At 34.6% G+C, this 70,716-nt stretch overlaps 6 protein-coding genes across 9 annotated transcripts in view; 5 read left to right on the top strand and 1 right to left on the bottom strand.

Annotated features, from left to right (window-relative positions):
• LOC136816562 (myosin heavy chain, skeletal muscle-like) overlaps window positions 1-1,326 on the top strand; it is a 5,183-nt gene extending 3,857 nt beyond the window's left edge. The window contains exons 3-4 of the mRNA XM_067072905.1: window positions 1-84; window positions 322-1,326. The exon at window positions 1-84 is cut by the window's left edge and continues 54 nt beyond it. Coding sequence (XP_066929006.1) covers window positions 1-84; window positions 322-1,249 — 1,012 coding nt within the window. The 3' untranslated portion in view covers window positions 1,250-1,326. The remainder of the gene's footprint in view (window positions 85-321) is intronic.
• The window catches only part of LOC136816571 (phospholipid-transporting ATPase IF-like), a 24,713-nt gene extending 14,082 nt beyond the window's left edge, over window positions 1-10,631 (bottom strand). For 3 of the 4 annotated variants that reach the window (XM_067072920.1, XM_067072912.1, XM_067072935.1), the window contains exons 1-24: window positions 10,438-10,573; window positions 10,039-10,173; window positions 9,697-9,786; window positions 9,354-9,440; window positions 9,128-9,235; window positions 8,855-8,983; window positions 8,458-8,561; window positions 8,199-8,252; window positions 7,851-7,915; window positions 7,643-7,724; window positions 7,253-7,385; window positions 6,830-6,973; window positions 6,476-6,532; window positions 6,164-6,253; window positions 5,889-5,957; window positions 4,584-4,736; window positions 4,346-4,389; window positions 4,143-4,211; window positions 3,707-3,887; window positions 3,243-3,424; window positions 2,834-2,888; window positions 2,500-2,648; window positions 2,150-2,253; window positions 1,488-1,561 (exon numbers count right to left, since the gene is read on the bottom strand). In XM_067072920.1, coding sequence (XP_066929021.1) covers window positions 1,488-1,561; window positions 2,150-2,253; window positions 2,500-2,648; window positions 2,834-2,888; window positions 3,243-3,424; window positions 3,707-3,887; window positions 4,143-4,211; window positions 4,346-4,389; window positions 4,584-4,736; window positions 5,889-5,957; window positions 6,164-6,253; window positions 6,476-6,532; window positions 6,830-6,973; window positions 7,253-7,385; window positions 7,643-7,724; window positions 7,851-7,915; window positions 8,199-8,252; window positions 8,458-8,561; window positions 8,855-8,983; window positions 9,128-9,235; window positions 9,354-9,440; window positions 9,697-9,786; window positions 10,039-10,173; window positions 10,438-10,440 — 2,361 coding nt within the window. In that variant the 5' untranslated portion in view covers window positions 10,441-10,573. Of the gene's footprint in view, window positions 1-1,487; window positions 1,562-2,149; window positions 2,254-2,499; window positions 2,649-2,833; window positions 2,889-3,242; window positions 3,425-3,706; window positions 3,888-4,142; window positions 4,212-4,345; window positions 4,390-4,583; window positions 4,737-5,888; window positions 5,958-6,163; window positions 6,254-6,475; window positions 6,533-6,829; window positions 6,974-7,252; window positions 7,386-7,642; window positions 7,725-7,850; window positions 7,916-8,198; window positions 8,253-8,457; window positions 8,562-8,854; window positions 8,984-9,127; window positions 9,236-9,353; window positions 9,441-9,696; window positions 9,787-10,038; window positions 10,174-10,437 lie in introns of all 4 variants that reach the window. The other variant, XM_067072927.1, reaches the window with a different exon arrangement.
• A 7,296-nt stretch (window positions 10,632-17,927) lies between these two features.
• LOC136816552 (follistatin-related protein 1-like) lies at window positions 17,928-22,462 on the top strand. The gene is made up of 10 exons (XM_067072897.1): window positions 17,928-18,163; window positions 18,583-18,612; window positions 19,072-19,099; window positions 19,275-19,514; window positions 19,786-19,845; window positions 20,200-20,402; window positions 20,699-20,849; window positions 21,163-21,226; window positions 21,616-21,662; window positions 22,164-22,462. The coding sequence occupies exons 1-10, from the start codon at window positions 18,158-18,160 to the stop codon at window positions 22,196-22,198; spliced, it is 864 nt and encodes a 287-aa protein (XP_066928998.1). The 5' UTR covers window positions 17,928-18,157; the 3' UTR covers window positions 22,199-22,462.
• Window positions 22,463-27,658: 5,196 nt separating this feature from the next.
• On the top strand, window positions 27,659-40,358 carry LOC136816542 (cystathionine beta-synthase-like protein). Its single transcript, XM_067072887.1, has 16 exons — window positions 27,659-27,872; window positions 29,773-29,876; window positions 29,971-30,108; window positions 30,378-30,527; window positions 30,668-30,732; window positions 30,850-30,919; window positions 31,030-31,121; window positions 31,305-31,382; window positions 31,525-31,657; window positions 34,433-34,538; window positions 37,361-37,435; window positions 37,576-37,671; window positions 38,177-38,215; window positions 38,408-38,516; window positions 39,376-39,460; window positions 39,797-40,358. The coding sequence occupies exons 1-16, from the start codon at window positions 27,682-27,684 to the stop codon at window positions 39,904-39,906; spliced, it is 1,641 nt and encodes a 546-aa protein (XP_066928988.1). The 5' UTR covers window positions 27,659-27,681; the 3' UTR covers window positions 39,907-40,358.
• Window positions 40,359-52,138: 11,780 nt separating this feature from the next.
• LOC136816532 (baeyer-Villiger monooxygenase-like) lies at window positions 52,139-55,491 on the top strand. Its single transcript, XM_067072876.1, has 5 exons — window positions 52,139-52,560; window positions 52,754-52,933; window positions 53,236-54,183; window positions 54,572-54,666; window positions 55,033-55,491. Exons 1-5 carry the CDS (start codon window positions 52,293-52,295, stop codon window positions 55,222-55,224), a joined length of 1,683 nt encoding a protein of 560 aa, XP_066928977.1. The 5' UTR covers window positions 52,139-52,292; the 3' UTR covers window positions 55,225-55,491.
• A 1,542-nt stretch (window positions 55,492-57,033) lies between these two features.
• On the top strand, window positions 57,034-66,333 carry LOC136816522 (NADH-ubiquinone oxidoreductase 49 kDa subunit-like). Its single transcript, XM_067072866.1, has 14 exons — window positions 57,034-57,189; window positions 60,419-60,549; window positions 60,866-60,969; window positions 61,169-61,249; window positions 61,681-61,801; window positions 62,032-62,144; window positions 62,275-62,349; window positions 62,762-62,839; window positions 63,082-63,167; window positions 63,512-63,631; window positions 64,197-64,422; window positions 64,534-64,617; window positions 64,951-65,008; window positions 66,167-66,333. Exons 1-14 carry the CDS (start codon window positions 57,101-57,103, stop codon window positions 66,202-66,204), a joined length of 1,404 nt encoding a protein of 467 aa, XP_066928967.1. The 5' UTR covers window positions 57,034-57,100; the 3' UTR covers window positions 66,205-66,333.
• The last annotated feature ends 4,383 nt before the right edge of the window (window positions 66,334-70,716 follow it).

Here is a 70,716-nt window from a genome sequence, read left to right as displayed (position 1 = left end):
CATCGATACTGATGACGAGGATGTTTACAAATTCTCCGATGTCGTCCAAACCATGCCTACTCAGGATAAAACAAAGCTCAACAGGTACGTTTGGAGACGAAAAGTTTAAGTAGAATTTAGTATATGGAATACAATTACATTTCATCATCAATCATGTGCATGGCCTGAAAAATCATTGAAAATCAGAGCCTCGATCATTTTTTAGATACCTAATTGTATAGGATTTCTACAAGGATACAATAGTCGAGCTAGACTAGAGGGCTTTACACATAATATGCAGTTTGAAATTGATTCAGAGCTTTCTTTCTTCTCTACCATTAGCAAGGACGTACATTCTACCAACTATGGCAGCGAGGGTGAAAGTGATGGAGTTTCCATCCCCAAACGAGAATGGGGCGAATGTTTCATCAACAACGCACAACAATCAATTGACGAGGATGTTGGTGAAATTTGTGAGGAATCTGTCGCTAGTTTGAGTTCCGACGACTCCATGATAAATGAGAAATCACAATCTTCTTCTGAGGATATCTTATCTGGAGATGGAGACTCCAACAAAATCTCCAAGAAGAAGACAAAGAAAGATAAGAAGAAGAAGTCTTCGAAGAAACAAACCAAGGCTTTGGCTCCCTTGAAAGCCTTGCCACCACTTAAAGCTGAGTTACCAGCTTTGAAAGGTAAACCAATATTGGGTGACCTGCCAGTTCTACATGGTGCACCATTGAAGAAGACACCATCTACAGATGAATGCACTTATGCTGACGCAAATCCTGCACCAAAGAACAAATCATTGTTGGGTGGTTTGCTCGCAATGTCAAAGAATAGATCGAACGACAAATTGAACACTGACATTCAACATCAAACCAACCAAGAAGATGCTCAGTCATCAAACATCTCTGATGAAGACACTGGTATGTCTCTCCTGGACTTGTCTAAACAAGCAACTACTAAAATATCAAGAGAGACGCTAACCAGTCGAGCTTCATCACAAAACATCCCTATTGCAGCAGTTACCAGCCAATCATCTAAGCAAAACATCGGTACCATCAAATCTCAGAAAAGTAACATCCTTGGCGATTTACCACCTTTGCCAGGATCCAAATCTTCAGTCGTTATGAAACAAACCATCCCTGGTGTCTTCGAATTCGACAATAATCAGATTGATGAAGACGACGCCTCGTTTGGTGATGATGACATCGATGCTCTCCTTGGTGATCTGGATGACTTCGACGCCAAGAGGACCAAACAATAAAATGCCCCTTAATGGCATCACCAAAATTATTTAACTTATTTTTTTAATCCACTTTTTCGTTTTGTAAATTCTAATACCGGTTTTTAATTAGTTTCAGTTCTTTAAATATACGTATAAAAATAAAACCATTGTGGTTATTTCATTTTGAAAGCCAAAACCGACCCTTGATTATAGATAATAAAGAAAATCGTTCTATGATCCATTAATAAAATAACATGATGTTAAGAATAAATCTAACCTGAGCTTTTTGTAAGGGTGACATTCGACAGCATAACACTGCAACACATTGACGGCTGACTTTGATCAGTTGGTCTATAAAAAGAAAGAAAACCAAGCCTTGGTATCATGTTTTTACCTAAGAGACTCGTCATCCTTCACTAGCCATCGTAATTACTATAAAGGAAAAGTAAACCCCATTTTAATCAGTCCCCAGTGATGAAAACAAAATCTTAGGCTCCCTTCCTAAGGCCGCACCGACATTTCAGCTAGGCTTCAGCTCATCCTCTAATAAAGATGTTTCTTATGGGAAGCAAACGTATAAGATATAAGGGAGAGAGACTCCTTAGGGCTACTTGTAGGGTTTGGAGCTTTTTTAAATCTAGGTCCGTAAATTACACGCTATAAGTATTTGTGAATGACTAAAGTTTGCCGTGTCTCGTTGGCGCAAGCGGTTAGGCATTGGGTTTGTAAACCAAGATTGCTTGCATTTGGTGGTTCGAGCCATCCATTTTCACCGATACGGGGAAATTTCAGAAAAATACTTAGAAAACAGTAAAAAACACTCGAGAAAGTCAGAAAATCAGGATAGAAGATAGGAAAGTAGAAAACAGGGGAAAACAAGAGACCATGCATTCTGGAGGATGATATCGTTTGCCAACCGAGAGAGATTTCAATGCTTACCGACAACCGCTTCATCAGGCAGAATGTGAGCGAGGGTGGACCCGTCCACCACCAATGCAAATTCTTTCTCTTCACCGTCCACTACCCCTTCTTGTGACGTCAAACTAAAGAGATCGTTCAAAGTGGTAAGAAGCTTCAGTTACTGTGATGATCATCGAAATATTCTTTTTGTGAACTCAAGAGAGTTATCCAGTCCTTTGAAATTTCTCTGAAATCCAGCTTTAAGAATCAGTTTAATTTTTCTCAAGAAGCCTTCCACACAGTCAAGTATTTTCGTTATGCATTTATATTCTAATAATGTGGTTGGGATTAAAATTCTAACATTTGGGCATTGGAGACAAAATCCTTACGTGTGTTCGCATTCAGTGAGCGCTTCAGAAGCGGCTTCGCCCGTCCGCCTCTGTGTGACAAACATGACTTCCATACCATGTTTGATGTGACCACAGGAATGACTGATGTTCACCGCTGTTTCTTGCTTGTCTCCCGTCAATACCCAAACCTGCCAACAGAAAAGTATGGAGTGGTTTTTCTAAGGGTATGAGTGAACATCAAAAACCCAGTGCAAATCATGTGCTATTATATTAAGTTTTTTCTTAGATGTTCCTGCATAAACAATGAGATTAATTAATTAATTTCTAATAAAAGGATTTTAAGCTTCAAAAGACTAACAACAAAAGATATTACCTTTATTCCAGCTTCTCTAAGGGATACGATAGTTTCTTTGACACCATCTTGCAGTCTGTGAGGGAATAGAACGTTGAACCATTACACATTATAAGAAAGCGTTGAGCATGACAAAAAACAAACGGTTGACTCTCGCTAGTTCGATCTTTATTATGCGACCAAACATTTTCTTCGAATTAGAAAAAGGTTGGAATTACAGAGAGCAATTTAAATCACTTTCCAGCTGAGGGAATTATAGAGAAATTCGAATAATAGAAGTTCGAATTAGAGTGAGTTCACTGTATAAGTATTCTGATTAAAATTCTATAAAAAGCAAACGAGGCAAAAAATGATGCCTCCATTTCGATAAAAAGGTTATACTATATGATAACGACGGAAGTGTAAAAAACGTTTCGTGTACAATGCTCACCGATCTTCAACAGCGGTAGCACCCAAGAGATCTAAATCTTTTTCAACTTCATCAAACACTCTTGCAAGTTGTTCTTCTCGATCACCGATAGCTTGGGATGCTGACGTCAGCTGTTCGTCTATCTTGACGTAATTGTGTCGTGAAATATGACGTGATGTAATGGCGAGTGTACGTAACCCTTCCTATAAAACCATAAGAAGCACATCAGAAAAGTGTGTGATTAATTAAGTAAATGAAACAGCTAGAGCTACACACTTAATTGCATTGAGTCTTTTACTGGGGGTGGAACGGAGAAAGAGAAATTCCTTCTTCCATTCTTCGTATTATTGAAAATAATATTTAAGAATCCTACCCTTATAAAAATAGCAATTGGATTGAAAGCTAATGTTACACAGTTGACACAAATAAATGCGAATTTTCTGTTCAAAACCATAAAAAAATCCCTTCAAAAAGTATTTATTTACCTCTGCGTAACCATCAATATGGTCTAATGTTTCTTGTGAGGGGCCACGCACACAACGATTGACGACGTGCGATTCTGCACCTTTACATAACATCAGAATCTGTCCGTTGTCTTCCTTCTCTAAGATGATACTCATTCGCTTACGAGTTGAATCAAATTCCAGCGTGTGTAAAATGCGATATCTACAGAAAACGCCAAAGTATGAGACTTATTCTCGAGGCAAGCTTTATTTATCACATGCCACAATGGGGTCTCCTTAAATTGGCTGAGGTTAACTTATTTTCCATAGTACTCAAACATAAAGTCGAGTCCAATGAATCAGAAAAAGTGAACTCTTATATTCACCAAAATCCCAAAAATAATGCAGTGATATATAGTTAGGTGTTTTGTAAGGTTGTAAATAAAAATTGGAGAAGAAGAAAGAGATTGGCGTTTACCTTTCCGGTTTGCCACACACTTCAAGTTCCATAAAATCTCCATTCTTTCCTCGAAACACCACTCCATATCTGAAAAAGAGACAAACGTTATCGATCGACAGGACTTTGGCGTGTTCCAGTAAGTAAATCAAGTCCACCAAGATTTGTTTTTTTTTAAGTAATTGAGAAGAGCAGTAGGTAGCTTTTAAAGAGGGACATCTTACCTGGCAGCAGCTTCACAGAGCGCTTTCTCGTCTGGCGAAGAAGCCTGAAAAAGAAATAACCAGCACACGTATATAGAAGAAACGTTATCTTCAACACGATTCTCTGATATGATTTACACTCAAATCACTGATTCATTATAATTCTCAAGATTTCTTAAAAAGGCGACCAACGATAACCTGATAATTCATGAAAACTAATTTTTAGGACGAACTGATAATCATAAACCACATGGCTAACCTGATATGTATATACAGTAACGGGGGTCGTCCGGTCATCAATTGACCCGTCCGTAGTATCGGTACCGACCGGATCATCTTCTGGTTTGACTTCATCAGCTTGCACAGTATGACAAAGCGCCAGTGCAATGAAAAAATTCTTCATCTTCTCATCCTGGAGATAAAAAGAGAAAAAAACGAGATAAAGAAATGTGATTATTCGCAGAAAAGTTCCCAATGAAAGTCAACTGAATCTGAAGGACATTTCACACCAAAATATATCTAATGAAAAATTTCTTGTTCGAAATCAGAGTCATATAAAAAAGCTGTCAGAAATAAAGAACACAACTTTAACGAAAACTCTATCAAATACACGTATCTATTTTTGCTCTTGGTTAACCTGGGTCATTTTACTGTAAATTCGGTACACCAGGGTAAAAAGCAGTGACAATCAATTGGAACACTAATAGTCCAGGGAAAGTGTGCTAAAAATGAATACAATTGTGCATTTTTGACAAGAAAGCATGAAATTTGGTACAGTGGTACCTTAGGGGGTAAGAAACATTTTAAGCCTCTGACCCACTTCTGGAACACCTGTTTGTGTATTTTACAGACCAGAATGCCTCCCAGGCAAGAAAAATTTTTTTATCTTCACAGCATGTCATATGATATATCGTTGGAAAGGTTTTCTCACACTGATTCTAAAAAACATCACAACATATATCTGCAAATGGACTGGGTCCGAGTTATGGGCTACGGAAGTAATTTACAGACCAGTCTGCATGCCCGAAAAATTGTTTTATTTTTGTTCCAAAACATTATCATATACCGTTGGAAAGGTTTTTTCACACTGATTCTAAAAATCATCATGATATTTATCTCAAAATGGACTGGGTCCGTGAAATAAGCCATAGGAGTAATTTACAGACCAGAACGGCTCCCGGGCATACAAAAAAATATTTTTATCTCCAAACCATGGCATATCATATACCGTTGGAAAGGTATTTTTACACTGATTCCAAAAAACATCACAACACGCATCTCAAAATGGACTGGGTCCGAGTTATAGGCCATGGGAGTATTTTACAGACCAGAATGGCTCCTGGCCCATAACTCGGACCTAGTCCATTTTCAGATACATGTTGTGATGTTTTTTAGAATCAGTGTAAAAATACCTTTCCAACGGTATATGATATGCCATGGTTTGGAGATAAAAATATTTTTTGTATGCCCGGGAGCCGTTCTGGTTCTGATGCACACTTTCCCTGGACTATAATGACTTCTTCAATACTCAATAATGCCAGTCCAGCACACATTCAAGACTTACCGATAAGGAGGATTTGTCGACTCCTTTATCATTGGTCGAATCTGGTGATTTCAGCTTGTCTCCAACTTCCTAAAAATATGATAAAGAGACAAAATAGAGACTTGTTTTAAGGTTGTTCCTGAACTAAAGGGCTAAAGCGATAGTGAAGTATAAGCTTGAAGCTTAATTCCACATATCAAAACTGGTTATTCATTATTCAGGGTTATCATTCATAACGTCAATACCCTAGGCAAGTAAACAATGGAAGGTCTTAGAGTATGGAGGAAAGAACTTACCAGATATTTATTACCATCAATGGAGCATTGTCGAAATTGCATGTCATTCTCTGTGAGCGTTCCTGTTTTGTCGCTGAAAACGTATTCAATCTAAAACGAAAAATATCCAATATTCTTCAAAATGTTTCCTTCTAGATGATACTCTGATACTTTATTTTGATTATTTGCAAGCTTATAGATCTAAAAAGAAAAGCGCTTTGGGAAAATTGAAAACTTGATGGAAAGGTCTTTCGCGAGTCTTATCTTCCTCCAGAGAATAAACAAAAAAAATATGATAAACAATGAAAATTCACTTGTTAGATTTATTCATACCTGTCCCAGTTCTTCAACTAAATCAGAAGTATTTGCTCTTGCTGGCTCGTCTGTAGGCTGAAAAAAGATGAAAATTACTTATTTCACAAACTCCAATAAGAAAGCAGAGAGAGTCTTACACAATTCTTTGACAGAAAGAAATAGTACTAGATATTTTCAAAAAGGAGATGTGTTTTTCCACATTCCAGAGCGAGGAATAGATTGAGCCTCTATCTATTATGAGCTGGATTTTAATGGTGTGGAAACCTAAGTACACTACGAACGATGCATCATCTGATAGCACCTAAAGTATTGGTTGTTTCTTTTTCTTGGAATTTCACTTTTATCAATAATAATTAATGAGAGTTTGTTTACCTCGTGGTAGAGCTCCATGTCCCAAGCAAAGAACTGAGCACCACAGAACTTTTGCAACTCGATGGTGACGTAAAGAGAGATAGGGATGATGTAGTTGAACAGAATAAGAAATGAAAGAAGGTTGACAACCACTTCTACGGCATCCTGCGTGAAAGAAAGAAAATGTTGAGGTAGATCTGAAGGACATGTTGTAAGTTAAAAGTACTAGAAAGTAACATGCCTGCCTTTAGCAGAAAACTTTAAGTTTCTACAAGTGAGAATGAGATTTTCATTATTTAGGATTATATATAATGATTGATGTTGAAAATTCCAGTTTGTAAATTGAAAAGTGGAGGATAAAATTAGGTCACAAATTTCTGTTGTTTAAAATTAATTCTCAAACACAATCTTTCAACATTCAATAAGAAGTTGTCAAAAACTTACGAAATCAGGAGTTTTTCCAAGATAGTATGCTTTTCCAGCATCAGTTTCATCCCATTGGAATTTCAAACCGGTGTAAATTGCAGCAATGATCAAGAGGAGGACCAAGAAAAACAACAAGTAAACATTCATCTTTCTATGGAGCAAAAGTAAAGTTCAATTTAGCAATCTCATTCAGTAAGAATAGGGTGCAATCATCTGACCTTTGGTTTCTTAAAACTGTATGAGTCAAAATTTTAAGACGAGTCAAAATCAAAATAATGCACACGATTTCCAATCATGAGACTTTATCTTAATAATCTATGTGCAAGCAATGATTGTCTTTCCTCTAAGAGAAACTAACAAATATTCTGGTTGGATTTATTATAATTTTCAGCATACAATAAAACTTACTTTTCAATGGTAGAAAATTTGTAAGTCTTTTCTTTTTGATTCAAAGCCATTTTGGTTTCTTTTCCAGTATAAACTGCCAGGCCTAAAAAAATGTTTAGAAAAGTGTCAAAACTCATCTTAAGTAAAATCTTTGACCATCATATTGTGACAATAAATCATAATATACACATTTCTCCTCTTTTGCAAAGCTTTAGAGCTACAGTCTTACCATAAACGTGCTCAGTATTCTTGATTTTGGCGCCTCTCAACAGGAGGTTGGTAATACTCAATGAGCTGAAATTAAAGAAAATAATTTTCCATTGAATGATTTCAATATTCCAGAAAAAGTAACTTAAAGCTAATCAGAGAGGTTATATTCTCAATTCAAACTCAACCATTGCAACATGGTGGAAAGATTTCCAAAAAATGCTGCTGAAAATTGAACTAAAGAATGAAAACACAAATAGTGAAGTGATGCTAATCTAGAAGAATTTCAAATCACCAATTCAATGTACTAATATTCCCTTGTTGACACTCAATAGAATATTTAAAAATGGAATAAATTTCATGAGCTTACTGTGTTTGCGCTTTTCCACCTTGCTTTGGATGAATATGCATTCTTCCATTGTATCTAAAAGATAATGAGAAAAGATTCAATACACCAAAACAGAAAACAGAAACAGCCCAGGTTTATGCAAGGGTAACTGGGGGAAATCAATAAAATCGACATTTAATGAACCAGGGGAAATGGTAACTATCTCATCGTATATTCGCATCACATTCTGTTGGAACCAAGCATTTTGATATATTTTTTCTCCATAAAGTTTCTCGCTTACTTGTACATATCATATTCAGGATGATCACATTCTACAACTGCCACCAATTGACTCAAATCTTCTGGCAACAACAATTTACTGGTTTCTTGTAAACTGCTACGTATCTAGAAAATTGATAAAGATTTTAATTATAGACAGGTTACAGAAATCATCTGAAGTAGTTCCAAGTAAAAGCGTGGATTTTTGAAATGATATTGACTAGTTACTATAAAATCAGGCAACAAGTCCTACTTTTGAAAGAATAATATTCTAATCAAAATTGTAAGCAAATTATGAATGAATTTTCTCTGAGACAGCTGAAGAATCACTTCAATGAGTCTGATCTTTGAGGCAGAAAAACCAATCAAACAACATTATTCTGTCTATAAAATATTTCTTCTTTTTGACATATACATACCTTGAGGTTGGTTTCTCCATCAAGATTTGCGGTCATGATATTACACGTTCCATCTTCCTCAGATGAAGATAGAACCACCAAATCACATGGAATTTCTTCATTGTTCAAGATCTTTACAATATCACCGACCTGTTGTGGTAAAGAGAAGAAGTGATATACGTTTTTGAGTTGAATTTTAGCTAGTGAAAGCAACAATGTATTTGCAAGATGTTTGATAGAGGAAGGAGAAAGAAGAAAGAGTTCTTGTTACCAAGAATTCGATAAAAGACAAACCTTGATATCCTTAGAATAAATGTTTTTTTCTTCGCGACCTTTGATTACAATGGCATCTCGGTTGTTGACTTCTCGATCAGCGCGTTTCCGCAGTAAATCTTCATAAAACTGAAAACAAAAGGTTAGCTATTGAATTGAAGTTTAAACCCTTTTAAAAGCGTTGTAACAAGGAAACAAATTATATCGGTGAACTGATATTAAATGTGATTTAATACTAAGAACTTACCTGTTTTACTGCTGTGACTGCGATGACAAAAACCAAAGGAAGAAGACTGGTTGCAGGGCTAACTGGTGTTCTATCAATTATAGAAAACTAAAAGTGCAAAAAAAGAAAGGGATTGAAATCTTTAGTGTGAGACCCACCAATCAATTTGGCACAAAATGAGATTGCAACCATGTTTCAATATTTCTAGATCCTGGACTAGCCTGTACCATGTCTGGAGACAGGAACATGAACACACATTTGAATGTTACGAAGTGATGGCACGTTTGAATGTTATGAATGTTAGTGTACTTTCATATTTTCTATTTTAACAAGGACTCTGATTAGGGAAGGAAAATACACTTACTTGGACAATGACAATGCATAAGAAATAAAAGTTGGCAACACGACGGAATTGTTCAAAGAGATTCTTTGGTAAGAAGTTCCAATATTTGTACTGAAATTGAAAAAAATATATATATAACAATAGGCCTTTACATTGTCAAATCGCAATTTTTTGTGCTGTTTGGTGTACTCTCTCTAAGCAACAGTATATCTTCAATTGGGTCGGTCACAATTTTAGACATAATTTTCATCATTGTCTTGAATATGATAAGATGCTTTATATCGTTTCAAAAAATTATTGGATACAAAAAGTTTGAACCGTATATCATTTTAGTAATGATATATTGAGCTGAAAGAAAATTACCTTTGAAGTAACCACAACATTATCTGCATATCCTTTATGTGTGTCTGCTACAACAACTCCTTGCTGTCCAGATGGTACATTATGGTTGCAGTATACTGTCCGAAATTCACCCAGCTGTTTTTTGCCAAAACAACCCTGATGGAACAAATTTTATTTTGTAGATAAATATGGAAATAATAATTAAAGCTTTGAATACAATGCAGTTTCTTGTTAGGAACAAATCAATAATGTGTTGTTAAGATCACTTTCTAAAGAAATTATTGTTTTCCAATAAGCCTGATATTGATATCTCTTAGTTTATATTTTAATTGATATAACTCAATCATGCAAGATTTTGAATCCATTCAAATACTTGATCCAAAAATACAAAAGATTTAAAAGAAAGAAATAAAAACATACCATGCCAAATTGCAAAATTAAAAGGTCAGTTCTTGGAAAACGAAGATTTGAACTTAATATAACTTCATATCTTTCTTTGTTGCATGAGCACCAATTTGATGTTTTTAAATTGAAAGTTGTGTGTATCTATCTAACTGAAAAGGGGAAAAACAGAAAGTATAGAGTTACAGCACACTTCTTTTAAAATCAACATCAAACTTTGTTGGCTTTACAAAAATTATATCTAGCAAAAAAAGTGTAACATGACTGACACATGAGAAGCATGTAAACAAATAAAAAAAGTGAGGTAAAGGACATTTTATGTATTAGAAAGGATTACAAACTAGATTAAATGATTTGATCAGAATCTTTGCATTCAAAAAGTTGTTGAAAACAATGTTGAAAATAAGGTTGTGACAGCTATGAATTAAAAACTACTTCAAAAAATATAAATACAAAAATAGATCATTATCAAAACAATTTAAAGATATGAAAATTTTTGAAAAGCGATAGCACACTTTTATAGACACCATGAGGAAAAAATAAAATTTATTGAAACAGATTTAGAATCCTAATATGAGAATAGTGTATGAATAAATGATGAATATTGCATTTGCAACAGTAAACTGTTTCTATAGAAATGAAAATAAACCAATTTCTAACATCTGAATATAATTTCGAATATGTCCTATATGCCTCCAAGGAGAATAAACTTGTATTTTAAATAACACTTTATCAAAATACAGTCTATTACAATTTTGAATGAAAATCATTTCATTGTATTTAAAAATGTACATTTTTTAAGGATCAAAAATAGCAAAAGCTTGTTAATAATATTTTTCCTTTCAAAAAAAAATATTGAAATATTTAATTTCCTGTGATTTAAAATAACAAGAAGCTCCTTTCTGAAAAAGAAATGTTTATAAAATTCTTCTCAGCAAGATCACGACAATATAAATATCAACACTGTTTAGAAAAACTATCATTACAATATATAGAAGCAATGTACCATTAGAATTCATGCTTTTCGGGAGTACAGCCTAATGATAAATTTTGTAAATATAGACAGGGGATGAAAAATTATTAATTTATAATTGAAAGGAATAATGGTCTTTTATTGACAGGAAAAGCCCTACAACTATTTCAAGAATAAAATAAGAAATATTCTTTCATTGATAAGCAGCTTGAAAACAAGTTTATTATACAAAGCTTCAAGTTGAAGTCAAGCTGGGCCTTTCTCATCAAAAGTGTTTTCCTTTTATCAATAAAACCTTCCAACTACTATTGAAGAAACAACCTCTTTTTTCCAAAAAGAAATATTGACCTCATTAAAACCTGATCGATTCCTATCAAAACACTTATTAAGACATCTTGGACATTTTTAGATATCTGACCTTCCCCCATACTGATATTTAGCACAAATATGATTTGATACTTGTTGATAATGACAAGGGTTTAAATTTACTCCACCAGAGGACTTTTAAAAAGTCTTTTAGGACTTTAAAAAGTTTAAAAAGCCAGTTAATGCCAGACTACATTCAGTGGCTCAACAAGAAAGAACTCATTAAAAAGACTGAAAGAATAAGAGGAAATCATTAAAATTGTCAAATTAAACAATTTTAGGCAAAATAATGAACCACGTTTTGCCTTTTAGTTTTCTTTGAGTACCAATGTACCATTATATAGATATAAAAAATGGGTCGAAATTAGGTTGAATACTAAACTATTTAACATATTTCACAAAATCTATCTAATTTGCAAAAGGAAAATTTGCAATATTGACAGCAGACCCCCTAGATTTCTTGAAAATCCCTTTACAAGGGATTTACAGAGGCTAATGACTTTTTGAAAAAATGAAATTTCTAAGATGCTCAACCGCTTCCAACCCTACCGGTGCCTCTACATGGATCAAGGTCACAAGTCTCAGGGTATGAGTGAATGACAGGAAAAATAAGTATAGCAGGAGGTGAATTACTGCGACCAAATAAGGCTAGTTTAAAACGCAGGTCACAGGTAATTGACACGACAGGTCACAGGTCATACAAACTATAGACCGTAAAACATAATTCATAGCTTTCTTAAAATATTATATGTTAATGGAAATGTTGTATACATAATGTGCTGTATTTAAGATTTAAAGGACAAATCATCAACTTGAAAGTGACCCCAAATATTGACAAAGACATTTTTAAATTATATAAATAATGACATCATCATAAAATATATGAGGTGTGTACATCAGTTTACAACAAAATATTTTTTTCATGCTCAATAGGATGCTGACAGTGCGAGTGGATATATTATATATTGACATGTTTTGAAAACATTAAGTGCTTCAAGAGAGCTGTTTTAGACATGCAAAGATAGCGACATCATTTTACAATTAAAAAAAACAAATAAGGGGATCAGAATTATTCAAATATTTATAAAATATAATCTTTTTGGCGCTATTTTCATAAATTTTTGTTAAATCATATCATAAGGTGATGCAGGAGATATAATGAGATATAATGAGATATGATACTGGATTGTCAAATAGCTATTTCCCTGTCAGGGGGCTGTTTAAAGGTGATATTAATATTCTTATTTAACACTTGTACTATACTTTGTAACATATATATAACAGTAAAAATATAACTCTTATTACATTTGTGATATAGGTGTAATATATAAATACAAGTATTACAGGTCCGCATTATACACAGCACAGAAAGTGAAAGCACATGGAAAGATTTTGACCTTTAAAAAGGTTCTAGATCAATAAAATACCTTCAGTGTGATATTTTTGACAATAACAAGTGTTTTTCAAACACTTTCCTTCAGGCTAGCTCTAAAGCTCTAAAACAGCATCTAATAAAATGAAAACCAGTGAAAACCAGAATATGATTCTTCAATGGGAATCAAAAGTATAAAGTGCACTTACAAACATCAATATGTCAGATCTAACAAAATTAATAACGGCACTGTCATCATTGACAATAAAACAAAGGATTTTCTGTCAAGAGCCTTCCAACAACTTCCATCGAAATGATCTGTCACAGCTATGTCTACCATTTTAGCGCGGTCTGAGGATTGAGCCAAGAATGCTTGCAGAACCCTTGCAGAACGCCCGTGAGCTCCCGCATGGATGAAAAACTTAAATCTGTCAATCATTTTCTCAAGCAAAGAGTACAAGAAGCGATTCTAACTTTACGATAGTGCCGCGGATCATTAGTGGATAGTATTCAATTATCATTATCCCTTTATTTTCATTCATAGCACTTTTGCAAAAAAAATGAAAAATAGAAAAGTTGCATTTTTACTGCTCTATTCACATACTGAATTTGAAAGATCTTCTACGTGGCGTTTTTTTTCGAACTTCAAAAAACTAGATTATTGTCCCGCTTTTGCGGGACTTTAGCTTGAAGTGCTTGCGTGCAGCATAGGGTACAAAATCCAAATATGTGTTTCCCGTAATTTTTGTATGAAGAGTCATGTCTATACTTTCCTTTGTTTTTTTTAATTAATTTAGGCTGATCTGTGTCAAAGACCTGTGACCTGTGACCTGTGACCTGCGTTTCATACTAGCTGCACCAAATATATGCCAAATTTTCTTTCTTTCGAGAAAAACAGTTCACTTCATTTCTTGAAATTAGATATACTGGCTGGTGTGGTCTACAGGATCCAAAGGATGTGTCAAAGAATTCACTGAAACATAAAAGAAAAGGTCCTCAACAAAATCAAAAGGGAGAAGAAAATCATTATCATAGGTGACTTCAATATCCACTTTCTTCGTAGTGAGTCTATACAAATACTGGTTTTTTCTTCGACAGTATGCTCACTACCTCTTTGTCTCCATATGATAACCCAACCAACTAGGTTCACAGGTACCGTGAAGTCGGGTAACTTGCATCAATCAGTGGAGGGAAACTTGCATAGCCATCAAATGACTGACCAACCAAAGCAGCAAAATTTCAAAACAATTGAATCATGCAGCTCCGCTCCCAGCTCTATTCTACTATGTTGTTTTGATTTAACTTTGTATTTTAATGACCAGCCAGGTCATTCATTTGAGGGCAATGCAAGTTTCCCTCCACTGATGCAAGTTACCTGACTTCACGGTAAAACACACACCCTTATTGATAACATCTTTTATTACAATGATATCTCAGATGAATGCCTCAGTGGAAACTTAATGTATACCTCAATACCCTCTTTTTTTTTGACCACCAATTTTCTCACGATTCCAACTGCACAAGAAATAAAATAAAACCAACCAAAAAGAACAATCAAATCAAACGTGACTTTTCTAGTTTCAACATCAGAGACTTTTGTAAACATATTTCAACAACAAACTCAAACATATTCCAGACACCAACAAAAAATATGATTTTTCCACAATGGGTTTAGACAGCTACTCTTTAAACTGCATGCTCCTGACAAAACTATTACTCAAAAAGAATCAAATCAACTGGCAAAACTGTGGATCACAGAAAATATCCTGAAAAAATGAAAATATAAGGGATTCCTGGGGATTCCTGTATACCGTCAACTGCTCCAACTTGGGACGATTGGTCGAAACATGGGACTATTGATATCTGGCCTGTATTTTCACTTACTGTTAAATATCTTTGACAACAAATTTATTTTGATAACTCCACCAAGTTTATCAATCATACTTTCTGTCATATAACATGTCACAATAACTTTCACTGATAAAGCGCCCTTTTTAACTTTTTTGTTTTCATTCAAAATGACCGAATGCCGATTGGACAATTAGAAAACACCCGCCACCTACCTGCCTATCGCCCATCACCCAGCCGATGGGATTAACAAATAACCAGTAAGTAACTTGCCGCGCGAGTGACGTCAAACGCTCCATTGTTTTGCCACTAATTTGTTCTTCTTCGTTCCAGACACGTTCGCGTGTGTGTGTTCCAGTACGGATTTTTTTCATATTTCGATTTAAAAACCTACTTGGTGCGAAAGAGAAATCATGTATTTTTTAATATGTCTTTCATTAACTCAAATCAAATGACTTTGGAGGTTCGGTGAAATGGTGGCCGAATTGCCGTCCCATGTTTTGTCAGATAGTCCCAAGTATAGAGCAGTTGACGATATATGGTCAATTCCATTAAACTGAATATGAGTATCATATTAAAAGACAGGAAATAGTACGAGAATCACGAAAAAGCAAATTCAAGTATTTGAAAACCAAACTTAAAGGTGTGGGAAAAACATTTTGAGAAATTTTTTTGAAGACAAAACTTTCAAAATGGTCAAGAAGTGTGTGATGAAAATCAAAGGACAAAAGCTTCTGACTCCATCATTGATAGTTTGCTTGAATTATCTGTCAATTTTCAGTCTGAAAAACTAACAATAGTACCCCTCTCTTGATCTAATCTGTAAAATTTAAGATTTTAGGGGTGGTGTATTTTTTACAGCAAAAATGAAGTAGTACCCGGTACTAAATATGGGTGGGTGGTACTAAACAAAAATTTAGTAAAAAATCAAGTTTTAGTACCCTACGGGTTAGTACCCTGCCTCTGTAGGGGCCATTCAAAAAGTACGTTCGTCGCCGAGGGGGGGGAGGGGGTCAGCAAAAAAGCGAACGAAAACGAACGGGGGGAGGGGGTCAAGTCGATCTGTGTACGTTCGCTTTTGCGGGGGGGGTGCTTGTCACAAGCGTGACTTTTAACTTAGTCTATGAAAAATCTTTTTCTATCTTATCTCCTAATTACATTTTTTCTTTGAATCGATAACCGAAGATAATTGTTAATCCCCTAAACAATTGTGTATGTTATAATTGTTTAGCAATTACAGTAGATAATTAGAGAGCAAAAACTTAAGGTGCGATAAGATTTAAAGAAAATCGCTAAAATCATATTCTTTGAACTTGCCAAAGTGTCTAAATTCTCCAATTATCTTCAAATGAAAAAGTAATTTTTTTTGAAACATTTCTTTACTAAAACATGTGTTTGAAAGGTTTCTATCAAATTTTATTCACTCGTGAATTAGAGTAAAATCGAAAAATCGGGGGGGGGGGGGGGGGGGGGTAAAAATTTTGAGATAAAAACGAACGTACAAAGGGGGGGGGGTACTTCAAAACGAACGCTGACGAACAAGGGGGGAGGGGGGTCTGAAAATAGGGAAATTTGGACGAACGTACTTTTTGAATGGCCCCGTACCCCCTGGTTTTGTCAGATAGTCCCAAGTTAGAGCAGTTGACGGTATAAGGTCAATTCCATTCAAACGAAATGCCCCACCGAAATCGAATGTGAGTATCATATTAAAAGACAGGAAATACGAGAATCACTAAAAAGAAAATTCAAGTATTTGAAAAACAAATTTAAAGGTGTGGGGAAAATATTAAATAATTTGGGAACAACATCAATCTTTTCTTCAGAAGACAATATAGTTGTCATCCTGCCTATCCAAATAATATGACCCTCAAGAACAAAAGTTAATATATAAATCTGGCTTACCTACCACCAGACCACTTTTGGCCGCCCTCACTCTGTCAAGTATTTCATCAAGGCCACTCGCCTGCCGGATGCTTTTGTCTGTCACACTATAGTGTCACCCAGTCATGGTCATTATATTAGGTACTTTTTAAATTCACAGTTTTACGGTCCTTGTGATAAGCTGATGCATGGATCATGGATTACAGTATGTAGTAGATAGGTAAAACATTGAACACAGCAACAAAAGAAAAAACCTTACCAGATGAAGACTGGAGAATATATAATATATATAATAATGGAGAAGAAAAATTAAACAAAGCAGAAGAAGTGTTTTCCCTGGAAAACATAAAAGACAAACCTCCAAAATGTGATCGGCCATTGCTCATTCCGACATTTTAAATTTTCCGGGGGTTTTGCTGTTTGGGATTGTTTAGGTCAGGGTTGCTAGTAACGGCTTGTCACTGTGCCGGGTGCATACTCGGCGCCTTGGGCCCCGCAGGGTTGCTAGTAACGGCTCGAATTTCAGTCAGGTTATAAAAGGGGTACTTTTACCCATATTATAATAACATATTTTGCCAGTTTGGTATAAAATGTTATGAATTGCGTAACTCTTCTGTGCGGTGATGGCTCAAGGGATAGAGCGCTGGCTTCCGAATCCGAAGGTCTTTCTTTGGTGGTGGTTCGAATCCCACTCGGTGCGAAAATTAGACTGGTCGAAATTGATGGTCAAATGATTGACAGGTATGAAAACTCAGTCAGAAATGAGAAACTCAGAAACTCAGACAGACAGAAAAGAGAAAGACGGGATCAGAGATAAGGATCACATTTCGGAGGTTTGTATCTTACGTTTTCCGTTTTCCCTTCACAAAATTTCCAAGAATTCCGGTTTTGGTAAGAAACGCCCTCATTTTTGGGCGGATGAAATCGAAGAACTCCCATTTCTATAATGGCGGAATGTAAACAAACATTTTTTGGACGAAAACGAAAGTGTTTTGGATTTTGTCATCACCTCGGCGAGATGTCTTTCATTCAAAGATTATAACGCCGTGGTCAAAATCATTCTTCTTTAAACAATATAAATGGATAATAAAGATTACAGACTTGTTGTTTGTCTATAAGGGACACTCTATGAAATATTTCTCATTTTCATAAAGGTTGTTTGATAAACTTATAAACAGTCACTGTTCATTTACATTTTTTTTATTTGCGAACAACATCTCTGCAAAAAGGGGCACCCTAGGAACTTCAACAACACAGCAGATTTTTTTGTCAATCTTTTGGTGCAGTTCATCAAGAAAATGAAGGTAAGAAAAGTAAAATCTTATACAGTACTACTACTACAACTACGAATCTTTGCTCTTGTTCTTTGTGATTCTAAGGTTTCTAATTATAATAGTTAAAAATTTGCGTAAAGATGGAGCTAAATTTTTCCTTTGTTTGATTCATGCCAAAAAAATTTTTTAGAGTAGGATTGAAACTTAAATTCAACATTGTACTGCTACATATCACATTCAAGGGATTAGAAAATATCTAGAATTTACAATTTTTATTTTTAATTGTCAGTGAGTTACCCAAGCTCGTCCCCGTGTATCTCAGTCTTTATTTACATTTTACTGATGAACGCCATCAAGTAAGCATAAGAAACTGATAATGGCTGACTGTGCAGTGGAAATGAGATTGTGACTTACCCCTTACCTAAAGCTGAAACACTTTCACATTTTAGGCCCAAATTGTGATATTATCGTCCTTGCTGGTAAGTCTAAACTTTGTTGTTTCTTAATATATTAGTTCTGATGGTTAGTTCTATTATGGGATAATTTCTGTGAGCTTCTTAGATAGCTACATTGCTCTTTCATCTTTCATATTTTCGAGAGATCTTTTTGTGGTTTCAAAAATATAAGGTGTGAAAACATCCCGTTTTTAGAATTCCACTTGCATAACATTTTTGATAGAAAAAAATCATCTATTTTTTCACCAATATTTACTATTTTTAGAAAAATACTTGTCTGTTATGGTTTTCTTATCTATATTTAAAATATTTGAAGAAAAATCCTCACCACATATTATGAGGCTTTACAAAGCGAACTCATCTTCAAATATTTTCAAGATTTGTCACGATTTTCAAACCAAACAATTTATTCATAATCCAACTACGTTAATCCTTTTAATCCCTTTCAGAAAATGCAAAAGCAATATTTCATTCTATTTATAGGTTTTACCAATACTATTTGCAGCAAAAGGTAATTTTAAAATGATTTCGTTCCATTCTGTAACATTTCAAATATTTACTACAAATATTTCAAAGTTTTATCAGACTAAAATATTAGTTTTACAATGTTTGCTTCCTCGCATACAGTCTGAAATAGATATATATTCACAATAAATGAAAGCTAAATACGATGTATCTTTTTTCAGACAAGGTAACCTGCGACAACATATTTTGCGCTGAAGGGCAAGAATGTGTTGAAAAGAAGACAGGAGCAGTTTGCGAATGCATGGAAAAATGTGAAAGTGGTTATCAACCCGTATGTGGAAGCAATGGAACACTAATGACAACATTCGATAATCGTTGTGAATTATTCAGACAATCATGCTTATTGGAAAACTCTCATGATAAATCTATCAAATTCGTTGCACCGACCACTTGCGAAAAAGGTGAGAGAGTAAATTTTTAGATCATGACTCTATGTTGATTGAACCTCCTGAACCTCAAAGGAATCTAAATCACTGAAAAGCTACCAAAACTTTCCAAATACCAAGAGTTTATAGAAGTTTATTTCAAGGACCACTAAAGAGGTCCAATCTCCATTTATTTCAAATTTTTACACCATGAAGACAAAGACAAAATGACGATACTTGATAACCAAAAATACTACTTCCAACCAACAGAATTACTTCTGCTTTATTCAAATTTTTCTTCGTTTAGCTCTTGAAATTGAAAAAGAAGAAACAAAGAGTATCAAAAAATCTTCAAAACCAAAACCAGGTATGATCGATGTCGTCCTTCCGTTCGTTGAAATCCAATACAATGAATAAATGATAGAATCCTGATCCTTGTACACAACTTGTAATACTTCTGTACTGGAAATTTAAATGTAGCGTAAATGTAGATTCAGTCAGTAGGATAAATTTGATGGTAAGTTATGACTGAATAAACACTCCAAGGCAAACTTCGAAATCCGTAAATATAGAAATTTTTGAAGGGCAGAAAACTATATTGCTTCAAGCTGTGTATTTTAGTCTTGTGAATACGAGCTTAGTTAACTAGGCTAATTCAAACGTAGACCGATGAAGCAGATTCAGTTAGCTTTACACCGATTTCTCCCTATGACTATTTCAGTTGTTTGTAAACAAAAAGAGCGCAACAACCTCCGCGAAGCCATCATTACTTTCATCAAAGCACGCGTTGAGGAAAATGTGGAAACGGTTTCATACAAAGGTCTCTTGTTCAAATATTTCCACATGTTTGACGCTGATGAGGACCAGATGTTGGACACCATGGAGTTTGTAAAGATGGTTGAAAAAGACATGGCTGAATCTGAGGTAGCACAACATGATGGTCTTCAACAGCTGATTGGTTGCAAGTAACGTATTGACTGACTTTGCGTCACTTACAACCAATCAACTGTTGAGTCCGTGATGTAATGTTAGAAGTCGAATATCATGTCATTTCCTTAACAAACTAGATTGACTGATCTTTTTCTCCTATGTTAGAATTTAGTCTCTGTCTTACTTGTGAAAAGTAACAGCCGGTGAAAACTGGAAATTTACAAAAATCTACAGAAGTGCTAAAAGTACATTGTAGCAAATTTTGAGATTTTTTTTTTTTCAATCGTTAGCTCAAATTCAAAGACCCAACTAGCAACCCATTACTTCGTGGACTATGCTTAAGTGAGTTAATCGCAATCACAGATGTCAATTCAAACTATAAATTGGAATTCGAAGAATTTCACAAATGTCTTGACCCGACCTTCAAACCACCACACCAACGTAAGACAAGATTTCGAAATATTACATTTTTGGAAAGATTTAAGTTTTCAGTTCTTTCAAGAGCTTCCAAAAGTAGCAAGTACTTAAATATTTATCAATGTCAAGAATGATGTTAGCTCATAGGTTCATAATTGCTTAAGATCCACTACCCCAGAGAGAAAACAGTAAAGATTAGATGGTGGGGACCAATGCTGCTCGAATATTTCCTTATTTGAATAGGTGGTTTGCAGCTCCAGCTCCAGCGTTGAAATAGTAAATTACTTTTTAGAAATGTTTATATAGATCTTTTAAGAGTTCAGCACTTTTATTATAGGATGTGAATTGAATGGCAAAATTTATGAAGATGGCAACAAAGTTCCTTTCAACTGCAATACTTGGTAAGTTTTCAGTTGAAATCTTAAGAACGTGAAATAGTCTGGTCATAGTTCTTTGTAACAGTCGAGGAAATAGGTATTATTGAACTACTATTGTTCTTTGAAGCACTCCAGCCCCACTGGAAGATTTGGCACAAGTTTCGTCCTTGTGGGAAAAATACCCTGGAATTAAAGCCCCACTTAAATAAATATTGACTTTGACTTCATCCCCATTCATATTTAAAAATTGCACTCCAAAACCATTCCAACTGGATTTTTTAACCTTGGAACAATAAAATTTTCATCCCCATTGGGATTTCAATAGAACTTTTTATCCCCACTTTTGGAAAAGGTTCCACAGGGGAGACAGGGGTGCTTCAAAAGTTGATTGAAGTATTTTTGTTATTTTTTAGTGAATGCGCTTGTGGTCATTGGGTATGCACACGTTTCAACTGTAACGGTAAGTCATTTTGTTATTGTCTATAGAGAACATAGGAAGATTTGATTGATTCAGGCTTTTGTTGTGGCCATAACCAGGAAACTTGGCAACAAAATATCGTTGGCTGAATCCGTCTTTTCGTTTTGATTGGTTTATAATTCTCTTACACGGGGAATTCGCTATTTCACATCAAAGACGAAGGATTTTTCAACAAAAAGTTTATAATTGTGTCATTTCATTTAACGTTATGAGAAGGGATGTATAGGTGATGTTATCTAGCTCTCCCGCCAACATAGTAGAAAAGTCAAAGCAAGGTTTTTTGGCTATTGTAGATCCAAACAGTTTCTGTTAAAAGTAATTAAGGATTTGTTTTCGTCCAAACCCTGGTTAGTTTTTTTAGTCCTCTAGGACACAACAATCACATCTTTGATTGCAGCATTGAAGCAAATGGATAGTGACAAAAGAGCGTTCAGAATTTTATGGGACTTGTTCTCAAATCAAAATCCTTTTTTACATTTTTAGATAACAGCTCAAGGAACAAGTTCCGAAAATTTTAAAATGCTTTGGCTTGGTTGATAACACGAAAGACCAAACGCAGCGCTCTGTATAAAATCAAAACACTTTGATAACCTTGAAAATTGGTTAAATCTTTCGACATTTTGTAACATTTTTGATGATTTAAAAACTTTGATATAACTATTGACAAACCGTTGACATAAAGTTTACAGTATACTTTTTTTAGATTTTATATTTTTTTGATATTTATAAGAATTTAACATTTAATTCTTTTATTTCCTTTAATATTCAAGAAATTTTCCTGATTTCTTTAGCATTTTCCTCAACCCTCAAAAGTCATTTTTAGAGGGTAGATGACGAAACAAAATTTTTCTTAACAAGTGTCATAAAGAATTCGATCTGGCTTGGTGTTTGACAGTTTATTATTACTGACCCAAAAAATCTTTCTTCCTTCCCCTTCATGAAGGATCAAATGTCTTTGAAATGAATTTATTTTTGATGACGTTTTATTGACATGGCAATCGTAGAAGAAAATCTTGGCGTTGCATGTTTTTTCATAAGCAAGTGTCCACTCCTATGTCAGGCATGCATTATGCTTAGCATTCTATTGTTCTTAAACAATAGACCCATTGTTTAGGTACCAAAAACTGAGCCTGCATTCTTATAACGTTATGCTTATAGAAAAAATCAGATACTTAAAAAGAAACCCCTAAAAATCTCTCGATATGATTTTAGGTGTCAATTATTACTTCTCCAGTAGATTTAGAAAACTTTATGCTTCATGCTTAAGATTACCTACTTACACCCCTATCTCACTAACCCTGTAGATTCCGATGGGGTTGAAATGAGAAGCTTAATACCAATGGAGTGGAAATACCTCTTGATGTTTGCGATTTCAAATTCTATCATTTTTAGTTTTTAGCATTTCTATCCATTATTTGAGATGACCCTTGACTATTCTAATTTTTCAGAACACAAAAAGATATATTTTTAAGCTTAAGCTCTAAATAATAGCATTTTCTTGACAGATCTTTTGATCATAGTATAAGAAAGCCGCGGCTGGAATATGTGCAGCATTGTCTTTTCAGTTAATTGCTGTTCCATCTCTGTCTCCGAGCTTTATAAGAACATCAAGATTGTCAGTTTATTATTGGTAGATAGTTCTTGAAATTTTTCTCTTATTTTCCTTCACAAAAAGTTTTTTGTTTCTAGATATCTTTGAATCTGTACCCAATAGAACACTTGAACTAATTTTGGACATATTTTAGGGGTATTTTGTAGAAACGATAGTTTTTCGCCAAAATTAAAATTATAAGAACTATATTTAAGATAACAACTTTCCTGTCAGTTTGAATGATAAATTTTGAAGGTGCTGGCTTGAAATTTTCACAGAATTATCTTGATGTACTATTTCATTGATTTCTAGAAAGATTTCACTAAAATATTGTGAAGGCATTTCGAGGCACCTTATTAATTTTTTAGTTCTTTCAGCCCAGCCATTTTGTGCTTGTTTATATTTCTTATTGTTGATCTTTCCTGCACAATGATGTTATAATGCAAGTGTATTATCAAGGGCATATCATTAATGTCTAAAACGCACTACGAAGTAAGTATTAACGACAAACTAATAAAGTTTACCATTAAAGATGCTACACTACTTATTTCTTGATCAACAAATAGTCATCAAATACGACAGAGATAGGACAGTAGAAATTCAGATGTTATCATTCCAGCCGCGGCTTTCTTATACTATGTTTTGATATAGCATGATTTTGACCTTTTCTTAGAGTTACATTGTACGAGTTAGATTGTGTAATTTTCAATACAAAAGAAACCAAACTCAAGCTAAGCGTTAAACTAAGCGTCTACGTTCAAAATATTATGTATCTTATTGTTACAAGCAAATAAACTTTTGATGATGTTTTGACCCAATATACTAACCGGCAGAAGCAAAGGGATATATCTTTTCTTCAAGTATTTTTACAATGGTTTTTTACACGGATACAAGTCATGTTATGAGAAGGAAGTTGTTTCTCTGTAGTGATTTTACTGCCATGAAGGAGGTAACAAGTGAAAGATAGGGACGCTTGCAATAAGTTCAATATTTCATTCTTTTGTTACGAGAGAAAAGGAGGGAGTCACTGGATTTTAGATACATTGGTACAAAAAGTATCACTTCTATGATTGGATAAATTGGGTGTCAAACCAAAAAGTGATGATACACTCAGATAAGTAAATTAGAAAAGTTTGATATGTTTTTGTAGCCAGTTTAGATGACTTAGAGTAGATGAAAGTCTCAATTTAAAGGGATATAGAATTGTTGATTTGATGAAAAGGCTTGACTGACTGAAAGTAAGATCTTTAAGCCCGAAGTTTTTCAAAAACAAGCTATATCCCCTTCAACGGTCATTTTTACAACTATGTATTGTTTAGTTAACATAGAAACATAAAGAATATCTCTGTATTTGTGAGCTTTAAGGTTATCCTATTTCTTGTGGTTAACATAAGGTTCATCTTATTGATCACCCACCACTCCTCATCAAAAGGAGGTAAAAGATATGAACATAGTTCGAAAGTTTTTCACAACCCAAACGTTTGCAAGAAGTTGTCCTTTACCTATATAACTGTATTTCGAACCCGCTGAAATCGCCAAAGAATTTGTCAGAAATGGTTCGCGTCGAAAGAAACCACTTAATACCCTATTTGAATACGCTACACTGTCACCATGTGACTTTAGAATTTTGAGAGTCCCAGCTAATTCTAAATGAAGTATCCCCGCCTTATCTCCTGTGTTTATTTTCTTCTCATCTCAATTTTCACGGGCTACTGAAACGAAATTGCAGTTCAGATCGATTTGAAAAAAAATTGGGGACCATGCACCTGCCAATATAACAGACTAAAGTAAAACCATCTGCTAATTCATGAGAGTCATAAAGTATCTGCTGATGTTCTATTCTTAGAAATAACAAATACAAGCGGCTAAGAAAGCTTTTAGAACTAACTCATCTAATGTCAAAACCAGAGACAAATTTAAAGAAATAATAGTATCTGATCTGAGAACGTTTTGACATCGGAATATGTCATGCATGAGAATTTTATTCGGCAATAACAACACCTTAACAAGTTTTAGATGTCGAAATCGACAATTTTGCTTTTGAAATGTAGATCAGAATTTGACAGTTTTAACTCCGTGAAATTGCGACAATTCAGAAGGAAACAGTTGGACTTGGTGTTGGTAAAGTTACTAAATGTTGAAATAGACACAGCTTTAATCTATATTGATTTGCTTGTAGGTCAAACAAGATGAAAATAATCAGTCTGTTCATGATTCTTATTAAAGTAACGGTAAAATTTTCTGCGTATTTATGATGAACACAGTAAAATTGGCGGCAAAACCTCCGATCATTTTTTTGGTTGATAATCAACTCGAGAAGAGAAATAACAATATCAACAATTAGTCAATGATTACTTTTAATTAATTTTGAATACTTAACCAAGTCATCTCAATTATACATGATAGGGTGAAATCCTCGTGGCGGCTTTTGAGATATTTACAGCTAAATATATTTGTCTGTAACATTTTTGATCTATAAGGAAGTCTACTGTGCATGATGTAAAATGTTTGGTTTAAGATTTACAGAAGAAGTCACGCACAGTCTGCATGAAACCATCAAGTGCATGGCATATGGCGAAGCAATGATGCCAGTCAGTTTGTTTGTAGGATTTTTGTCATTTGCATATCAAGGGCAGAGATTGTATTATGTCATCTCCTGGAAACATAAATCTGTTTCCCAATGATGACGTCAGCTGGAGTAGGGAAACAGATGATTGTATTGTAGGAAATCGTCTTTCCCAATTTTTCAAGTAAAATCTCCTGGAAAGGGAAAACAGATAATTTGGGGAAACAGGCTCTTTGGCTGCTTCTGAAAGTCCACATGAGTGGAAAATTATATAATAAACATTTCCAATAATGTTGACACCAATTTCAATTATGGACAAAACAGCAACCATTCCTAGCAAGATAGTCATTAAGAAAAGACTTTTCTTTATTTATCTTCTTATTGACTGCCATATGTTAGTAATAGTTGCTATTTTGCCCTACTATATGTCCTATATTCAAGATGGGACAACGAGAATTTTGTTTACAAAATCAGCTTATCAAATCGAACGAAGAACTGTCAATTACACTACAGATTGTTTTTGTATAAATTTCTTCTTATGTTAGTTAGTTCAGTAGTCCTCGTAGGCATCGTAAGCCCATTGTTGTAAGCAGACGACGGTTCCGCAAGGTTAATAAGGTTGAAAATTTTATTGCAACTTAATAAAGGAAGCGCAGAACAATGAATATGAAAAGGGAAAGGGGGGGGGCTTGATCCGTTTGATACAATATAAGAAAGTTTTTCACTTAAAAATAAAAGCGATTACGATTCCAACGATTAGATTTAAAATGACATAAAATTTGTCTCAATGGCAAGGGGGGGTTTCAGGGGGTACCCGATTCCGCAATTCCGCCAAATTTTTCTCCAATTTCCGTCAAACCGTCTTAAATTGAACCAAAATTCCGTCACCGAAAATTCCTTTGAAATTCAATATTTTTGTCGAAAATTCCGCAAATTTGGAATATCTTTTACCAATTCCGAAATTCCGCAAATTTTTTTGCTAAATTCCGTTTTTCCGCACTAAAATTGTCTAATTTTCCGTCTCCGTCAGAGAACCCAATTTCCGTAATTCCGTCTAAATTTTCCCCAAATTCCGCCACTCCGTCCGAAAAAAGGGCCGATTCCGCTCCTCCGCCAACCATGAAACCCCCCCTGGCAACATCGTTATCGTTAGCCTACTATCCCTACTACTATGAGTACAACTACCACAGCTCGGGTGACTCGGATAGATAAATATTATTTTCCCTGAAATTTGAAAACTTGGTATGCTATCCGATACCCCCTATTCATGATATGTACCATTGCAATGTCTTCCGTTCCACCCAGTAGCTCATTGGTTGAAAGTGACGTAAACTAAAAATTCTCTGTTTGATATACCTAAATTATTGGACAATTTTTGCAGCACCAAAGTAAAAACTTGGCCTCGATGCTTGCAGTTTGAGGTTGAGTTTGAGTTTGAGTTTGTCGAGGTCTGCGGTACAGACAACTGAACATTTTTACGATTTTCGTTTTCATGATCTCAAATCATCTTTTAAACGCCAGCCCGCCCTCATCCCGCCCGCTTCAATTTCATCATGTAAAAAGGTGCTTAATTCTAATCGGAGTGTAAGCAGGCCGTTACAACAAAAAATTTCGAAATCCATAATGGTACCATTGTGATGTAAACAAAAAGAACACAGCTTCCATTTTTTGCATCACGAGCTCCTTTCAAGTACTTTATCATGTCAAATTCATCAAAGCTCGTGTGTCAATGACATTTTGTCCGAAATAGTATCGTCGTGGATTGTAAAGTACCTCTTTTCATTTGTATGTAATTTGATACTTACACTTTTTTCTGTTTTATAGTTAAAAAATCAACACAAAATATGTCTCAGCCAACGACTCCAACTTCACCCACTCCTACTTCTCCAACAGAAAGAGGTTTCAAACGTTGTAACAGTATGACTCCTGAAGATTTTCAAAGGGATTGGGTCCGTCCAGATCTTCCATCTACATGCAAATGGCATTTAGGAATTAATAATAAGGAGAGTCCGCATCATCATGTTGAATATCCTGTGTAAGTTATCTTTTTCTACTGCTATTCACTTTAACTTTTTGCACACCTCCCTCACACCCGTTTTTTACTTTAAACTTGAGGGAGCTATTCATTTTTTATCTTCTGATTAGATTCTATGCTGAATTTTCTGGGGACCTTTTTTTCATTTGCTGAAAATTACGCCACACTTATACCGCCGTAGCGTAGGTCTAATTCCGACACCCTTCCTTCTTAGAGATAGGAATAATAGGATGCTCGGAATATTACTTGTAGAACAAAGATTTTTTCCAATTTCATTGCTAAGCAAAGAAAATTAGTTTCAATCAGTGATTCTGACCTTCCTATTTTTCCTCCAAAAATTATGAGTCAATCGAACGAATCGACCACCAAATCAATTGAACGCAAATTGAACACAATCAAATAATTGCAATTCAATTGTCAAACGCAATCGAATCGCAATTGAATATTATCCAGGATTTGCTGTTCGATTGCTTCGATTACGTTCGATTGTATTCAATTATGTTCAATTACGTTAGATCGATTTAGATTTTATTCGCTTTCGTACGATACTTAAGCGCTACGCTGCCCACGCTAAAAAGCTCTAACGGAGGGATCCAATTTAATTTAATCGCAATCAAACTCATCGAACATAATCGTAATTGAACGAAATCAAAGATTAAACGAATGTAATTGACAATCAATCGAACCAATGGAACATAGTCAACTATTAATTGAACCAATCTAACCTTACTCGAACGCAATCAAACACAATCGAATGTCACCCAGGAATTGGCTGTTCGATTGAGACTCAATTACGTTCGACAATCGAATCGCAATTATTTGATCGCGTTCGATTACGTTCGATGAGTTTGATTGCGATTTTTGTTCAAACAGTTACATCAAAATGCCTCGAAAATGTCAATATGAAAATTGCGTAATCAGAGAACGTATGTCTCGCTCATTATAAAAAGGCCGAGACAAACTTTCAATAATTGGATTGTAACATCGAGTTAAGTCTCTTTTGTTAAGTCACCAGGGGGTAAATAAAACAGACCTTGATACATTTATCGTTCGTTTCAACTTGACGATTCGTTTAAAACTCAGCCTCCTAAATATTTGGGGTAGGTAAAATATGTACAAAGAAATTGATACTTTTCCAACCCGGTAAATCTTTAAAAACGAAGCGAACGATAAAATATCATTACCCTTTCCAAATAAACCTCTTCGGTGGTGGAGCGTAGTCTACTCTGACGTAATTGTAAAGTTTATGTGATGGGAGTTTGACATGTAATGTAATGTTGTTTGGGGGATTATGAAGTTCTCTGGAATTTCGATTGCATTTATTCAGGTTGATTTTTGATGACTTCTAATGGTACTTTTTCTAACGAGTTTGATCACTCTGTTCTCACACTTATGTCTTTTTTTTCGCGTCCTTTTCCGTGATTACTTTTATTTATATTTTTAAAGACAGGTAAGAAGGCATATTGATGTAACTGTCAAAGTTGTTCGATTGACACCGTCTGGACATTAACAGCAATTATTGATGCGTGATAAAAAATATTTCTCATTAAACGTCCCTTGATTTACCAAGACCAGTGCATCAACAGGGTTGTCAATCCTATACTAAGATTCTACTGACAGCAGACTTTATGGGATTTGTTCTTCACTCTGGAATAACCGGCTAAAAATAATAAAACGTTGTTTCCAGAGGTGGGTACAGAAATCAGCTTTTGTTGGGCAAAGAGACTGTCTGTCTAGTTTTCTGAAGTTTGTTTCTCAGTATCTGTTCTCCTTGTGATTGGCATTGGAATCTTATTCCTGGAAAATTGAACCCTACCCAAAACAACAGTATTGAACCGCATTAGATTTAAAATAAAAACAAAATAAAAAACATAGTCATTAATTGTTTATTGTTTTACAGAAAGAAAGATAAAATCTTGCCGACTATTTTGAAGAATATTGGAAATACCCCACTTGTACGATTGAACAGAATTCCAAAAGATCATGGATTGAAATGTGAAGTTTGTAAGTAATCTTCTTACCTTTTTCAAAGGGTATGGAAACAATGACTTTTAAATTGTTAAGAAATTCAGAAAGCCATTTTATTTTTATTTTATAGTGGTAAAATGCGAGTTTTTCAATGCTGGAGGTTCCGTCAAAGATCGAATTGGTTTGAGGATGGTGGAAGAAGCTGAAAGAGAAGGAAAAATTAAACCTGGCGTTTCAACATTAATTGAACCTACATCAGGAAATACAGGTCATTCAATTTGTAATACCTCAAGGGAACTAATTTTTATGTAACTTTCTTTCTTAGAGCTGATTTATGGATATGTGAAGGATTTGAAAGTTTTATTTTGCTATTTTTTGAAAATATGCTCTCTTTTAAAGAATATCCCACTAAACGTTTTCAACTGAATATCAAGGAAAATTTTTTGATTGACATGTAAATAATTATTTTGGAAAAAATGCATCTAGATATTTTCCTAATACACTGTATAATCTTTTTAAAATGATTTATTTCTTCAGGTATTGGAATTGCTTTAGCAGCAGCAGTTAAAGGATATAAATGTATTATTGTTATGCCTGAGAAAATGAGTATGGAAAAAGTCAATATTTTACGTGCATTGGGTGCAGAAATTGTCCGTACACCAACCGCTGCTAGCTTTGATGCCCCAGGTAAGCAAATTATTATTTATTAATTATAAAAGTAAGCTAATTTCTTAGCATTTCTAAAATCACAGAGAACAGACAAAGTTTATTGAAAAATTTTAACCAAAACTGGATTAATCAGTCTCTTTCTAAATTTCCATTTTTAGAGTCACATATCGGTGTTGCACAGCGATTGAACCAGGAAATAAAGAACTCAATCATTCTTGACCAGGTAAAATACTTCCGTAGCACAGGCAATAGTGTTGCAATCATGAGTTTTATCTTGTTTTTGTGGGGAAAACTCTTTTGATTTCATAGTAAGATTAATATCAATTATCGTATTTTACAGTACCGAAATGCTGGAAATCCACTGGCCCATTATGATGGAACTGCAATGGAAATCTTAGATCATTGTGATGGTAAGATGAAAGTTCTGTCTCCTTTTGACTACATGTAATGGATTGGAACTATTCAAAAGTACACAATTAATTAAAATGTCCTCATTATATCACTTCCCTCTAAATTTCAGGAAAAGTTGACATGTTTGTAGCAGGGGCTGGCACTGGAGGTACTCTTTCAGGAACTGCTAGAAGATTAAAAGAAAAATGTCCTAATATTAAGGTAACCCGAATTCATTGCATTGTAGAAAATTTATGTGGAAAATCATTTTAGCATAAATTTCGTTCTCATGTTTTCTAGTCTAGTATCCAGGAAGAACTGCAAACAGTTCAGCTAGGAATTTTATTATTCAAATTGTTTACTTTAAACAATTTAAAATCAATATAAATTTACTCTTTTTTTCAGATTGTTGGAGTAGACCCTTACGGATCACTTCTTGCTGAACCAAAAGAACTCAACGACACTTCTGTGAACTATTACGAGGTATTTTGAAGTAAACTATTTTATAATAGGTCCAAGCAATTTATTCCATGGCATTTATTTATATATTAAAACCAATTCTTCATTGAACCTACTCAAATAACTCCTATTTAAAACAATTTGATTGTCTGATACTTTTTCAAAGGTTGAAGGCATTGGATATGATTTCGTGCCAACAGTTTTGGATCGGACACTAGTTGATAAATGGATCAAAACAAACGACAAAGAAACCTTCATTATGGCTCGTGAATTGATCAGGAAAGAAGGTCTCTTATGTGGTAAGAAAGTCAATCCTTTTTTCTGTTTTATTTGTTTTCTCTGGTTATCTTCAAATAGATCATTCTTAGGCGCTGTGGTATAGTCGGCATTTACCTTGGTTGCTGCGTAGGTGACTGAGGTTCGATTCCTACTTGCAGCGGTTACTTGGCAAGTGAATGAACCGTCGCCCGGGTCAACCCATGCCATGTGAGGAGAATTGGGTAGTCAGTCTAAAGTGCTGACGGGGCGCTCATTGAAAGCATCTATAGTTGCGAAAATAGGTCTTAAAGCCTCCTGATACTCAACCAAATAGAAACAAGAAGCCCGTTGAGCGTGAAGGCCCAGCAAAAGCGAAATTTTCGTTATTTTCGCGAATTTCGGAATTTCTAAAAATTCAAAAAATTGTTAACAAGATTTCAAATTTCCCCCAGGAAAGGGATGGCCAAAGGACTTAAAATTTTACTGCGTCAAGCAAAACAAAATGAAAAATAAGTCGACAAGGATAATTCTCCCTTTCTTCATTTCTTAGAACAGGGAAGTGAAAAAATAAACAAAACATAATGTAGTCAATGAAGATGAATTGAATGTTGAAAGCTCGAAACTTTCTACCCGAAGGTAAACAATCAAATCCAAAATATCATCAAATTCAACTTCCATAAGAAACAACATCAAAAAATGCAAAAATATGGTGCCACATCGATTTATTGAGCTTCTTCGTTGTATTGTCTTTGTTCATCTTCTCCCTCTTTCCTGAATCAAGGTCAATTCGACTTGAAAACAATTATGTGAGTTGAGTTTGAATAATCCAAGCCATCGACGACCGTTAAATGCCACAGCTCCAGAAATGAGCATTTCATTTAATGTGTAGCATCATGGAAAAAGTTCCAATCTTGTTCAAATTTACACATGAGCTGCATTTTAGTCTCCATTGCCATATTCCATTAATATTAATAATCGGTATTTGAAATAATTCTGTGTCGAGTATGAAAAATCAAGCCACCAATTCGTTAAACGAGACAGATCTAGAAATAACCATTTTCACACGTAGCATCATGGAAAAAGTTCCAATCTTGTTCTCAATTACACATGAACTCCATTTTAGTGTACATCAACAAATTCCAGAATCAGTTTACTTGAAATGATTCTGTATCGATCGAGTTTGAAAATCATGCCACTTCCTAGCCACGTCCCCCATTGTGATTGTCACTGACCGTTGTTAACAGCGACAGATCCATAAGTAACCTTGTGTAGCATCAAGAAATATTCAATTTTACACATGAGCTGCATTTCTGTTTATTCATTTTTATATTAGAAGCCATTATTTCCTAAAAATAAAGTCTTTTTGAAAACAAGAAACTAAAAAATGAAAGTGACTTAAGGTAGAATTTTCACTCAGAAAGCTTTATGAAAACTATAAGATATGACAGAATGTTGAACAAGTTTACAACGAAAAATCACTACAAATTTTCTTTGGTTTGAAAGTCTCTTGACCACTAAAGCAAAGAAAATGTTTATCTCAGGTAAGTTATGGCATGTCTCAAAAACCTGAAAATTACCATAATTTTTGAAGGCCATTAGCCGGCAGAAAATGAGGAAACCAATGATTTGCAACGAAGGATACCATGATGAAGTTTCGCTGTAGGGGTGTTACCTAATTGTTTACGCCCTTATTTTCGCGAAAAACGGCAAAAACCAAAAAGTGCTGACGTCAGCAAAACTTGTTTTTTAAATATCTCCAGTTTGGCTAATGGTGGAAACATGAAATTTGGATCAACGTTGAATATCATTAAAAGAGTCATTTTGCAAAAAAAAAAAATTTCGAAATTTTGCTATCGTCAGCAGAAATCAGCAAAATACGAAATTTTGCAATAAAGTGCTGATGTCAGCAAAATTCCAAAAAATTTTTTTTGCAAAATGATCCTTCTAACTTCAGTCCAAATTTCATGTTTCTATCTTTGGCCAAACTGGAGTTATTCAAAAAACAAGTTTTGCTTAAGTCAGCATTTTTTAGTTTTTGCGGTTTTTCGCGAAAATAAGGGCGTAAACAATTAGGTAACACCCCTACAGCGAAACTTCATCATGGTATCCTTCGTTGCAAATCATTGGTTTCCTCATTTTCTGCCGGCTAATGGCCTTCAAAAATTGTGGTAATTTTCAGGTTTTTGAGACATGCCATATAACTTACCTGAGTAAGAAAGTATGAATCCTCGCTTCGACCGCCATCTTGTTTTGTTCTGAAAACGTTTGTTGTTTAAGGAGCGCAGAATCAGAAAATATATCTTTTTTAGCCAGTATCCGACTTTTGCCAGCTTTTCCCTCTCCAGACGGCAAAAAGTGTGTTACTGATATTAAGCGCCGTTTCTACCAAAACGGACAGACAGAAGGAAACACGGACAAAAAAATAGTGACACTCTCTTTAAAGGCCCACTCGCTAGCGCTGGGCCAATAAAATAGAAAAGAGCCAATGGCTCTGTACAAGATTTTTCCAAAGGCAATTGGACGATCGGCTCATTCCTCTTGAATAATTAATTCTATCCTCTGTTTTAACATCTGATAATTTCAGTAATTATAGGAAAACCCAAAATAATTAATCAAGAAACTGGATTAATATCATAAAAATTTCAAGTAAAATGTTATTTCACTCAATATATGATCCAAAGCCACGTATAATGTTAAGATCGGTTCTACAACCTTTGGCGATTAAAATGGCTTGATTAGCATTTCTCAGGATTGCTTTACCTTTATGTATTTTCATTCCTTTTAATCTATTTCTTTATATTCTTGTCATCTTTTAGGAGGATCAAGCGGAACAGCGCTCACTGCAGCCATCGAAGCAGCAAAAGACTTGAAAGAAGGCCAAAGATGTGTTGTTATTCTTCCTGATAGTATCAGAAACTACATGTAAGCCCTGTTTGCTGTATATTGTTTGTGACACCGCAGGCGCAAATCTTTGGTCTAAGAAAGCTCAAACAGCCTTAAAGCCATTGACCTTTTACATAGTTATAATGTATGTTGATTCAGCAGATTGAAATAAATAGAATCTTTTGTAATGAATAAAGAAAAATGTGGAGCAAGATTTTTTTTCTTCCTTTTATTTACAAATTTGAAAGGACTCTTTTATTAAAATTTTGCTGACATCAGTTTCAGACGAGTCGGGTGTATATAACACCGTATAATTCCTTTAAAAGTAACTCTAAAAAGGTCGGCGTTAAATTTCATATGAATTTTTTTTGCACAATTCAGCTTGGGGGTATGTTTAGCATTATGCTTATTTTTTACGGAATTCGAGCCTAATTATGCTTACAAACGTTATGCTTATAAAAATAATGAGTGTATTTGTTGTATATTGCTGTCTCAATTGATTAGTATTCTTTTCACTGTTTCCGTCTGTCTTACAAAAAATTGACGTCAAATAAAATCTGTGCGGTTGTGCTCTTGACAATGCAACAAAATGGCGAAAACTTCTGAAAATCTTAACACGGAAATTTCATCAAAATATGGATCCTGCACCCCAAATGAATGCTTTATAAATGAAATAATACGGGATAACGATGTCTTGCAGTGTAGGAAGTGTCAAAGATTTGTTCATTATGCCTGTTCGGAGCTTCCAGCCTACCAAGTACAGATTTGCCTTCAGTACAAAGCTAGGAGATTCGAATGTGCGAAATGCATCACAGTCACGCCAATATTATTAGAGAAGTTCAAAACAAGTAAACAAAGAACGACCAATAACAAGGCAACAAATACTGGAGGTAAAGAGAAAGATCAAGATGAGCAATGTGTTTTCGCTAGACTGGATAGACTGGAGAAAAAGATCGACGATCTTGTAAACAAAGATGATGTCGTTAAAGGATCCAAACAACAGCAGACATACGCTAGCATCGCTAAAGATGAGCTAAAGAAAAAAGACCACGATATAGAATCAAAGCAACAACAGACATACGCTAGCATTACTAAAGATGAGCTAAAGAAACAAGAGGTAAAGATCAAGAATTTCATCAAAGAAGAGAAAGAAGAAGAACGATGGTTAAACTTAACAAAGTACAATATCATTGTTCACAACCTCGGAGAAAACAAAGATGAAGACCTAGAAGAACAACGTGTAGGTGATAAGGATTATGTTGAAGAAGTTGTACAAAACCAAATGGGATTAAAGGTAAACATCGTCAGCGCAGAAAGAATAGGAGCTCGGAAGGACGAAATGTTCAAAACAAAAAGATGGCGACCCTTGAAAGTCGTGCTAAAGAACGAAGAAGAGAAACGTCATATTCTGGCATCAGTCCACAAATTAGAGAAAGACGAATTTAGAGTATCCGACGATTTTTCGAAGAAAGAACGCGAAACCATCAAAGAGTGGCATAGGAAGGCAAAGGAGAAAACAGAATTACAAAAGGATGGCAACTGGATATATAAGGTTAGAGGAAGTCCTCGGACAAAACTCTACTTTAAGAAGATCTATAACAAACCTGTTACTGAAAATGAAATATTGTAAAGACGACTGGTTAAGAGGCCCACCGTGCGCCTACAACTGTAAAATTGTAAAATGTTAAGCATGATTATTTCATAGAGGTCGATAGACCTGAGAAATATATTACTGTAAATTAAAAATTAATAAATTAATTACAGCTGAGGTACTGGTGTTCTGACCCTATCGCACTGTCACTTTAGGTGAATGTTTGTCTTTTCGTAAATTCTTTCGATCCAACTGAGCTGATTTGTTGTTAAATATACAGTAATAGGATATTTTTGCGAAGGTTTAAAATATCGTTGCCGCCTACTGCTTTAGGTTTAATGTTTTCATGTTTACAATTTTCGCAGAATTCTGTGGTTCTCTGTGAATATGGTCTAAATGACAGCTGCTCTTATGCATGCCTCCTATATGCATTCTTTCATGAATTATTTAAAAAATTCACATGAATTCATTGGAATCTTTTTAAAAGTCTATATATGAAAAGAATGAATGTCTTACAAAAGAAGCATACATGAATATTATAAAGCATAACATGCTGTTCCAATTTTAATGCACTTTTTTATAACTAGTACTCTTTGAATGTTCGTCAAGACAATCTGAAGAGGATTGTTTACGTCCTGTGATTACGTTAATAAAAAGACCAGTTTGTTCATGAAAAGATTTCCCTTACTCAACTATCATTTTATAATTACTCTCACTCTTATAAGCTTTAGTTACCTGAACTTAGAATTAATGCCTACGAGCTCATTCAGACAGAGATACATTTTATTTTACTTCGATATAGTGTTTTCACTAGCTCTTTATTTTCTTCTTGAATTGGTTGCTTATTCACAAGTTCCAGGTTTTAAGACATCTTTTATATATTGTGAATATTATCTTTTGTGTGGTCTATTTTATGGAATATTTAGTGGCGATTGCCGACATGTTTGTGGACGGAACAGGACGGAAAGATTATTCCAATTTAGGGCGGAGTCTTTTATTTTCTGACGTCATCAAATTGACGTTTATAAACAAGCAATGCGTCGGCTTCAAAAAAACTAGTTTCTTTAGTTTGTGGAATAAGCAACAACAACTTTTTCATTTTGACGGAATGGAAACGAAACTTTAAGGAGCGCACAGATTCAAAAACAATGTATAATAAACTATTTACATTTTTTCGTCCAGACCTAAACTTAACAACTAAAGTTCGTAGCGTCTTGGGAATTGTGAAAGGATTTGATTTTGACGAACAACTTTTTCTTTTCATCTTTAGGTCAAAACATTTAGAAGACGATTGGATGGCGCAAAGAGATTTTATCGAACTCTCTCCTGACAATGAAAAAACTTGGTAATTTTTCAATTATTTGTATAAAAAGAATCACTACTAATAATAATATGTTCTGTATTATGTATGTAAACTCGTTACTTGCCATACACTTAGGGTTATTATTGACCGTCACCAGTATCATTGTTCTTTTTTTGCTGCAGGTGGTGGAATGAACCATTGAGTCGATTGAATTTGAACACTCCCTTCACTGTGTCACCGAACATGACTTGCCAAACTGCCATCGAAATGATGAACCGGTAAATAAACCTTATTATGATATTTTACGTGTTAAAATGCTTAGAAAATATACCCGTTTTTCAACATTCCAAGAGGCTTAAAAAGAAACCTCCTGTTTGTTTCTTTTGATTAGATACACTCCTGTCATAGTCTAGCAAACTAGACGACTAATTCAGACATAGTAGAAATAAAGCAAAAAGTAACGGAGGGAACAAGTTTATACAAACTAAATCCTGTAACAATAATCGTAATATCATATAACGTCTATACTACTGTATTGCACGTATTATAAACGACTCCAGTTTATTCTGTCACCGTACTTGTTCTGTGCAAGATGCTAGGATCGTCTAAAATATGCTAAAGTTCATTTGCGTTGAGTTGTTTTACCACAATGAGGAAACCATGTCTAATGATTATAGAGTAATTCGCTTGAGAGCGGTTTCCACATGATAGCAAGTCATAGTGCACACTTAAAAGCAAATGTATTAAACTTCAAGCAATGTAATCTTTTCTTCCAACCTTCAGGGAAACGTATGATCAAATGCCTGTTGTTAACGAGACTGGGTAAGTAAAAATACCTCCTTTTTTTTGCATGCCATGATTTAAGTTCTACTTATTAGGATAAAAACGAAATTGATAAAAAATCATATAGACTAGATGATTTTTGGGGAACCTAATATATAGTATCAATGAATCCACTCAATCGCAATGTTACAATGACATTAAAATCATTCTTTACGTTTTTTTTTTTCACAGAGCTGTGATTGGTATGATAACCCTGGGCAATTTGATGCAAAAAATGGTTTCTGAAAAATTGACGCCCGAAAGTCCCGTCAAAGAGGCTTTGTATACAAATTTCCACAAGGTAACTAAAATTTCCTACATCTCTTTCAAAGTTTATTAGCTAAGAGGGCTCAGAAAGCATTTACCTTAGGCGAGACCAATTTAATTTGTTGCTCTACGGGTCCGACCGACCCTTTTTTTTGCTAAAATCAAAAAAATAATAATATTGAATTTCCACTATAATGTATTTTACAAACTAATAATTTGTAAGTTGAATAAAGCTGAAAATTAATTCAAGAAATTGAAAATTTTTGAAAATCAGCGAATTTTTGATCCAGATATTTTTTGGAGAATATTTTCGGTATCTTACCAATCCTGATAAATGAAAAACCTATTCTTAATTTACCGACCGACCGACCCATATTTTGCTAACGATCTGCCCGTAGAACAACAAATTAAATTGGTCTCGCCTTATTTACCTGCTTCTAAGTTTCTAAGAATTAGGCGTTGGGTTGTTGGTCTTCGATATTGTAATGGGTATTTTGAAATTGTTAACTCGATGTCCGAAAATTCAATGGTTGATCTAGCGTCCGATTTAGAGGGCTTTCTTCCGGTTCGCAAAAGCTCTGAGAGTTGGGAAAATTTCCAACATCGTGAAGGTTTCGATGATGGAAATTTGTGAAATTTGAAAAAAAAGATTCTACATTCTTCGGTTTTGGCAAGTCCAAACGTGATTCTTTTAGCACACTTACGCAGTTGAAGCCTTTTTGGGGACATCTAAAGTCGAGTACTGTTCCTCCTTGATGGAAACTTTGCAGCTGAGTTTATAGGTTTAGTATGGGCGGCTTCTCGAATCTTCCATCGGAAAGTAATTAAATAGGCTGCATTCAAATATGGCCAGTGTTTTGCAGTGTTTTCTATGATCTTCTTCTTCTGTTCAGGTTTCGTTGAATACTAATTTGGGCAAACTGTCACGCATTTTGGATCACGAATATTATGCAGTAGTGGTGCACACGCAGCAATATTGTAAGTCTCTCGACTCTCGTTAAACTTTAAATAATTCAATGTTTTGGCTACAGTGACTTACTTCCAAAATTGTATTTCCAAGAACTTCCCAATTGGAATTATTCAGAATTTCTTAAAATTGCTAAAAATGGGCCAAAGTCTACGGTACGGGCATTCGAAGTTTATTTTCATTGTTTTTGTGATCACAGTACTAGAAGTGCCGATTCGTGAAAATAAACAAAAACTGTGTCTTTTTGTCCACTTACGAGGTTTATTAATTAATTATTCGCAAGATTACCAGTTCCATCCGTTCGGTCGTCCGAATTTTTCAAGAAAATGTTTTCACTTCTTTTTTAGATACTGATTTGAACACGTCGTCTGAGAAAGAAATCATCTTCGGATTAGCAACTCGCATGGATCTTCTCAATTTCATCACCACACAAAAACCACGCGCCAACTCTCAATAAACACCTCCTTTTGGAAGAATGTGGCTTAAAAACGAAATTAAAAAACTCTTAAGACATGACAATACGAATGAACCTTTTTGAAATATTGAAATAATTTAATGTTTGATTTCTTTAACATTCTTCTTTTAAAAAACATCTCAGCCAATATTTCTTCTAGGCTTGAACAGTGCGCCCAGAAATTGGAGCATAGTGAAAATCCTTGAGAATTTTCATTTGTTTAGAATCTGTTGCACTTTTCTAGTGTCTTTCTGATCAAAACATAATGGCTCAAGTGAGTGTTGCCGCCCGATATCTTATCATCTTTTTGTTGCAATTTTTTATTTCTTTATCTGTAGTTTAGTAATTGTTATTTTTTTCTATTTTTTATCCATTTTAATAAACCTTCGACTGAAATGTTTTAAAAATTTTATTTAATAGTTTGAAAGATAAAACGAGGCACTTTTTAATGAAAATGTTATAAAAATTTTGAATTGAAGTATTTGACTCCCTACTGTGTAAGACTCAATTTTCCTTTAATTATCTATCCAGGTTGAGCGACATTTTTTCTTGATTTTTTTTCACGTATTCCACTGATGGGGGGCTGATGGGTCTCGATGAAAAACTGAAACGTCTTTTCTTTTTTCTAAAATTGTCTAAAATGTAATCTCCGAGCAGATTCCGATCACTCCACGCTGGCACGTCCATGACCCCGTAAGAGAATCTACCCCTTGGTTGGCGAAACCGCTTTGATCTTTTTTACCTAGATTTGGAATGAATATTTAATGAGCTTTTGAGCGCGCTGATTGGTTAAAGCAAAACAATCGCAACAAAATAAATGTTAAACATAAACATTAGAAGCTAGTCCCTTTTGTTTTAGGTGACGGCGGTGGTTTTCAATGTTTTTGATGATCATCACATTTGTAACACCTCTTTATACCAGGGCGTAGTATGCGCAGCCCGCAGAATGAATGATCAGTTAAATAGAGTTTTAACATGAGACTTAACACTTACGACCTTAGGATCTCAGGATTTAAAAGCTCAAATTTGCTCCAATAAGGCTTGGAATATAGCCTAGAAGCCACCGAGCCCCTCCAAAATCGAAATACTCGATGAAAGCAGAGGAATGTTACGAGACGGAAAAAACAGCTTTTCTGATCACCCAAAGTTCAACGATCACTTCTATCGTAAAAACGTTTATTAGGTCATTAAATGAAAGTCCAGAAAAGACGGCTCGCCATACAAATCGGACGGTTTCTACATGATTTCACGATAAAAATGAAAATGAGAATTCTTCAGGCAAATTAAGGCCTGTCCAGATTTTTCGAACTTAGCTTAATTTTTTATCACCGTTTCCACTTGTCATAGCATATCACTTCATACATCGAAAGAAGCGTATTTGAGTGTAGATCACTGGAATTGCTGTGCCATAATTAATTTTTTCACCCAAAAAAAGATATTAGGCAAAAACCAAAAAATGCTGACGTCAGCAAAACTTGTTTTTTGAATAACTCCAGTTTGGCTTATGGTAAAAACATGAAATTTGGACCAAAGTTGCACACCATTAAAAGGATCATTTAAAAAAAAATTTATTTGAAATTTTGCTGACGTCATTACTTTATTGCAAAACTTCGTATTTTGCTGATTTCTGCTGACGTCAGCAAAATTAGCAAAATAAATTATGCAAAAATGCTACTATTATTGATATAAAAGTAAATTATAAATGATATAAAAGAAATTCTTAACGCAATATGATATTAAATTGATTTTTGTAAAATAAAACTGTCAGAAATCGAGTAAAATCAAGATAATGTTATAATTTTCTCGAGCTCTTAGCTTTCCATATAATGATGCGGTCATGATGCGGTTATGTCAGTGGAATCGCTAGGAAATTCTTAGCAAGAAGATATAGGTACCTTTTCGTATAGGAGAGGTGTACCCTAAAAGTTTGCGCATAATCAGGCCTGAAACAAAGTCACAACAAGCTAGTCTGTCCAGATATAATTGGCAGTGGAAACAAGAATGTCTGTAACTTTTGATAGTGAAATATAATTCAAAAAATCTTTTTTGCTTCTTTTAGAGAATCAAAAGCGCTATATTTGAATGTATTTTTTGTTGAAAAATTCGCGAGTTTTAGTGGTTAAATTTGCGATTGCAAAAATTGAGCTTTTTTTCTTTTTATGCTATAACGTTCATTTTTAAATCAGTGGTAGTTCAACCTCAGGTAAAGAAGGTTGTTGAATTTCAAGGCAAACGGAAAAGTCCTTCGGAAGATATGGGACTGGAAATACCCCTTGGTAGCACTTTTCTGTGAAATATCAAATCTCCAAATTTTTACTAAAAACGGGGGTTATGTTATGTTATGTTATGTTAACAGTGCAATTAAAAGTTTGAAAGTGTTAAGTGTTGCTGCATTGGCGTTATTGGTATCATTGATCATTTCGAAACAAAGTGAATACACAATTTGATTGTTTTTATTGACACGATAAGCACATTGCCTTTGTTATTTTTAAGTAATTAAAGAACTTTGCTACTTCCCAAAACACTATGCACAGTTTGGCAATGAGGTCATTATCGTAAAAAGATCGTAAAATGTGTTATAATATATGATTGAAAAACTGTTTTATCATCACTACCCCCGTTTTTATTAAAAATTTGGAGATTTGATGTTTCACAGAAAAATGCTACCAATGGGTATTTCGGGTCCCATATCTTCCGAACGACTTTTCCGTTTGCCTTGAAATTTAACAATCTTCTTGACCTAAGGTTGAACTACCACTGGTGTAAAAATGACTGTTGTAGCATAAGTATAAAAAAAGCTCAATTTTTGCAATCGCAAATTTAACCACTAAAACTCGCGAATTTTTCAACAAAAAATACATTCAAATATAGCGCTTTTGATTTTCGAAAAGAAGCGAAAAAAATTTTTGGAATTATATTTCACTATTAAAAGTTACATTTTTCTCCAAGCCACTAAATCATGATTCAAAATAAATAAACAACACAAAAATTTGATTTTATTCAAACAAAGCTTTTCGAGTCTTAACTGCTCATCATCAGGTTAAAAATGACATTTCTAGGTTGAAAAATGTATCTACATATCATACAAACAATTGATTCTAGGATAAAAGGCTAATTAAAAGGGTCTATTAAAACAATATAAAACAATAAAAGAATTTTCAAAGGAGGCAATAAATCGTAAATTAATGGTTAAAACACATTGGGGAATTGATGACGTGAAGAGACGCAATGGGAAATTGTTCTCTAGGTAATACCATTTCTAAATAATTGTAATTTTTTTAATGTCTTTTTGATCATTAATTGATGGCTTTAAAGTCATTATAAAATGCTTCCAGGATCTTCCTTTTTCTTTGCAAATGACGGGGCTTTGCTAATGACTTTCCAAGTAAATGAATGATCTGGATTTTCGATGAGATGTTTTGAAGGTTCTGATCTTCCTGAATTGCCATTGTGTTCCTTCCATCTTGTTTCGGCATTTCGGGTAGTTTCCCCAATGTATACTGCTTTGCAAGAACATTCTCCTTTGTAAATAACATTACTTGGATGACGAACTTTATCTTTCACGCGAAATAGACTTCTCAATTTCGTGGTTTTCCAAGTATAAATTATTTCAACTTTTTCGTTAGTGAACTTTCGTAAATTTGCAATGACAGTTTTCATCATTGATTCATTTTTAGGGCAGTAAGGAATTTTAAAGAAAACTTTACTTTTCTTTTCCGTTATAATTTCTTAAAAGTTACAGGCATTCTTGTTTCCACTGCCAATTATATCTGGACAGACTTATGCAGAATTATGCAGATTTTTGATAGCGACAACAAAAGAAACCTATTAACTCGACATAAACTCCCCTATTTTACATTCCTCTTATGAAAAAAAGTGGAAGTGCTAAAATAGCAATTCTCGCCCGAACTTTAAATTCTGAAAAACGTTAAAATACACTAAAATCTCAATATGTTTCGATCATGATCGTATAAGGAGCACGAATCCATTTAGTGGATGCCAGCAGCCTATGAAAATGGACGACCTTTCAAATCTTCTTGTCAAATTTGGTGGGGATTGATTTGGCGAAAGAAGATGAAATTTGGACGCGGATTCAAGTATTGAATCAATGGTTTTTTTTATAAGAACAAACTATATAAGAACATTAGGCTTCGATGGCCAATATAGTTAAAAATGTGGATTCCAAAACACCTGATTTCTTAAATGGTTAAAAAAGATCAAAAGATGGTGAAAAAAGAACGGCTGAAGAGCATTTTAGACTTAAAACTCAAAAAGTTAAGAACATATGAAGGCCTTTGGATGTTTTTATAAAGAAACGTGTAATTGATTACCTCCAAATAAAGTCCTTTCGCTTTAAAAGTGCACTAATCTTAGTTTTGCTTGCCATTTTTCAACATATGCTTGGCATTATCTATCGTTGAAAAGATAATTCAGAACACCATAATTTCTGAACAAAATAATTCAAAAGTTTTTAGAAAATGAAGATGAAAAATGAAGAAGAAAAATATGCACTTTTTTTACTTTGATGCCAGAAACTTCATTTTTTGATACAAAGGTACGTTGAAGCCTCCTGATACATGCCCCCTGCGGTTTGCGTGAATGCGTGAATAGGCTTTTTCACTTGCGTGAATGCGTGAAGATCAAAAAAAAATTGCGTGAATGCGTGAACTGGAAAGCTTTGCATGAACAAAAGCTGCGTCAATTGCGAAAAAGCATTGCGTGAATTCGTGAATTTGCGAAAAAATTTGTGTGATTGCGTGAATTGAAGGTTCGCTGGGGGAGGGGGCTTCATGCATATTTCTCACATAGAATCAAACAATGGAAAAGTGATACAGGCTATAAGGTACAGGCTATCGTCCGGGTGAGGTCGATACGTGACTTTTTATAAGACATTATTTCCATATTCTACAGTAAGTGTAAGAGGTCACGAGACTTTCGAATTTCGAAAACACCAAACAAGTCTTTGGCAGTAATAAACACTCGAAAATGTTTCCTTGTTTTGCTTGGTGGGAATTTGGAGAATGTGATCAAATGAAGTCACGTAAATATGTCAGTAAAAGAATACTCGTGTAAGAACAAGTTTTGGAACAGTTGCTTCTTTTCAAAGTACCTTTCAATTATAGGGAGGGCCTTACATGACCACAATATTGTTCTTCTCCATGTGCCAATCTTCTTTGTAGACTTTATAACAAGTCCATTGCAAAGCTTTGGAAATATGACTTTTCCATATTTCCAAAGTTTTGGAAATACCATATTTCCAAAGTTTTGGAAATACCATATTTCCACATTTACAAATTTTGGAAATATGATGTTTCCAAAACTTTGGAAATATAGAAAAGTCATATTTCCATATTTACAAATGTATTGGAAATATCATATTTCTAATCACTGGAAATCCCTAGAAATGCCATATTTCAAGATATTTCCGGGATTGGAAATCTCTTATTTCGCCCAGTGTAAAATTCCGGGTTGAAATAATCGTTAGAGATGTTTTGCATCCCATGTGATTTAACAAGGAGACCCTAGATTAATACTCAAGTAAGAGGGCAGACATTAATGCTAATGAAATACGAGCCACTCTTCGGTTCAAAACGGGCGATGATATTTTTAGGCTAAACTAATTCTTTAGCAACTGAAGTTCGAAGCAATTGACGTGAAAGTAATCTGTTTGGCGTTCTTTAATCGCAATAAGATATGAAAATTTCCGTGTATGTACTGCACAAACACATCAAAATCAACTAAAATTCGTCAGTCATGGATCCAATAAAGATTTCGAAAGAGCAACATCACCAATTTGTAAAATCTCCCCCTAAATTCTGAACTATTAAATTTTGAGGATCCATGTTGGATTTTCAAGCTGTAAACGAAATCCCCAGTTCATTTCCCATCGGTATATCTAGCTCATTCAATTTATCCATCACCACCGAAACATGGGTGTATGATTCCAACAGCTGCAAGATAAAAATGTTGGAGTGACAGGCCTTTTCATAAATTACGTCACGAACAACACTTGCCTCTTTTTGAAACGATTGCCAAGGTGATTATCTCCCTTGAGACATTAAATCATACTTCTATGAAAAGAGTGTACCACTAAGAAAATCCATTGGGAATAAGTTGTCATAACATTTTTTCGAGAACGAGGCAAGTGTTGTCCATGACGTAATTTATGAAATGGCCCATTGTGCAGTTAAAATCGAAGGTGACTATAGACTTTCAAATCACTCTCCCACGGCAATTCTTTTATAAAAACCCTTTATAAGCACTATTCCCGTATTCCTCTACCTCAGGCAGAAGCTCATTAGTCAAAGATGACCATTAATCCGCTCATGTTTGCCATGCCAACGATACAAACATAAAGTGATATTCCGGGGTGGCTTAAGACTATTGCCAATGAGCCAACGCATATAATGGCAGCGGGTACAAATCAAAAGTTGACCCACACAGATGGCGAATCTTTGTAATACCGATTAGCGGCGTAATGAAAATACGATAATGTTGGCGCGTGTGATTATCAAAGTTATTAGACAAAACTGCGTGGGATGAGATCTAAGTTAAAAATGTTGTGGAGATAGAATCTTGTGTGCGTGTGTTGAGCTTTATAATTGAGATAGTTTAGGATTGGGATAACAAATTGGTTGTAAAATGGAATACCATAACCGAAGTTGAAATTTCCCGCTTTTAGCTTTTGAAGAAAATCGTCTGCTTTTTAGATGGAGTTTTGGTGTTGAAAGTACCAAAATTGAGGATGAATGAGGCCTGGTGGTATAAAGAAAGTGAGGTTTTAAAGTATAAGAACGCGGTAAAGGAAGAAAAAGTAAATCTATGATTGGGGAATGGATGAGCGCAGTTAATACCATAATCTTCTCGTAATTAAGTGTTCTAATTGCTTTTTGTAACAAACTCAAAGTTACAACAAAAGCAAAAGGCGGTTAATGAGATTTTTAAAGAGAGATGGTCAGTGGTCAAGAGCCATCGATCAGGCTAATCAAGTTATGTGAACAAGGGCTGTGATTCTTTTATCGGTATGAAGTATAGAAAATCAACGAAGAAAAAAACAGGATAAAAGTGAAAAGACACCAAAATGAAATGTTTACAGAAAGACGGAGTTAACCAGCAAATGAGGTCACAAATCACCATGTCGGTACAGATTCTTAATCCACTAGAAATTTGGCAAAGCTTTTTTAAATAAACGAGTCAAGATGCCAAAAATAGGATTTAGGGGTTGGTTTTTGAAGGTTTTGAATTGAATGAATTGTGAGAGTTTATAGAACAAACAAGGGATCGGAATGACGTCAATTGCGTGACAATATTTTGTTGAGCGAAAAGATTAGAGTGACTTTTGAACTTTGGTTTTAACAAGCAATGGTGAGTAGAAATTAGAATAAAAGCAATGGGTATCTAATTACTTTGGTTCAAGTCAGGTCCATGATACTTGTATGTTGAACAATCATTTTAGACACCCCCTATCATAGACGTAGCGAGATACCCTGCAAAATTTATGGATGAGAGCGGTTTTTACGACACTGTAATTATTGTCTTTGTTTTGACATAAACGTCTGCACTCCTTCATTAATTTTTCAGGGTATCTCGCTACGCCTATGCATTTGTTTTTAAGTCTGAAAATTCAGTGGAGATGGGAAAAATAGTGAATATTTTGCAGTGAGGATTGGTTTATTTTTAATTTCGCTTAGCGAAAGTATTACGATAGCCTTTCGCGGCGGCGGTGTAATAAAAAAATTAGAAAACGAAAGTACTCGATACGGTGGACAAACTCACTAAATTCAATTTACAAATTACACGGTCGTATAACCACGGATCATTTTCGCGGGTTTTCTTTGGATTACGTCATATATCTTTGTGTCTTTAGCTTCACAGTTTTGATTTTTTCTTTATTTTCTTATAAGCATATACTTAATAAGAATCATATCGATAACTCTTGATAGACGGTGATACAGCCTTCGGTAATTAGTTCTTACAAAGTAAATAAGGGATGGCGCACAATATGAGCATATTTATTTTTCTTATAAGGATATACTTTATGAGAATCAAATCGATAACTCTTGATAAACGGTGATATACCCTTCGGTAATTAGTTCTTACAAAGTAAACTAGGGATGGCGCGCAATGTGAGCATATTTATTTTTCTTATAAGCATATACTTTATAAGAATCAAATCAATAACTCTTGATAGACGGTGATATACCGGGTGCGCCACAAAAAAGTTTCTCTCTTTAAAACTAATTTTCTCGAAATCTGAAAATTTTAAAAGAACCATTCCTATTCCATTGGAAAGAAGAAAGATAAACTTAAATTTTGATGGGTCATTTATTAAATTCGGTTCATTAGATCGAAAGTTATGCTCAATTGAATAAAAAAGTTACTTTCAGAAAAGGCCCAAAAACGTTAAAAATCGACCTATCAAATTAAACGGAAGCATAATTACATGATGCATCAGTATTTTCGTTTCAGTCATTAAAAATGATAATTAGCTGTCTAAATGACCTTTTGTTATATAGAGTAAGGTTGAATTTCAATGAAAGCAAGAACTTCGTCGAAAAAAGCCAAAGAAATCTGGTAAGATTCATAAAAATTCATAAAAATACATCAAATATGGGTTTCGAGGTGTATCCAGGCTTTCATAGACTTTATCAAGTCTAGAACCAAAAATCTGAGGAAAGTTTCGGTAAAAGTAAATTAAAATGATTTTGATGAAGATTTTAAACTCATTCGAATCATCAGTTTCAAAATTTATATGCGTTTAATTACTGAAAAATGCTCTTAATCAAGTAAAGCCTATTATGATTGCCAATTTTGAAAATAAAAATTGATAGGTCGATTTTAAACGTTTTCGGGCACTTTCTGAAAGTAACTTTTTTATTCAATTGAGCATAACTTTCGATCTAATGAACCGAATTTAATAAATGACCTATCAAAATTTAAGTTTATTTTTTTTCTTTCCAATGGAATAGGAATGATTCTTTTAAAATTTTTAGATTTTGAGAAAGTCAGTTTCAAAGAGAGAAACTTTTTTGTGGCGCACCCGGTACCTTTCGGTAATTAGTTCTTACAAAGTAAACAAGGGATGGCGCACAATATGAGCATATCTATTTTTCTTATAAGCATATACTTTATAAGAATCAAATCAATAACTCTTGATAGACGGTGATATAGCCTTCGGTAATTAGTTTTTACAAAGTAAACAAGGGATGGCGCACAATATGAGCATATCTATTTTTCTTATAAGCATATACTTTATAAGAATCAAATTAATAACTCTTGATAGACGGTGATATACCTTTCGGTAATTAGTTCTAACAAAGTAAACAAGGGATGCCGCGCAATGTGAGCATATTTATTTTTCTTATAAGCATATACTTTATAAGAATCAAATCAATAACTCTTGATAGACGGTGATATACCTTTCGGTAATTAGTTCTTACAAAGTAAACAAGGGATGGCGCACAATATGAGCATATTTATTTTTCTTATAAGCATATACTTTATAAGAATCTAATTAATAACTCTCGATAGACGGTGATATACCTTTCGGTAATTAGTTCTTACTAAGTAAACAAGGGATGGCGCACAATATGAGCATATTTATTTTTCTTATAAGCATATACTTTATAAGAATCAAATCAATAACTCTCGATAGACGGTGATATACGTTTCGGTAATTAGTTCTTACAAATTAAACAAGGGATGGCGCACAATATAAGCATATTTATTTTTTTTATAAGCATATACTTTATAAGAATCTAATCAATAACTCTCGATAGACGGTGATATACCTTTCGGTAATTAGTTCTTACAAAGTAAACAAGGGATGGCGCACAATATGATTATATTTATTTTTCTTATAAGCATATACTTTATAAGAATCAAATCAATAACTCTTGATAGACGGCGATATACCTTTCGGTAATAAGTTCTTACAAAGTAAACAAGGAATGACGCGTAATATGAGCATATCTATTTTTCTTATAAGCATATACTTTATAAGAATCAAATCAATAACTCTCGATAGAAGGTAATATAGCCTTCGGTAATTAGTTCTCACAAAGTAATCAAGGGATGGCGCGCAATATGAACATACATATTTACCTTATCAGGGAAAACTTTGTCGCGGAAAAATATTCGTCACTTGCTGGTAGTTGGTAAACGCATTAAGGCCAGGGTAAATTTTTGTCGGGGAAAAATATTCCTCACTCGGCCAAAACTTCGTCACTTTTCCCCGACGAAGTTTTCCCTGATAAGGTATTTTTATTATAAGCATATACTCTATAAGAGTCAAATTAATAACTCTTTATAGTTGGTGATATGCCCTTCAGTTATTAGTTCTTAAGAATTAAACAACCATTGTTCGTAAATTGATCTTATCTTTTTAGCGATTTTGAGCCTCGTTGTTCATATAAATTTGTTTCATCAAGGCTCGATGTAAAGTAGACTTCAGATTAGCTTCCATCTCTACTTCTTGTTTTTTCCCATGCAGTTTAAAAACTTTAGGCGAAATTTTCGACTTTAAGTCGTCTTGTATTATTTTCAGTGGGGACAAAAGTTGGAGGATAATTTTCCACCGGGGACGATATTTTGGCCAATTTTTCCAGTGGGAAAGGCTCCCAGTGGGTCTGTGAGAAGGGGGTGTTTTTAGAAGTCTGAAAATATCAAAACTGTAAATCATTTTTGATTAATAAACATCCACCCACAAAACCAGTATCCAAAATGTTCGCTTGGCTGGAGACTATTTTTTCATTTATATGTTTCTCGTTGACGGCCAGGTCATTCCTCGGTAAGTTTGCACAGGAATCGATCAGATAAGCTACAAGCCTGTAAACCAGAAACATGAAAGTAAAAACAATAGTTTTGCTCTGAAATGTAAACGTTTCGGTTGTGGGTTTTGTGGTCGGGTGTCGAAATGGGATCCTCCTTAGAGAGAATATTTTATGACATTTGACCTTTCTTTACTCATGACCCCGCCATTTAAATGTCATTTTGACCTCATCATAATGAAGGTCACGTGGTTTGTGTCAGTAGCAATTTGGCAGTTAAGCAATTAAGAGTGCTTCAGAGTGCTTGAGTTACTTAGAAGAGTTTTACGTCAATCAAAAGAACAGATCACAGAGTATAAGAAGAAGATGGCGTTCTTTTATTTTAACAATTTTCATTTAACAAATCGTTGGTTATGGTTGAGCGACCAACAAAGAAACCACTTATTGGCGTTCAAGAATTTTGATGAAAATACAGAGTGAATTTAGTTACTTATACAGATTAGTTAAGTGCATTAATCCTTTGGGGATTTGATTTAACGAAGGATAATGAATTTAAGTCGGCAAATTCGGACTTTGGATGAGGTTACACAATAAAGGATTTTATGATTTTATAACTGATTGACGTTTCGTCCTTTCGGACTCGGAAAATTAAAAACAAAAAATTCACTCGTTCAATTATTTCCGAATTGCACTCGTTATCATGTGATTACATCTACCAATTGAAGTGTTAATAGATATACGATATCGTTTTCATCAAAGACGTGCTTTCTCGGTCAACAATGATGGCTTCCTTTGAATCTTATCAAACCACCTTATCTCTTTGATTTGACCATGCAGTCCATGCACGTCCCGTACGCTTTTCATCATTCGAAGTCAACGTTACAAGGATTTCCTTATAAAGACCAATCTAGCTTCCAGTAGCGTAGACAAGAGGGGCACAAAATTTGTGTAGGAGAGCAGATTTTTATGACACTGTAGTTATATAATTACTGTGTCATATAAATTTGCTCTCCTACACAAATTTTGCGCTCCTCTTGTCTACGCTACTGTTTCCTTGCTTCTAAACTAGGAAGAGTTTGTTGTTTTAAGTCTTTATGCGACCATTTAGAGGAAAACTTGTCTTCCATACACTAATCTTGCAATGTTCCCATTTGACTACGCATAAAGTTTTATAACATTAAACGTGTCACGTCTTCATGGTCTTATCTTGTCTCATACAAACGTCAAAAATACTTCCTTGTTTGTATACCATAGTTAAACGATCAAAATCTTTCTCACAAAAGGGTCCATTCATAACTCGGCTTGACTTAAGACGTGAGAAAGAGAGAAAGTGGACTTGGACGTCAATTTACTTATATAATCGGTTAGCGGATCAGTATGTAAGGAGATTTTTAAATCCCTATTTATAGGTGTCAAATTTCTTTTGGTACTGGTCATTTATATACTCTCTCAAATTGGTATTTAGTATTGATTAGTCACGACATTATGATTGGTTATTATAAAGGAATATTTAACAGGTAAAGAGAGGGTTAGTGAGAGACCAATAGAGTAGTTATCAAGCCAAGCACTGCACGTCTTATAACATTTTACACTATTTTAATTAAAGCTAAGAAGAATAGCATGCTAATGAAAACAAAAATGGCAACCCTGAGTCGAACATCCCTAAATCTTATTGCATCGATGTTCGAACTACAATACGTTGCAACATATCTCGCATTATGGTATTTGTTTATACAGTTCTGTTGCTTAGCAACATGGGTTGTCCCCTGGTATGTTTTGGTGACGTCATTGGTTATCGGGTACCGGTACTTTTGGTGTGAGAATTTACAAATTCCAAGACAAGAGGATAAAGATTGTTTGGTCGTCATAATTGGGTCCGGCTTTGCAGGTAAATATTTTCTACTTATTTTTTGGATTTCTAAATTATCACCTTCTCCCCGCAATGGCATTATTACGTTAGTAGTCAAAGTCGCAATAAGGGAGCTTACGATAGCCAATAATTCACTGAGATGATCTCGGAGATGATGCATAATTGCAATCTTAAATGAAGACCTAAAACCTGACTATAATTCTTTTTGCAGGTATATGTGCAGCAGTTCGTTTGAAGCTACAAGGAGTTCCTTTCATCGTTCTTGAGAAGGCAGAGAGTTTGGGAGGGACCTGGTTGAACAATCAGTACCCTGGAAACGGCTGTGACACCATGGTACATATGTATGTGTATTCTTTCTTCCAAAGCAACAAATGGACCAGGATGCTTGAAGGTAAATGATGAAAAATCCCCAAAATTGATATTTACAAAGATTTGCAACTTCTAGCTAACGTAATATAAAGACGTACAATTTTGCCCGATTTCTCGCTGAATTCAAACAAAAGTTTTCTTTCAGGATGTGACGACGTTTTTGTTTGTAGACCATTACCAGAAAAATCCCTTGTTGCTGCTCTGGAACTTGTTGTCTCTCTGAGAAAGATTACAGATTTAGTAAAGAATACGGAATCCTTCGTGGAAACATTAATGTTACTATCCAAATTTGGTAGGTTTGACCTTATTTTTTTTATTCCACAGGTGGATCGTCAATCTTGGCATATCTTCACCAAGTCTCTGATCACTTCCAACTACTGCAACATTTAAAATTCAACACGAAAGTCGAGCAATGTGTTTTCAATGAAACAACCAGCAAATGGACAGTCACCACATCCACTGGAGAGTCAATCCAATGCAATTTCATCATATCCGCTGTTGGTTTCGCTCACATTCCCAATATGCCAAATATCAAAGGAATGGATAAATTTGAAGGCGATATTTTTCATACCTCAAAATGGCCAAAAGATTATGAATGCAAGAACAAGCGAGTTGCTTTAGTTGGTACTGGATGTTCTGGGATACAAGTGATGCCGTACTTAGCACGGAGATGTCAGCAATTGTGTGTCCTTCAACGTAAAGCAGCCTACGTATTACCAAAGTTCGATCTAATATTCCCAGACGTTATCAAGCAATTATTCAAAAACTTACCATTCTCAATGATTTTATTGCGTTGGTATATCTTCGTTCGATTGGAGATGATTTATTTCTTAGCACTTATTCGAAATTCGCACACAAATTTTTTACTTCAATTCATTGTGAAGAAAATAATGAGCTTCCAAGTTGAGGATCCGAAATTGAAAGACAAACTGATACCAGATTATGTGCTAGGATGCAAACGTATCACCATATCAAGCGACTATATTTCATCCTTCAATCAACCAAATGTTCAACTCATCGATACAAAAATAAGAGAAATTACAAAAGACACTATATTGACAGAAGATGGACATAGCGTAGCTGTGGATACCATTATACTTGCTACTGGCTTCAATGCGCTAAAAAGTATAGCTGGAGACATGAAAATTGTTTGTCCAAGCGATGGTAAAACATTATCAGAGATTTGGAATGACGACCCAACAGCTTTTTTGGGAACTTGTCGCCCTGGATTCCCCAATTTTTTCACACTACTCGGCCCTGGAACTGAACTTGGTAAGTCATATATAGAAAGCCTTGTCGTTGTGTTGTCTTTTGAATCCAAGTGAAAGCAATAAAACTAAATTTACAATGGAAGTTTTTTGCTTTACATAAAATATACGAGATTTCAATCAATCTTATTCAAAGATTCATCAGATTGTTCATTTTTGTTCCGCACTTATTGCAACTTCTATTATTCGAATCCTTTCTTTAATTCAAACTTGTTTCCAATCCCCGTCAAGGAGAAACCCTCTTAAAATACTTTCTATAATTTGAATCTCTCTGTAATTCGGACAAATAACATTCTCCGCTTAAGTTCGAATTAGCGATTCAGTTATTTAGAACTTGCTTGTTTAAAATCCAAGAGAAATACTGAATGAATATACGTAATTTCATACTACAGGTCATAACAGCGTGGTTTGGATGGCCGAACAGCAGATGTACCTCATTTCAAAACTCATTTCAAGAGTACAAAAGAAGAAACTCAAACAAGTTGACGTAAGTGGAGATTCCAACAAGTCTATTTTTCTTTCGAAAGTTAAACGTAATGTGAGCAGATAGGTGGAAGATTTTGCAATGGAACGGGAAAAAAAAGCTTTATAAATTGTAATTATCAGCGTTGCCATCATTTGGTCAAAATCCTTGGAAATCTCTCTCCTTGGAAATCATATAACCCTCTGAAAGGGTTAAATAATTTGATTTTCATGATGTTGGGATCCTGTTAGAAAGGATTGTTTTCGTAAGCTTTTTAAAGAAATTTTGAAGGTGTGAAAATGTTTCCTAATTCATTACTTACCATTTTCATTCTCTCTCCTAAGATATAAATTGTCTCCCCTCAAAAAGTTTTCTCCCTTTTCTTAACAGGTCACGCAAAAAGCATTTGATGAATTTCAAGTTGGGTTTCAAAGAGACTTAAGAAAGAGCGTTTTTGATGAACCCTGCCAGAGCTGGTATCAAAACGAGGATGGTTTCAGCTTCTTGACTTGGCCGAGTCATTGTCTGAAGTTCTGGTGGAAAACAAGAACATACAAAAATAGTTTTTTTCAATTTAAGTAATTCGTTAATTTTTACAGTTTTTACCTTTTATTTCGGCAATATAAATTGGAAGATTTTTGTCTTATCCTCATAGAGTGTTCAATAATTTATTAAGAACTCAACTCTGAATATAATTATTTTTTCTAATTTAGTTTGGCAAAATAACTCCTTTGTTCATGAATTTTACACTCATTTTGTATATAAAAAAATATTGTAGTATAAAATTTCCCTAATATTATTGAATTGACAATACATCTATCACCCATCTATCACGAACACATACAATACATAAAATTGATTCTAGTTAACTTCTCAATCAAATAACAATACCTCTTAACACCTCATATACAAAGATTCGAGCTATTGATATTGACATTGAGCCCTATCAAATATATTTCATATTTTGAGCATGAGACAAACTAAAGTTGCTGTGACGTCTTCATTTTGCAGTTTTCATTAAAGTCTATATAAAAACTTTAAAAAGATTATAAAAATGAAGATGAAAATGAAGAAGAAAAAAATGAAGATCTTGTAGAAAAGTGCTATAACTATCATTTTCACTGAAATGAATCCTTAATCATCGAACGTCATTACTGTGAAAAAAATTCTCAAAAATAATCATTCAGTCAAAAGATATCAAACAAAGTTATAAACTGATTGACGTCTAAAAACGCTGTTTTCTGCACTTTTTTGCTGTTTTTTGGGGTCAATCACTTATTAACTTTGTATCATAACTTTATATTGAATAAATATTTTAATGAAATTTCTTCACAGTGATGATCTCCTAAGATCAAAAAATCTCTCCAGTGAAAATGAGAGTTATAGCACTTTTCTACATGATCTTCATTTTTTTCTTCTTCATTTTATCTTCATTTGTAGAATTTTTTAAAGATTTTTTTATTTCAAATTGTTCCACTCACTAATATCTTTCCAATGATACCAAATTTATAAAGATTGAAGAATTCCTTCAAAAGTTATAGGTAAAAGAAAAAAGAGTTCACACTTATCGTGAATAGACTTTAGTACCTTTTTTGACTGAACAAAATGATTACAACAAAGCCATTTCGGTCTTCTCGTATGCTTCTTTTGAGGCATATTTAGTAGGCTGATGTACGAAAAGAATTGAGTAATAAATGCATGAATTCTGAAAAAGATATTGAGCCATTGCGCCAATCGAAGGTCTGCTAGAGAGAGGGGGGGGGGCTTTTAATGAAGTTTTGTAAAAGGTTTCAAGAACTGACAGTCTGACAGTCTGACAGTCCCCTTTTTCATAGCTGAACTCCCTTTTATCGAAAAAATCTATAATACCTAGGTACCATATTCTAGTTCTTAACTCTAGTTATAATAGTGATCTGATATATTTGTATAAAGCATATAAGACAAATGGCAATGAAGCCTAATCTGGCAAATTCTAACCAGGGTAGCAAATTCTACGTAAAAGTTAAGAAAATGAAAACTGTTTAATGGGAGGGGTTTTTAGAGGTCCAAAATACCTTTTTTAACCTTCATGAGTCCGTAGGTCTAAAAAACAATGGGGGAATTTGAAAAAAATAAAGAAATATGGAAAATTTTGAGAAGATTTTGGAATTTCAGTCCCATTCAGTGTCACTTTTTTTACAAAAACGGGTCCCAGTACACTCCTACCGTGGTGTCACCAAGTCTTCACCTCCACGGGATCAATCATCACGAAGATCAAAATATTGAACCAAATAAAAAAAATAGTCTGGCGCCTACTTTCGTTTTCATTTCCAAGAAATACAATTACATTGGTCACATCACCTAGGTTAAACTTTAGTTTCTGAAAGGATTAATCAGTATTGGCCGTCTGACCACGAATTCTACTTTTACTCGACTTATGTAACAAAGTCACCAAAAGCTTCAGTAAAGTTCAACCAAGATGGCGTCGACAGCAGTGCTTCGAAATTTAGTTCGCCAATCATCAAAACGAGTAGCCAAGAGAAATGTTCCAAACCAAGTCTTTGCAAGGTATATTCAATTTCTATTTGATAGTTAGAATATGTACCATCTTCAAGAACTATTTTTTTTGCTTTAGGTAGACTCTAGGTGGACGAAGAGCTCTGGGTGACTGGACATGATGAAAATTCCCCTCATTTTTTTTTTTTTTTGAAAAACAGACTTATTCATTTTGAAGAATTATCTTAAATTAGCACAGTTTGCTTCAGTACAAGCTGTACATTTGTTGAATTACTGAACATTTTAGATGCTGTTCTCTGGCTGAAAAGTTGCTCAACGACAACTTTTCAAACGCACAATGCAATGGGCCATTCCAGAATTTGTCTGTAACAGGCCAGGGAGGACCCTCCCGGCGCCGTTATTTTGTGCTCTGGAGCACCGGAAGATTCAGGAGTACTTCCAGTGTTCCGGAGCACGATTTTCGGTGATTGGCGGTATGCATCGGAACTCTCTGGAACGTTCTGGTCCGGTGCACCCAGTTTGCAGAGTATGGCAGAAATTGTCGAGATCTCGGGGGCAGAGATAGACCTTTTCGCCTTTCCATCCGCCATATTGAATTGTATGCAAAAATTATAGTGGCTGAATTGCCGCGGTGAAATTCCCTTAGAAAGTATGCAAAACATATGCAAAAAGAAAGTATTATTATAAAACTTACATGCATAATTGTCATTATATTAAAGTGCAATCTTGTAGAAGAAAGATTAAATTTGCTTCTTTTGAAAACTAGAAATAATCAAATTTGCTCATCTCTTAGAACAAGCACTTCAAAAAACCATAACATTAGACATAAACTCAAGCTGAAAAATCACCCGCAAAGGTACAAAAATAATCCTTTTTCGGCTGACGGTAAATTATTCTCCTGGGAATAGAACCACCAAACGATCAAATCAAAACATTGATCTGAACCCGCTGAATGTGTGACGTCATAATTACTGCTTTCAGTTTGCGTGTTTTGAAAGTTTGATGTGTGTACTCCGTCTTCGTGGAATTTTTTAATGGCATGAAAACAGAATATATATACAATGTCTTTAAAAACAAATTTCTAAAAGGCTTTTGTTGTTCTGTAAATATTTCTTTTTGGATTAAGAAATCCCATCTTTTATTGTTCTAATGATTATAATATTTCTTTATAAGATGCTTTGTTGTCTTTTTAATCTTTATGTAAACTTGCATATATTGCATACTAAATCCAACCACAGCTTTTTCGTTCCTCTTTTTTGCATACAATTCAAGATGGCGGATGGAAAGGCGAAAAGGTCTACAGCTAGTTTTCAATGATTTTGATATTGCTCACTTTTCAAGGGCAGGGACAGAATTTTGATAATATCTACCTATCAGGGGCAAAATCATTGAAAACTAGCTAATTTCACAAGTTTTTCTGGCTTTTTTGTGGTGGAAATAGATCTCAGGGGGATACTTTTGATGTTGGAAATTTTCCTTGGGGGCAACCATCACATACTCTGAAAACTGGCAGTGCACTTCAGCTAACTGCGCATGCGCGTATTTAAAAAAAATCAGCCGACTCATGGTAGTTTCAATATTTTGACCAGCCATGCTATGGAATATAGCTAATGTGACAAATTCAATTTCATATCATCCTCAAAGTATTTTATTTGACCAAAGTGTCCATAACGTGGGGACAAATATTTTTTGTAACCATGTTTAAACGGTTTTTTAGAAACTGATAAAAATCACTTGCTCCGGAAGCACCAGAAGAGCTCCAGAACTTTCCGGAGAGAAAAATAGTGTTTTTTTAGCTGCTCCGGAAAACTGCGCTGGGAGGGTCCTGGCCGGACGACACAGGATTTCCGAGGGCAAAAGTTTTCACCAAAATCCAAAATTTCCAAGGCAAGAGAAGAAAATGAATGAATTTCCCTGGCAATTGAATTAAAAAAGACAAAAAAGAGTGGAAATTTCCGACGCATTTTGTGAATTCCATCAGAATTTCCAACCACCACTGGAAAAAAAATTATTTCCAAAGCTAGAAAAAAAAAAAAATGAACGTCGTCTGACGGACGGGGTGGGGGGGGGGGGTGTTGGTAACAAAAGTTTTCTGGAATGGCCCAATGGGAAAAGATTTTCAGGGTGGTATAATATCATGAATAGATTGAACATACTAAAATTTACATACTTGTACAAGATCAACACCACAGATAGGTTAAACAACAAACAGACAAAGCAAACAAGTTCAAAAAGAGAAAATTATCAAGACAAACGACAAGTAAAGTATCAATATGTTAGTCAAAAAACACAAATTTTCAAAAAGTTGACCCAGAACCACCAGGTTAGAAACCCAAAGGCCAAAGTGCAGTGCAGATGGCTGTGTGGGAAAGAACAAAAAAGAAAACTAACACCAATACATGATAGAAAAAATGTTGTAAAAAGGCAGTTGCACTACAAAATGATTTAAAGATTCCCCAAATTTCATGAAAGTCTCTGGAAATCTATCACAACATTTTACAATCATTTGTAAAACATTTCTCAACTCAGCTCAGCTCAGCTCAGCTCCCTTATTGAGCATGGATTTGAACAGTTCTGAAATTCTGGGCAGAACATCTTCAAATAGAAGAATTCACCTAACAATGCGTAGGACCTCAGAATATATAGAAATATATAGAAGAACTGTAAAAGATGAGGATGGTAAATTACTTATCTTTATGTACTAATATTATACTACTTATATATACTAATGGTGCCAGGTGGGGCTTTCATGTAAATCTTGGTACCATTTTCGATTCCCCCCTACTTATCCTAAAACAGTTATCCAATTAGAAAATAATTGAGGAAATGTGTGTAGCATTTTAGCTGAAAAAAAGTGGGGAATGACCACTGCTGCAGATTTTACTGTATGTTTTTATTGAGTGGAGCTACTTCTTTCAATTAAAAAGGGGCTAAACAAAGAATGAAAAGACCTTCAATATTAAAAAATAGAATCATAATTTTGAATGAAAATAAGAAAGTAAAAAAGATGTGCTTCTCATCAAAACAATATTTGGCACCTAAAAATTTTCACATCTTAATTAAGCATGATAACATCTCTGACAGTAAGGTGTTATAAAAATTGACAAATTCCTGTTCCAAATTTATTTTTTATGTCAAGTATATTGTTCAAATTGTAACCGATTCTCTTTTGGCAGCACCAGCTTACATTTTAGAAAATATTTCCCTTGATGCCATTTCAATGTGGTGGCTGACAGCCTTGTGTGAAATAATAAAATCAATCACATTTATATATTTCTAGGACCATCACTCAAGTTGATCCTAAGATCCCCATGAAAGAATTTGAGAAGATGAAATTGCCTGACGAACTGGCAGAGTATACAGGTCATGTAATGTATCCTGATGAGTTTACCGGACAGTGGGACAAGGAACGTAAGTCATATTGTAGTTCATCCTCTTTTATGAACAGTACATGTTTAGCATAATATTTGCAAGCATGTCGAGACCAAGACTTGTGATCAGATAAGATATAAGCATATTGGTGAACTTAGATCATTTATTTCCTAGTTTGAAAAAAATAAACTGGTATCAGCTATGTTTTTTTGTTATAAATATTATCAGATTGTATGTTATCAGGTGATATTTCTTCTCTTCCACCATCTGCTTCCATAGTGCATTCTACCTATGAATCATGGCTTTAGAAGAGTCTGGATGTTGGATACCAACCTTATTAATTTTGTTTTCATAGAGTTTGTTGCAGAAAAGGGAGTCACCAATATGACATTAAACTTTGGACCACAACATCCTGCAGCTCACGGTGTATTACGATTAGTTTTGGAGCTCAACGGAGAGGTTTGTACGTTTCTTTGCAGATGTTTTTGTAACGTTGCAAGTATATAGAAGGCAAAAGGGTTTTTTTAGATGTAATTTCTTAAACTTAGATTTATGATCATTCTTATAATATTTTTAAAGAAATGTTTTTGCTACTTTGCTAAAACTATATTTGTGCAGTAATCTTCTAAGTTGAAGATTTTTCTCTTTTTATTTACAGGTTGTTGAACGGGCAGATCCTCACGTTGGTCTTCTCCATCGGGGAACAGAAAAACTGATTGAATATAAAACTTACCTACAGGTAATTCTCATAGTTTTATTGAGAGGTGGTTTAAGTATATCTCACATTATTTACCCCTTTTGCAGGCATTTATTTAGCCTCACCACAGTCGGCCGTATAAAAAACTCTGGTCTGGAAGCTTATTGCTTTAACTTTTCGTTAGCTTTTTCCTTTGTTAATATCAAAAGATAAAAATCGATTTGCTCAGTTTTTGATCACGTTACGAAGTATTCCTCTTGGGATTGGTTCAAGATTTAATCACATGATCAAAAAAGGATTAAAACAAACTAATTTCTCAAACGCAAGTCTATGTAAGAAACAATGGGGTTTTTTATACGGACTATGGCCTCACAAGATATCTGACTGAAAAAACCTCGCTGTACAAACAAAAGATAAGTTAAATGTTGACATTAATTTAAGTTTTAAAAAACTTCTTTATTTCGAATTATCAGGCCCTTCCCTATTTCGATCGATTGGACTATGTATCAATGATGACAAACGAACAAGTTTATTCATTGGCTGTTGAAAAATTATTAAATGTCCAAATTCCTGAACGTGCTAAATGGATCAGAGGTCGGTATCATTATTATGATTGTCGTGGCTCACTTTTTCACCCGTGGTTTATATTGACAACAGTTTAGTTGACAGTTTGGCAGCTAACATTTACAGATTCGCCGATCAAATTCCTCGATACAAAGATTCTTCATAAAAGAATATTTAACAGCTCAATTTGCTTTAATTTTCTGTCTGGTTCTCGAGTGGTCACATCTGCTCCCTGTTCTCAATTGATTTTTCTTTTCCAGTGATGTTTGGAGAGATCACACGTATTTTGAACCACATCATGGGAATCACGACTCACGCTTTGGATGTCGGTGCCATGACCCCTTTCTTCTGGATGTTCGAAGAAAGAGAAAAAGTAAGTCTAAATTATGCCTCGAGATGATTCCATCATGCTCCAACGATAAGAAGGAATAAAAAAATGAAAGCATTTATTTCGACTGGAATGTCATTTTTCAATTAAATGAATTCACTGTTTCTTGTTTTAGTTGATGGAATTTTACGAGCGTGCATCAGGCGCCCGAATGCACGCTGCATATGTTCGACCGGGTGGTGTATCGCAGGTAAAGTTTTTGTTTGTTTTGAGTTTTTAACATAGATTTATAAAGCGCGAAGGGCTAGATGGTGTACTTTAGCTGAAAAGTGTGCCGTGGTTAGGTAGGAAATCCTACCTAAGTCGTGTGATATTACAATAGAATTTCTGCGCTTGACCAATCAGAAGCTTCGCGGGGTTTTCCAAAACAATAGCAGCAATATTTTTTCCGATATTCACTTTCTTTTGCTCGCAATGACTTAAAGCACGACATCTAGCCCTTCGGGCTTTATAAATCTATGGTTTCGAATAATGACCTGTTTGCTGGGAAGAGACTTAAAGTCTCGAATATATAAGCTTTGTAGTATATACCAACAACACTGAACCAGATGGTGTGTCGCATGTAAATGAAGGAGCCTTTTGATATCGATAATTATTTTCAGGATTTACCGCTGGGTTTAATGGATGATATTCACGATTTCATGACGAAATTTGGACAACGTATTGATGAAGTCGAAGAGGTATGGTTCTTCACCAATCAATTGTTTAAAGATTCCTATTGGGGTCTCATGGGAGTTGAAATATGACGCGAGAAGACCAAGATAATCTCTCAGATTCTTAAGACAAATTCTTTATGTAAGACCTGTATTGCCTTAAGGAGTTGCCTCTCTCAGCATGGACAAATCTTCTTTTTTTTTTTTTGCTTTCTCGGATTCTTTTCAAGAAAAGTTTTTTTTATTTTGCTAATGATTTTGTGATTTAGATGTTGACACATAACCGTATTTGGAAACAACGTCTGGTGGACATCGGAGTGGTCACACAAGAACAAGCCTTATCTTTCGGCATGTCGTAAGTTTGTCACACAAATCCTCTGCGACTTTTGGTATCCGTAGTGAGGTCATTATAACACATTACCATGTTGCAAAGAGAAACTTCACTGTATAGGTCTTAATATGACTTCCCCAAGGATATCGAAGATGTGTTTGGCATCAAATTCATTCAAATTCATTGCTCTAAATTTTTAAGCCACTAAACCAAAACCATTCTTTTTTTCTAAAAAAGGCCTCACCTCATATTTATTAACATTTCTGCAATGGCGAAATCTTGTGCGCATGATCATATTTGATAATCCTCAGCTTAAGTAGATTAGTTGAAATGAAAAAGTGAATACCATTTCAATGACTTTCTTTCAGAGGTGTCATGCTTCGAGGATCGGGCTTCAAATGGGATTTAAGGAAAGTTCAACCCTATGATGCTTACGATCAAGTGGACTTTGATGTCCCCATCGGAAAGAATGGTGATTGCTACGACAGGTTATTTTCCTTGAATAATCATTCTCTTGGGAATTGAGTGGGGTCAAATCGTGTGAAGTATAATGATAACAGTCTCCCACCAGTTTTGTTTTTCGTATATTACGTCAGCAGTTTGTGCCATTTGTAATTTTATCTAATCTCATGACAACACGCTTATTTAGTCTGGGTCATTGCTAACCTATTCTCGACATTAATATTTTGGGTAGCTTGTGGTTTGAAACAATGATATTTGCACGTTACGAGTATTTACCCGTATGGTGTATTTGTTACGGGTATGAAGCGTTCACACTAACTTCGGAACGTTTCGGAGAAGTTTCGTTCCGATGCAAATAGTGGAGCGAAAGCGTTTCGTTCTGTTTCGCTTTGTAACGTCTTCTCCTTTGATGTTTCGAACTCTGACGTTCACACGGTGTTTAGAGCAATACGATACCGTAAAGACTGAAAGACCAAAACCTTCTTTTCGTGAATGGGCTAACGCCTTTAAAGACGAAGAACTGTGCACGCATTCAATCGATAAAAATCTAAAATAAAAATTGAAATGTTTTGTTCGTATATATAACTTCAGATACCTGTGTCGCATGGAAGAGATGAGACAAAGTATGAGAATCGTCTTCCAATGTTTGAACAAGATGCCACCTGGAGAGATCAAGATCGATGATGCCAAAGTGTCTCCTCCAAAACGTTCAGAGATGAAGGAATCTATGGAAGCCCTCATTCATCACTTCAAACTTTACACCGAAGGCTACACTGTACCTCCTGGTGAAACTTACACCGCTATCGAAGCTCCCAAGGTAGGTGGAAGGTTTCCAATGATTTTGATTTGAGCCAATAAAAGAAGACTAGCGTATTCTTGCATAAACCATCTTTTATTCGCTCATACAAACTTCTCTTCACAACTTTAGGGTGAGATGGGCGTATATTTGGTATCAGATGGCTCAAGCAAACCGTACCGATGCAAAATTCGTGCACCTGGTTTCTATCATCTCGTAAGTTAACATTTCATTCCCTAATATTTTTAGCTCACAAAAAGGTGATGGAGGCAGTCCGGTTTTTTTGTGTTAGCTTGTAATAAATCACATCCTTGAATGGTTTTAAATTAATATTAAAATTTTCGATAAATTCTTTAAAATGATTTATCCCGTTGCGATGATTACTCTCTACTCTAATGTAAAACTCCACATTTAAGCTTTCACTTCAATATTAATTTGTGGTTATTTTTTGCAGAGAAATCCCCTTTTTATCAAATATTATGACTTTGTATGTTCCAAAAGTTAATTGTTTCTAATTCTTCTTCTTTTTCATTCTCCTCACGATGACAGGCGAGCATGGATTACATGTCACGCGGACACATGTTAGCTGATGTCGTAGCAATTATCGGTAAGTGAAAATATCTGTCGTCTTATTCTTGCAAAGACGTTTCCTAACTTGGCCTGGAACAGCAGATTAGCCTTACAATTTTAAGATTAGAATTTAGTCCTTCAGTGTTTCAGCCCTAGAATTTTGTTCTTAGAGTTTCAGCCTTAGAATTTTGTCCTTAGAATTCGATTCAACAAGATGCTCTTCCTCAAGAATTTACGTATTGACGTCCTTGAGACTATGTAGAGTTTCGAACTACGGCGAGAGTTTATCTATCCTTCATGTGACCTCGACACACGATCTAGAGGTTTTTATTTATATCCTAATTCGCTTCGCTCAAACGGATATAACTTATTTTCTTTTTGAACAAACTAGGGAATCAAAGTATTCAATATGGATTGCCGTGTATTTCGAAAGCACTGAACACGAGTAATTATAAGTGACTAGAAATAATAGAGTATACAAATAACTAGTATATTGGAAGCAAAACCTTTCCTGATATAAAGAGAAATCAAATGTCTGTAAAATTTTACAATCCTACAGGCGTCGTTAGCTGAATAGATCTTTTTGCTAATAGACCGTCTTCACCCCGGATGACAAACCTGTCTCTCCACGTAGGCGAAAGTAGGAGTTCTCATTTTGAGCTATTTTGACAGGGAAAAACCGTAAGTTGCTAACGCCCTGTTAAATATTCCTATTCAAATAGTACAAGTGTTTCAACTGAAGAAAAATATAACATGTTAAATATTTTGCTGATTATCAGAAGCTACTTTCGTTTAAGACTAGAGATTAGGGTGTGTCAGTGAACTAATACACGCACTGATAATCTAATTTTTTGTTGGTCATTTATCTTGTATGGGGATACGGTTCACTGATTTGATACGATGAAAAATGGCTGTTAAGGTACCTCTGGGAATTATATATATATCTATAAATCAATATAACTTATATCCATATGGGACTACTGTATTGAGAAACCGTGAGATCATATAGTTATTAAGGTACCTTGGAGAATATATATTATTATCTGTTAGCCATAAAGCTTCTATTCATGGGAGTAATGTTAGAGAGAATTAGCTAAAATGTTTGTAACTATTCCCTAGTGTATTCATAACAGAAAATACATTTAACGGTGACTGAGAAATTGTGGTAAACTAGTCTTTTTGTTTTTGTTTTCAGGAACTCAAGATATCGTGTTCGGTGAAGTCGATCGTTAGACGAACGAGAGAATGGAAATAATATTTTTAACAACAATTATTTTTTGTTACTTTTAATTGTTCAACGAACAAAAACACCAAAATGTTTGTAATGCAATTTGTACATAAGAATCAAACTTATTAACTCGAGATTATTTGATGTTTTATCCTTTCAATACCTTCCCCGAGTCTGGCATAAATTTTACGAATTCTCGTTTTTGGTCTCATGAAAAGGAATGGAGCTCTGCTTCATGTCACCAGCAACATCTTCCTGCTTTCAAACCCTGATTAGAATTTGATTACAATCACGCGTTTATGCAGGCGTACAGTGTAGTGATTATCAACCTTGATTCCCGTCTGGGAGGTCAGGGTTCGATTCTAACTCGGTGCTATGATTCGCTTGGCAAGTGAATGTACCTTGGCCAGGGTCGATCCGCCTTGTGAGGGGAACTGGGTACCATCACTCCGATAAAAGAGCATGGGGAGTGTGCTTTGGCATTACATGTGGTGTGGTGACGATACTCATAGGTTCAACACCTGCAAAGATGTATGTCTTTCCGTGTAGTTCGAGTATTTGTTATACACCAATAACTCTGTTGTGTCTGGTAAGCGTGGTAATTTCCCTATTCTAGGGTAGGTAACTATCCAGGGATAGGGTCCATTCCGGATGATTCGAAGGGTTATGCAAATAAATCACGCCCAATAAGAGAAATAAGCTCCGCTTTGCGAGTTGTTAAATTTAAGATCCTGATCTGTTAGAACTTACTAGAAGAACTAACTCGAAGATATTTTGAAGAAAAAATCGAAAGTCGATGGAATTGACGTGAAACCTCTCTAGAATATTACTTCGGCTCAATTTATCGTGTTTGTCTTTTTGGTTCTCGATTTATTGTTAGAGTGGGACTCTTGTCGCGTCTGATTGGCTAAAGTTCCCACTGTGTGTTTTTAATGGACTCAAAAAATTGGGAACAGTTTATAAAAATTCTCACGTTTAACAGATGCGCTCTCCCTGCTTGCTCGCGAAACCGCATACTCGTTCGCGAAATAGTTTTCCGACTAAAATACACAGTAAATTTGCTATTGGTGACAAAAATTTGAGTTTTCAGGGTCATTTTATGCTGATTTGCAAAATTAAATCCACGTAAAATATTTGGAAACGGTAATTCATGAAAATAAATCAAGAAAACGTTTTTTGGCTCGCGAATATTAATTCGATTAAACTAGTCATAGCTTTCACTAATAAATGCCCACGCAGAAGATCATGAATGATTGATTAATTGATTGAGGCATATGCTTGAGAAAAAAAAATCATATTCCATTAACACAATACTTGAAGAATTCATGCAGCTTGATACATGTTTTTTTTATAAGCAAGTGTTTGCCCCTACATCAGGCTCGCATTATGCTTATCATTCTATTGTTCTCAAACAATAGAGCCATTGTTTAGGTACCAAAAACTGAGCCTGCATATGCTTATAAACGTTATGCTTATAAAGGAAAAAACATGTAATATGACAAAATTTAAGGAAAAGCTTCTCAAAAATATATTTCAAAAATTATGGTATCATTAGCTTACTGGTTTTCACATCTCCTGTTTATTTTTTTCTCCCAGTTTCTTTCTTACAACAATATATGTCATGATTATTATTCACAATAGACCTTTTCTGATAATGCCGCAGACATCTTAGATTGTAGGCAAAATATATAGCAGTGAATAAATCCACAAGGTAACCAATCAGAAATAGCTTGTTTTGCTTTCATTAGCTGCTATATTTCAACATTTCTCCATTGCTACTTTGCCTAATAAACAATAGTCAAGAGGATACTGCTTATAAATTTATCAAAAAGTTCTGCGCCATCTTAAATTGGGTGAAATAGAAACCAATCCTAGTTAAGGCCCGGGCTCCACTTGCGTACGCTGTGATTGCACTTCTCAAGCAAAATCTTCTATGTTGTTGCAGACGTACAGTCGAGAAAAGTTAAAATACGCCTAAATTTCTTTTCAAGTGCATAGTACTTTTTCATGGATGCAATCTTTTCTCCAAGCTGAAAGGATTGAATCCATTAAGATGATCGCAGCGCAGACAATGAAGAGACGTGCCTTCAGGAAGTTAGACTTTTTGAGTTTATAGCTAGCTATATACTTTCACTTTATGGTGTTTCTTTATGACTGCCTGTGTACCTAGTCTAGCCACCGTTAAATGCCTTCGGGAAGGTCTCTCCTAACTTAGAAAGCCAGAATTTGGAGCTATTTCACCAAACCACTGGAGCGTAAGTTATTTAGGCTATCACAACTGCATGAAAAAGTTTAACGTGCGCATGTAAAGTTTAACGAGTAAACAAACTTTTTTCAGGTTTTTGAAAAAGATTTACCACACTGAAAAGACGTAAAAACACTCTAAGTGAGGTAAATTATTTTGAAGACCAAAAGAAAAAGTCAACCACGTTTGGACTACTCAACTTTACATATGCGTACATTCATCTTTTTTGTACTTTGCCGGTTGTTTTACTAAGTTAAGAAGGACTTTCTCGAGTTACGACCATATGATGGTATTTAAAGCTCAAGAAGCCCTATAAACAATAAAGGTATAGTTATTAATAAAATAACAGACAAAAATAAATTAGAGTCTGAACAAAAAATATCAACTGTACATTTGAAAACTTGAGCAAATTTATTTTAAGATTCCAGAAAAAGAGTTTAAATCATTGCTGAAGTGAACTTCTGACTAAATTTCAGTAGTTAGTATTCAGTTTCAAAGACAAGAAACTAAATTTGACATACCAAACACTTTTTCCAGTCAATGAATCAGCTCATCATTATAACCAGTCTGCCATTTTGTTTGTTTTGATTTGCACAAGTAATATTGTAATTTGTGTTATATCATACACCTGTTATAATTTGCATTTATAACACTCGCTTCAGCTTTTCAGTGGTAAATCAAAACTAATAACATGTAATATGTAATAATGGTAATAGCATATAATAACGTAATATGAAAATATTTATACAACCGTCCCGGAAAAAAACCGAATTTTTTACGGAAGAGACTAACTACGGGGATGCTTGCGCGACAAAACAAAACGCGCAAACTTTCGAGATTCCAGTCCAATATCTATGCGTGAAACTATGAGTGCCTCCTCGTCGCTACGCTCCTGCGGGGGCAAATACAGAACAATTTTTCTGCTTGGCATTCATATATTCGATATATCGTGTAATAATTAGATGTAAATTAACTATAAGTTAAAAATATATACAATAATTTTAGTAAATAAATCTGTCAACAAAAATAAAAATCTATCTAATAAACAACTCATATATTTATGGTTTCATTTAAGAGCCATTTTTTTTTTAAATCTTCAGAATAAAGAAAGTGTGATACCTCACCCTCTTAGATTTTGATGAAATTTTGACCAAATGATCCATCACACAAGAAAATAAGACCCTGAAAATTTCACCTTGATATCTCAAGTAGTTTTGAAGATACAGCGTCTCAAAGATAGGCTACTAAGCGGAAATTGACCCCTAAAAATCATGAACTCTGGTGGGGAGCAGATTTTGAAAGCCAATGAATTTTTATTCAAGTACATTAGAAAGCTGATTTACAGTGGATTTCAAGAACTTTTTGTAGGGAATCAGAAAAAATCAAATTAAGTCTCCAAAATTTTCCCCGAAAATCTTTAGCATCTCCTGTAGAGGGCTTCAAACTTTGTGTAATCTGGGTTTAGAAGCACTTTTAGCTGTCTGCTGAAGGTCCTTGGAGACTTTTTTGAAGCAAACTTTTGACCTGGAGTGGTTTACTGGTGGGTTTTGGCCACAAAAATAATATTTTCAGGATTTCTATTTTTGCGTAACCGTCAAAAATGGCCGAAAAAATTGCTATTTTGGCTGATCTGGAGCAAAATTCAAGATGGCGTATCTTTTTTAACCCCCTACAAATTTTTTTGAAACTTTCAGTAATGCTTTCTTAGTAGGTCTAGTTTATAACCTCAAAAAATCTCAGTGGGGGCTTGAAGTCTCTTAAAGATATGATCGATTGAAAATTTGCTTAACTTCGTTGTTTTTCCCCTCCTAAAATGCTAAATCAGGCCCACTTAAGGGCTCTAAAGGTAAATTCTTGTCAAAATATTGGTTGATCTACTCTAGCCAACTAATCATTGGCATTAAGGGAACAACTGTAAAAAAATTCAGGTCATTTCCATTAACAGATGACATTTTATGACTGTTTCTTTATTTTTAAGTATAGAATATGTAAAAAAATGAGACTGACATCTGGCCTTTCCTACCATTCCAGGGCCTATATTTTCAGGAAAAGCCTCAACCTTTCACAGTTTGGTGAATATTATTCTTAAATATAAGCAGGTTACTTCAACTAAATGGGTTTAACAGTACTTAATTCCTATTCAAAAACTTTTTAGACTCATTCAGAAATCCTACTTTGACAATAATTTGCGCTTTACCGCAAAATTTCTAAGTCCAAGTGTCGTGATTAACTTTAGACTGTCCAATATCTCTATATTTGTGTACACTGACAG

The sequence above is a fragment of the Clytia hemisphaerica genome, unplaced genomic scaffold (assembly GCF_902728285.1).
Source record: "Clytia hemisphaerica strain Z4C2 unplaced genomic scaffold, Clytia hemisphaerica genome assembly, whole genome shotgun sequence".
Classification (NCBI taxonomy): Eukaryota; Metazoa; Cnidaria; class Hydrozoa; order Leptothecata; family Clytiidae; genus Clytia; species Clytia hemisphaerica.
Note: the sequence above shows the minus strand (reverse complement) of the source record. Positions and strands in the feature narration are given on the sequence as shown.

Bases quoted from the DNA above. Each gene is read 5' to 3' on its own strand.
- LOC136816552 (XM_067072897.1), top strand. The intron at 18,613-19,071 runs GTAAGTCTAAAC...TTCTATTTATAG, and splicing joins TGATATTATCGTCCTTGCTG to GTTTTACCAATACTATTTGC. The intron at 21,663-22,163 runs GTAAGTCATTTT...TTACATTTTTAG, and splicing joins CACACGTTTCAACTGTAACG to ATAACAGCTCAAGGAACAAG.
- LOC136816522 (XM_067072866.1), top strand. From the start codon at position 57,101: ATGGCGTCGACAGCAGTGCTTCGAAATTTAGTTCGCCAATCATCAAAA. The intron at 60,550-60,865 runs GTAAGTCATATT...TTGTTTTCATAG, and splicing joins CGGACAGTGGGACAAGGAAC to AGTTTGTTGCAGAAAAGGGA. The intron at 62,840-63,081 runs GTATGGTTCTTC...TTTGTGATTTAG, and splicing joins GTATTGATGAAGTCGAAGAG to ATGTTGACACATAACCGTAT.
- LOC136816542 (XM_067072887.1), top strand. From the start codon at position 27,682: ATGTCTCAGCCAACGACTCCAACTTCACCCACTCCTACTTCTCCAACA. The intron at 31,383-31,524 runs GTATTTTGAAGT...ACTTTTTCAAAG, and splicing joins CTTCTGTGAACTATTACGAG to GTTGAAGGCATTGGATATGA. The intron at 37,672-38,176 runs GTAAATAAACCT...TCCAACCTTCAG, and splicing joins GCCATCGAAATGATGAACCG to GGAAACGTATGATCAAATGC.
- LOC136816532 (XM_067072876.1), top strand. From the start codon at position 52,293: ATGCTAATGAAAACAAAAATGGCAACCCTGAGTCGAACATCCCTAAAT. The intron at 52,561-52,753 runs GTAAATATTTTC...TTCTTTTTGCAG, and splicing joins AATTGGGTCCGGCTTTGCAG to GTATATGTGCAGCAGTTCGT. The intron at 54,667-55,032 runs GTAAGTGGAGAT...TTTTCTTAACAG, and splicing joins AGAAACTCAAACAAGTTGAC to GTCACGCAAAAAGCATTTGA.